General features: G+C 37.7%; 2 protein-coding genes and 1 pseudogene across 4 annotated transcripts in view; 2 read left to right on the top strand and 1 right to left on the bottom strand.

Annotated features, from left to right (window-relative positions):
* The first annotated feature begins 20559 nt into the window (after positions 1 to 20559).
* LOC148733275 (uncharacterized) lies at positions 20560 to 22061 on the top strand (annotated as a pseudogene).
* Positions 22062 to 32508: 10447 nt separating this feature from the next.
* LOC111344351 (uncharacterized) lies at positions 32509 to 52516 on the bottom strand. 2 transcript variants are annotated; one of them, XM_088756931.1, is made up of 15 exons: positions 52249 to 52516; positions 50127 to 50172; positions 48758 to 48838; positions 47000 to 47056; positions 46626 to 46664; positions 46355 to 46411; positions 42999 to 43139; positions 42186 to 42277; positions 41789 to 41857; positions 40321 to 40369; positions 36927 to 36962; positions 35970 to 35990; positions 34828 to 34848; positions 33733 to 33852; positions 32509 to 33634 (listed from the first exon to the last, which is right to left on the bottom strand). In XM_088756931.1, the coding sequence occupies exons 1-15, from the start codon at positions 52435 to 52437 to the stop codon at positions 33192 to 33194; spliced, it is 1461 nt and encodes a 486-aa protein (XP_088613057.1). In that variant the 5' UTR covers positions 52438 to 52516; the 3' UTR covers positions 32509 to 33191. The 2 variants fall into 2 exon arrangements, with proteins under 2 accessions (XP_088613057.1, XP_088613058.1); XM_088756932.1 differs by having other exon boundaries at positions 33733 to 33849.
* Positions 52517 to 59083: 6567 nt separating this feature from the next.
* LOC148733274 (uncharacterized) overlaps positions 59084 to 72089 on the top strand; it is a 17037-nt gene continuing 4031 nt past the window's right edge. The window contains exons 1-9 of one of the 2 annotated variants that reach the window (XM_088756934.1): positions 59084 to 59791; positions 61631 to 61676; positions 63511 to 63591; positions 65296 to 65352; positions 65688 to 65726; positions 65940 to 65996; positions 69596 to 69730; positions 70710 to 70804; positions 71137 to 71205. In XM_088756934.1, coding sequence (XP_088613060.1) covers positions 59603 to 59791; positions 61631 to 61676; positions 63511 to 63591; positions 65296 to 65352; positions 65688 to 65726; positions 65940 to 65996; positions 69596 to 69730; positions 70710 to 70804; positions 71137 to 71205 — 768 coding nt within the window. In that variant the 5' untranslated portion in view covers positions 59084 to 59602. The remainder of the gene's footprint in view (positions 59792 to 61630; positions 61677 to 63510; positions 63592 to 65295; positions 65353 to 65687; positions 65727 to 65939; positions 65997 to 69595; positions 69731 to 70709; positions 70805 to 71136; positions 71206 to 72089) is intronic. The other variant, XM_088756933.1, reaches the window with a different exon arrangement.

Below are 72089 nucleotides of genomic sequence, written 5' to 3'. Positions count from 1 at the left end.
ACTCAGAGTCACGTTTCAAGGCCCTCAGTGCCTTGCGTTCGGCCGGAAGCAAATTACCTTTTGGCTCTGTAATTTCTATTTCTGATAGGTCACTTTTAACCTCTTCTAAATAGCTTTCAAGGGCTATTGATTTTTTCATTGGTGGTATCCATGTAGATTTGACGTGGCAGGGATGGGTTATTTTTTTGTAGCTTTTTTTGTGTTTTTTTTTTTTTTTTTTTATGTCCTCCCCTGGGGTGGGATAGATGGGTTGTTGTCTTGCATTTCATACATGAGCCTCTGGCTCGAGCAATATGGCTAACCTTGCCCCACATAAAGACATTAAACTTTGATTACTATTACTATTACTATTACTATTACTTATTCAATTACTTATTACTATTACTTATTACTTATTACTATTACTATTACTTATTCAAATTATTTAAGAGCTACTGAGACGAAAATTGATGTTCTTCAAGACATTAAACTTTGATTACTATTACTATTACTATTACTATTACTTCCTCGGAATACGTAAATCAGACGCATTCTCCTTGCGAACTGATCAAAGTCACACAATAGTTGTTGTCTGATCTGTTTTTGTTTTGTAGTGGGTGTTGGAATGAATTTAAGCCCTTTTGCCAGTAAATTAATCTGGTAGTTTGTAAGTTCTTTATTTGAGAGGTTTTTTATGTGCGTTTTATTCGCCTCTAGTTTTAGAGTTGAACGTGTTTGGCAAGACCGCGGTTTCGATCATAATCTTGTGGATCTCGTCAGTTGCTGACTCACTGAATAGACTGTTGCACCCGTACGCAATGCAATGTCTAACCATGACGAGAACACGCTGTATTCTTAAGAAAATGAATAAAAATACCTCCAAACGTAGCCGTTTGCTTCGGTTTTACTTGAAAGTTTTACCTGTGTGACCCGATAGCCTCGTTTAGAAACTTCAAAGTCCGCTGAGCTCTCGTACAGTGGGCGTAAATGCGATAAGAGCTATTCTTTTTATTGGATTCAGTGTTCTTTTAGTATACCCCGCGCTTTTAGAATTTTCTTTCGCTGGATTTTTTAGTATCCCTTGCACTTTAGGTATTTTCTTTCATCGGATTGTTACGTTAGTATTTTGCGCACTTTCAGAATTCCCTTTCATTGGATTGTTCAGTGTTAGTATCTGGCGCACTTTTAGATTTTTCTTTCATTGGATTTTAATGGTGCGTAGAGGCGTGTTATAAGGAAAAGTTATCAATGATGTCAGCTATCATCGTATTTTAAATTATTTAAGAGCTACTGAGACGAAAATTGATGTTCTTCAAGACAAATTTTTTTATGCCGAAAATTTAAGTTTAGATCCCAAACGAAAATAAAAATACAATTCAGACCTATCGCGGTAAGAAAAGTCCGAAAAAATTTTGATTAAAACTCACTAAATTTCATCCGCCATTGCTCAAGCTACAACTACTGAGCCAACGATTATTTTCAGCGTCTTTGCCCATTGTGACGTCATATTAATCCTTTTATCGAAGCTCTGTCGAAGTAAATAGTAAATTCATTAGCGATCTTGCTCGAAAATCGCCGCTTTTCTTTATTTTAAACGACGGTAATGGTTCTGTTTCTTCTGATGAGGGGTTCATGAATGATTGTTGTCGTGATGAAGTGAAATATTGGATATATCGCGCTCCGTGCGACAAAGAGTTAAAGCCACGTGCAACCGAGGAAGGCGCCGTCACTTTTGAGGAAAACATCTAAACTTGGCTAATGAAGAAATGAAGAGGCTATAGCTTCAAAAATGGCTTACTGGTGACGCAGAAGTTCATAATACAAATTTTAGCACATGTTCTTAGTTAAGCATTTTTAGCAGGATGCGCTCCGCGCGTGTGACGAAGTAGAGCCACGTGCAATCGAGGAAGAGGCCGTCGCTTTTGAGGAAAACATTTAAAAGTGGCTAGTGAAGAAATGAGGGTGCTGGAGCTTCAAAAGTGGCTTACTGGTTACGCAGAAGTTCATCATACAAACTTAAGCAGATATGTTCTTAGTTAAGCTTTTGTAGCAGGATGAAAATATCTCTTGAAAGGCTATATTCATTGTTTTAAGGTGTCTTCGAGTAGTACTTTTCCAGCCAGTCTACCCTTGTTCTTACTTCGCTGGAAGTTCAAATCTTTCCTCTTTGTCATGCAATGCCTTTAGGCCGTTATTAACGTTTTTCCTAGCGAAACTGTGGTATACCATGGTTTCGAAGAAAATCAATAGCCTGTTTATTTCTATGAATCGTGTTTTACTTCTTACACATTACTATGGACTCGTGTTTGTACAGCTTTTCATCTTCGGGAAAAAATGAGAATGCTGATAAAATTTTACAAAGGACTAATTTTTGTTATTCTCTGGGAACAAAAGTATTTTGTTCACACTGTTACTGTGACACCTAGCAACTGAACTCCAGAAGTACAGGTACTTATGTAATGTCCTTGCAATTCAAGACAACTAAACAGCAGCAGTAGGGACTTTGCTCACTGCTGAATTTTGTGTTGAACTATACACAACTGTCCTGTGAGAATCAAATCAAAGTGTTTGTGGCTTTCTTAGTTTCACAGTAATAAGTAAGCAACCATTGTGGTCCTATAGTTTGCATGGTTGCATGGCCTGCTGTAAATCTGTAGTTTACCACCTTCTTTAACCCTAGATTGGCTAAGTGGTCTGCCTTCTACAAATTATTTGTATTTGAATGTGCTTCCCAAAATTTAGATTAGAGGAAATAAATTTTAACCAAAGTTAAATTAATTTTATTATTATAAGATAATCATGTTTCTAAACATTTGGTGAAGCAGGACAACTCTAACATTACTATAGGTGGTTTGCAACCAACCTCTAGAGACACAAGTAACAATGGGTAAAGGTACAAATGCTGGTGAACAAACAATACAAGCTAATGAGATATCTATCATTTACGTTTACCAACATAGTAAGTAAGTAAGGACTTTATCTATAGAGGGGGACACGTAACAGCTGTATAGCTGTCAAATCTGTGGCCCTCATGGCGGCAATGACGTCACGTGCAAACCATCTATTGAGTGATTCATTTGTTTATTTATTTGAACACTTGTTTATCCACTACATTGTGGGGTTACCAGTAATGCATGGATGTAGTAAGAAAAACTTCACAAAGAATACTGTCAAGGTTACCATTACAAACAAATCAAAGTCCTCTTTTGCTTCTCGTTTCACAACAGAGTCCTTCAAATCCAGGCTGACAAGCACCAACATGACTGTTCACTCAGTCAGTACAAGTACCATTGTTTACACAGGGATTATTGGAACACTCATTGATATCATTAAAGCTTTTGTATATCTTGGTATTCTGACCCCTTGTCGAGCATCAAGTGTTAAGCACCTGGCATACTATATTTTAAACTCATTGGCCACTTTTTTCGATATCTTCTGTTGCTATGGTTATCAATTATAGAGTGCATCAAGATAATGAATTGAGTAAACAAAAAAAAGGAGTCTGATCACACATGTTGCACATTTGTTTTTACAGGGAAGCATTTATGTACGTTGGTATGCATCTGCTTGATCTATGCACTAAGCGACAAAACTTCATCATAATTTAATCCTGCCCTTGCCTGTCATGACATTTTCTTTACATCCCTGCACTTTGGGTAGGTTGCCCAAAGATGTGGCTGGCCTTGATTTTCCACCTTTGCTTCCCTTAAATCTGCCAAGCACAACAATTGAGAATGAGTAATTTCCTACCAAATTGTTTCTAGAACCAAGAATTAGAAAACAGAATAATATGGTAAATAATTATAAGGAAATAGATGTACATGTTCCAACTTTTACTCTTATAAATTATCGGTGTGGCCATGCTATGCTTATTATGGAGGAACTAATTTGACCTGCCCCAAAAATATAGTTACTCCTAATAATTTTTTAGTTAACGAAAGTATTCTGTTTTTAACAAAATAGTATCTGGTACTTTGCTGTTTTATACAGTGAAATTAATTACCTCTACTGTGCTTAATATGAAATTTCATAAACCTGTGGAGTATAGGTATGAGCTGGTCTACATCTTTGGGGCAAATTGATTAACCACAGAATGGTGGCCCGCCAGAAAGGTTGTCTTCTCAATTGCAAAGGCCTTTTCCATGGCTTTGGTCAGGCCTGGTTAAGTTAGGAATGTAGGCAATTTTTCATATTCGTACAACGATGTAGAGCTATTGATATTCATGAGTTGAAGCTAATATTGCTACATTAAAGCAATTTTTAAAAGGAAAGGTAAGACTTTATTCCAGTAGAACAATTTTATTGTGTACAAATCTTAAATGATGGATTATGAGTCTTGGAGGATAAGTGAATAGATAAAAAAGAAAATCAAAACAAATTTAACTCACGGAAAGTTCGATCGTTGCATGTTCTCGAGGTCTAGAAAACGTGAGGTGAGAAAGAACGGAACGTTCACGATTTAACAACACTTGCCCTTCGCGCGTAACGACTAAAGTGCGCAATGACCTACAATGATTTACAATGACCTACAAAGATCTACACTGATTTACAGTGAGCTGCAATGATTGACAATGATCTAAAATATTGTACAATCCAACTTCGATGATAGACTATAGACAAGTTGAAATTCCAACTTTCTTTCCAGGGTCGCTATATGAAAGTCGCACATTTTGCTCATTGTAGCTCATTGTAGATCATTGTGGATCATTGTAGCTCATTCTAGATCATTGTGGTTCATTGTAGGTCATTGCGCATTTTATTCGTTACGCCTTTGGCGACTTCATGGAGACGGTGGCCAGCTGAAAAGTGTTTTCCATGTTGTAGGAATGGCACCCGGGGCAATCCTTTTTCATGCCTAATCTATGTCGATACTCCTTTTGGGTGGGGGCTTGAGCGATGTAGGCGTACGAATGCCATCCATTAGCTTTTGTAACTATTTCGTATGGCCTGTGTAGCGATATTTCAGTATTCGTTCTAAAGAATAATTCCTAAATCCTGCAAAAAACTCTAGAGTGCCATTTCCGGCCTCAAAAGGACGATTAGACTCTCCTAGAACTATTCCAGTACAACAATCTCCGTCAATTTCCTGGTGAAGAGCCTGCGCAAAATTTAAGGGGATAGCATGACGTCAGAGACGTACGCACGGCCATTTCGCAGTTTGAGTAATGGCGGACGTTGGATCAAGGAAAACAAGTTTAAAAAAACAGACTTCCACTTCGAATTTTTATTCCAAACTTCGTGAGAGTGGCAAGTAAGGATTTTATGAAGTGAAAAATCTGGCAAACGCTAAATTTGGTCTCAGTAGCACTTTAGGCTGAAGATAAAAGAAAAATTTCGAAATTGTCGATTATTACGTTAGTTTCTCGTGCACTTTTAAAATCTCTCTCATCGGATTGTTACGTTGGTATCTTGCGCACTTTTAGAATTCTCTTTCATCGGATTGTCACGCTTGTGTCTTGCGCACTTTCAGAATTCTCTCTCACTGGATTGTTACGGTAGTATCTTGCGAACTTTTAGAATTCTCTTTCATCGGATTGTTACGTTAGTACCTAGCAAACACAATCCTCTTTCACTGGAATTTTATGTTAGTATCCCTCGCATTTTAGGGATTCTCTTTCACTTAATTGTTAGTTTAGTATTTTGTACACTTTAAGGATTTTATTTAATTGGATCGTTATGTCAGTATCTGGCGCACTTTTAGAATCTCTTTCATTGGATTGTTATGTTAGTATCTTGTGCACTTTTATAATTCTCTTTAATTAGATTGTTGCGTTAGTATCTTGTGAAATTTTAGTATTCTCTCTCATCAGATTGTTACGTTAGTATTTTGCGCACTTTTAGAATTCTTTTTCATTGGAATTTTATGTTCGTATCCTCTGCATTTTAGGGATTATCTTTCATTGGATTGTTGCGTTAGTATTTTGCACACTTTTAGAATTCCCTTTCATTGGAATTTTCTGTTACTATCCTCCGCACTTTAGGGATTATCTTTCATTGGATTGTTACGTTAGTATCTTGTGCACTTTTAGGAATCTCTATCATTGGATTTTTATGTTAGTATCTTGCGCATTTTTAGAATTCTTTCTCATCGGATTGTTAGGTTAATATCTTGCATACTTTTAGAATTCTCCCTTATCGGATTCTTACGTTAGAATCTCGCTTTTAGAATTCTCTCTCGTTGGATTGTTACATTAGCATCTTGCGGACTTTTAGAATTATTTTTCATTGGATTGTTACTCAAGTATCTGGTGAAGTTTTAGAATTCCTTTTCATTAGATTGTTAATTTTAGTAGCTTTCGCAGTTTCAGAATCCTCTATAATTCGATTATTACGTGTGCATCTCGTGCACTTTTAAAATCTCTTTCATTGGATTGTTACTATAGTATCGTGCGCACTTTAACAATTCTCTTTAATTAGATTCTTACGTTAGTATCTCGTGCATTTTTAGAATTCTCTCTCATCGGATGGTTACGTTAGTATCTTGCACACTTTAAGAATTCTGTTTCCTTGGATTTTTATGTTAGTATCTTCCGCACTTTAGGAATTCTCTTCCTTTGGATTGTTACTTTAGTATCTTACGCACATTTAGAATTTTTTCTCATTGGATTGTAACGTTAGTGTCTCGCGCACTTTCAGAATTCTCTCTCAATGGATTGTTACCTTAGCAACTTGGGCAATTTTAGAATTTCAGCGTCTTCACCGTAAACCCAAGTTCTTCAGTTGGATTTTTCTCTTTGGAGATGTTCCACTGTTTGTGCATTGCCACTATTTTTCAACGATGGAATTGGTACTTTTACAATCAATATTGCAGACTATTCCAACTCAACCAATTACGTTTTCCTAGGATTGTTACGTTAGGATCTTGCGCACTTCTAGAATTCTTCTTCATCGGATTTTTACATTAGGATCTATCTAAAATTTTAAATTAGGATCTATCGTGCACGTTTAGAATTCCTCCTAATTGGATGGTTATGTTAATATATCGTTCACGTTTAGAATTCTCTTTCATTGGATTGTTACGTTTGTATCTCGCACACTTTTCGAATTCTCTTTAATTGATTTATTACGTTAGTATCTGGCGCTTTTTAGAATTCTCTTTCATCGGATTGTTATGTTAATATCTCACGCACCTTAAGAATTTTCTTAATTGGATGGTTATGTTAGTGTCTCGTGTACGTGTAGACTTTTCTTTTATTGGATTGTTACGTTTGTAACTTGCGCACTTTTAGAATCCTCTTTAATGGATTGTTTCGTTTGTAAACTTGCGCACTCTTAGAATTCTCTCTTATTGTATTTTTAGGCTAGTATCTAGCTCACTTTTAGAATTTTCTTTCATCGCATTGTTACGTTAGTGTCTCACTTACTTGCAGAACTCTCTTTGATTCGATTGTTATATTGGTATTTCGCGCCCTTTTAGAGTTTTCTTTAATTTGATTCTTACGTAAGTATCTTGCGCAGTTTAAGAATTCTCTTTAATTGGATTTTTACTTTAGTGTCTAGCGCACTTTAAGAATTGTGTTTCATTGGATTGTTGCATTAGTATCTAGTGCACTTTTAGAATTCTTTTTCATCAGCGCCCAGTTGTTCGAAGAGTGGATAACGCTTTCTAACGGATAAATCACTATCCAGCGGATAAGTGATAGAAAAATGTACTGCGGTATCCGCCGGATTGAGATTTAGCTAGTGGACAGCCTTATCCATCCTTCGAACAACCGTGGCCTGATTGTTACGTCAGTATCTCGCGCACTTTTCCAATTCTCTCTCGTTGGATTGTTGCGTTCGTATTTTGCACACTTTTAGAATTTTCTTTAACTGGATTGTTACGTACTAAGTATCTCGCACACTTTTAGAATTCTCTCTCATTGGATTGTTACGTTATCTGTCGCATTACAATACTTTGAGTATTTTTAATACCTGCTTGCTGGATTCTGTTTTAGATATTTAAGGGAGATGTTACATGGTAATCACTCAGGGAGTTAGAGGGTTAACAAAGGTAGAACCCCAAAGAAATATGGTTTTAATTTGATCAATTGAAATATCTTCTAATTTTTAAACTAATTTTTAAACTAATTTTTAAACCAATTTTTAAAATCAACAGATGGCTTGATTTCAAATTAGTCCTTTTGTCAAGGAGTAATTTGCAGCTTTCCATTCCTTATTTTCTTGAAAAAGCACCGCTGAGCCATTTTCATTTGTAATATTTCATTTAAAATATTTCATTTGTAATATATTATTTGTTTACCCACCGACTCTCGTGAATTCTAGCAAACCGCTCCGAATTCTTTTTAGGGTATTATCAGTATTTGGTGCGAACAGGAACTACCGACCGTTTTTCGGTTCTTATACTTTTTCGGCAGTCTGGTCGAAATTCTGAACATAAGCATAGTATTTCACGTAAAAAAGCACTCTGTGAATGATTATGCGAGCAGAAACTAATTTTATGCCATTATTCTATGAGAATTCCTTCGTGATCTCTGAAAAATTTTACCCATTCGGTTTGTAGCTGTTAGTTTCTAGTTATTATCTTCTGTTTGTGTAAGTGTATAGACTTAGGAGATAGAGGGGATAGGATGCTAGACATCTTAATTTACCTAACCATTCTAAGCAACACATGGCAATCTGCAGTCTTTCCTTACATTCAGGTAGCATGGAAAGCCGGAAAACTCTTGAACAAAAGCTCATCTTTCAAACCGACAGTCTAAATCGCACAGGTACCAACGAACGCTTTTCATTCCACTAATTTATTCGTGTTTTTCTCGTTGCCATGTTCCCACCAATCACGTAGCTGCTTTTTTTCTGCCTTTAAAAGTACACACAACCCACAATTCCCCTATTCGCTCCGACGAAGGGCTAACGCTCGAAACGTCAGCTTTTATAATCCTAACGGTGGCCAATTTACCATTTCAACTATGTTGATAAATTCAAATTATTTAGTTTTTGAGGGTTGGGTTGGTATTTAAACCTGATAGGGGACTCGTGTCCTATTGTTTATTTACCAGTACTTTGTACAAATCCTTAAATAAATAAACAAATAAATAAACAGCAACAGCAAAATTCCTCGAGTTTACTATAATACTCATTAGCGATCGTTTTAAATTTATTCAATCTATTTAGATTGATTTAGAAGTCCTTTTGTTAAATTCTGTTAAAGTATCAAGGCGGGTAAGGCTTTTTTTATGGCTCAAATTCTCTTCTATTGTCTTGAATTATGTTCTTAATAAACCCCAAGTTTCATATTTAACTAAGCATTTTATTTCTTGTTAACTTTTTGGGAAAAAAAAAATTAAATAGGGCTTTCTTCAAAAATCCCACCGAAAAATAATTAAACAGTACCTCGTACAAATAGAATTGCATAGTAGTCTCCAATTTCTCAAAAAATCAAAACAGCCTTAACTTTCGTGTCTTATAAAAGAAATTCTGACTTCACTTGTCGATCTCTACACCGTTTTTTTAGAGTCAATTCTTTGCACGAGAATGTGTGCGTAGTTGTTAAGGAAGAAGCTTCATGGCAAGCTACAGAATGTCCAATCAGAAATATTCAATTTATCTCTAAAATTGTGATTGACTTTTTTCAATCTTCCGGCTCGCCACTATGTCACTATCCTGTAACACAGGATGCAAAAGCGCCAATAAATAAATTTCCCCATACCTTCAGCGAGATTTCCTGCTTATAAAAATCTCATTTTTTACCAAATTTCGATAAAAAAAAATTTGAAATATATGCTTCTTAAACTAGACTTTTTAGTGAAGTGATTTGCGAAATAAAATGGTATAAACTTTTGGAGAAAACTCTTTGAATTCGATTTTAGCTTCATGGGAGAGAGGGAAGACATTTCACATTTAGGCCCCAAGTCATTAACGATGCATTACTGCGACTTTTTCTAGAGATGTAGTCGTTACATCATTTCAATTTCTGCTTATGAACTGAATTTCAGACTTTTACTCTTCATTGCTTTCTGCATTCCTGTGTTACACTAAGTCACTGCCCAAAAGATCTTCCTTCCACTTCAACCGAATAAGGAGTAAATAAACTAACTACGATACATGTTAAAACCAAATGCCTGTTCCAAAGGGTGACAAGTGATCCTTTCCTTTTAAATGCAGCTTAATAAGTTTTAAAGACTACTAGAAAAGTTCTTAATAAAGAAAAAAAAATTATATAAACCAGCAAAATGACAACCATCGCGCAAAAAGAATTAGAAGTACTAACTTTTCAAAGCAAGGACACATTCGTTTTCTGTAGAATTTTATCTGAATATGTCTGATTTGCATCCATGGTTCGTGATTGGTTTCGTAAAATCAACGTGCTTTCTTTACAAATTTCAAATTAGCTCAACTTTCAAAATAACTAGATATGTTTGTAATACCTATATTGTCCAAATGAAACAACTCATCAAACACGTCGTACAAAGCATTCACGAAGAAAACAAGAACTGTTCTGATTTGGTAAACAATCAAATTCTCTGATTTTGTGTGATTTGCATTCCTTAGTCCAACATTCGAGGGGAAAAATAAGTTAATCATATGATGATGATGATGATAGCCTTTATTTTAAAACGACGAGTGTTAAAGCTACATGAGCTTATGGGGTCGTTTGCAACTAACTAATTACTAAATGTACTAAAAACTAAAACCTAGGGGTACGTAGAGAACGTCTAAACTTGAACCAGCGGTGATTACGAATGTGCAATTGTAAACATAAATTTAAATATATAGAAAGTCATATTTTTTAAAATTACAAGTGGATGCAGACGTTATCTCAAAACTGAATTCAATAGAATTATCTAGAGATTTAAGCTTTAGCCTGAGGTCACGATATGAAATATTTTTTGGCAGGGCACTACAATTGTTGTTCACTGCATTCCACAGGACCGAGTCTCTAAACGCGACAGTGTCTCTCATGTAGCGCGTGTTGAAACGTGGAACAATTAAGGAAGCGCAAGCCCGGGTTGAATAATTTGTGGCCGTTTCTTAAAAATCAGATTGATTAGTATAGCAGGTAAAATATCGTGGAGAGCTTTATGAAAACAGATAAAAATGTCTGATTTATAATAAATAGACAGAGTCGGCCATTGGGCCCTTTGTAGGACATCAGCGGATGCCATGGCTTTCGGCAAATTAAAAATAGGTCTCGCAGCCCTACAATGAAGTCTTTCCAGGGACTGAAATAAGTCGGAATTGCAGCAAGACCCCCATAGTTTAAGACCATAAGTCCCTGAAGGAAAAATTACCTTAAAGTAGAGATCCTGACGAACTTTCCAAGGGAGAAATCTTGACTTCTTAAGTAATCCTAGTTTTTTAGCAAATGATTTATTAAGTTCCAGCAGATGCGGAGTCCAGTCAGCTGTATTCACGTTAACTTTTATCCAACCTGTAAACCACTTTTCAACGAGTTGCGAAACAATTCACATTATTAATTTCTATCGAACAAACTCTTTATTGAATATGAAAAATATATATTTCTTGGTTGTGAAAATTGTCACATTAAACTGGTTTATATAGCGGAAAATTTCGACTCAATCGAAAGAACATGTGACCAGGCACTTGAGCTTTAATCATATGTTGCTTGCAAATGAAAACTAAGTTCAGTAGATGGCACAAAGTAACGAATATAGCCTAAGATGGCACTTTACCGTGAATTGTTGCTTCGTGTATAAAAGAAAAAAAACGAATACTTCCTTTTTGAAGTAAAACTTCCCATGTTTCCAGTATAATTTAGTCTGATGTCGAGGATTAATTTCTATTTTGATCAATACGTTTTCGGCCAAATCTTCCTCGTGGTATCATTCAGTTGTCAATCGATCTTCCAGGTGATTTGTCTGTTTTGCAGTAGTGGCTGTCACACTTAAATCAGTGGCGTTCGTCTGTTGGTTGGTCAGCTTTGATCAGTCGGTAAGGTTAGTTTGTTCTATTTGGTCCGTTGGTGACCTTATTGGTTTGCTTTAAGTCGTTTTAAGGTGCCGATTGGTGTCATCTGTCATGAAGAGTCTTCTCTAAGTCAGTAAACTGGGTGTTTAACGTCAGCCTATGAGATTAGTGTAGGTCGATGGTGTTCAGCAATATTATTTTTGTCGTAAAGAAAATACGAAAAATAAATGAAACTCATTAAAAAAAATTTGAATTCCATTTGTTCCTTTTACCTTCGGAGTATTTTATCAGAGTGCCACCTAAAGTTTGTGCGACATCAACTGGGTTACAACTGGCTGTTAAACATACCAAGAAGTGAGCGATTAGAGCTTCAGAATTTTTACTCTGTGTTGGCATTTAGTAGCCGGGATTTATATGAGTTTTCAATCGTTTCTGTCTTTCATTCGGTAGAACGGGATTATCTGAGATAAGTTACACTAAATTTTAGCTGTGGTTGGAATAAATCAAACGATCGCTCAGGGTCTACATAGCAATCCGTAGCACAATAAACTATTCCAAAAACGGTGGCATAATGAGAACTATTCACTTACCATGTAATCAGTTTTATCCATTCAAAGACAGTCGGTAAAAGAACAAAGACTTCGTACAATAATAAGAAATAAACAGCCAACGTTTTTGCTAGTATTCCTAAATAATTTTAAAGTTCTTATCTTTGCAGTATCCACTAAAAAGTCGGTGGTTCCATGCAGTGTCTTCTCTTGACCAGTATCTTTGTTCTTCTATCACTCTGACAACATTTCTCATCCTGAAAATAGAAAATGTGAATGTGATAAGGGAATGTTTACTTTCTATGAGCCGGACGAAAACTAACAATTTAAATTCTGTATAATTATTTTGCTCATTGAGACAATTATGGAAAAGTGAAAGGCATCAAGACTTTTCAAAATTTTATTTACAATGGTACAAAGGCCATTGTGTAGGAGAGTATTTAGACCTCCACATGGCTGATTTCAATTTCAAAACGAAGTGCCCAATACATTTGTCTAGCAGAGCATTTTTACGAGGGCGTTTGAAATAAAATTGGAAACATCATAGGTTCTGCTTTGCTCGCAGCCAACAACCCAATTCACGGTCTAATTTCGAGATGAAGAGCCGCTCAGACCGAGCAATCGATATGTGCTACGTCGTTGAACTTAGATAATACGACTCGTTTATGTCTCTGAAGGAGCTTACGGCGATATTTTCTAAGGGCAATGCTTACCTGCCGTTGAGGTGACATAACAGTCCTTTCGACGCTCTTCTTTAAAGGTCCAGTGTCTTCCTTGCAGAGGGTGCTACGCTAATTTTTAGTGCGACGGACAGCACTTCTACATTTTACGACGGACAGCGTGGTATGCTGAACTTTCTACAACTTGTGATGAATATGGATTATCTGTGACTGCAGCCAACTGTCGGTTGCTGCGTTCCAAATTTGGCGCGGAAATCTGTTTGCACGCTCAGTCAGCTAATCAAGAATCAAGCTGAAAGAAAGGGATTGTGAGCGACGGATTGGTGTGTGACAAAAGAAAACAATAGCCCATTTCCGAATTGCCTTTAGCATCTTTTTCAAAGCGAGTCCTGGTGCTCATCCTTTCGTATAGTAATAAGTTTTCATTCACACGCAAATTAAACTCATTTTCATACGTATGGTTGAGCACCAGGCCTTGTTTTGAAAAAGAGGCCAAACGTAATTCGGAAATGGCCTATTCACAGGTACTGAATTTTAGGAACTACTAAGTGACCAGAAACGTACTCTGACATTTGAAAAGAGCTCATTTGAAAGACTGATATCATTATTAAAAGTGATGGATCTCGGTATCGTGAATAAAAGATATTTCAAGTCTCATTCTAAAATTGCATGAATAAGTAAATAATTGCTCGGTATACTCTTATATATGAAAGGAGCGTTCGAAAAGATGATAATAGTGCACTCTAATTTATTGGACGAATACAACGTTTGAAATGTGACCGGTCTATCGTTTCAGCTCGTAAAATTAAAATTTGTAGTTCTCCTTCTTAAAAGTGCTAATTAAAACACACTAAACATCAACAGTAAAAATATTGTTATAAACATACACGGAAATAGAAAGACAGAAGAGAAGTTTGCCAAAATACGTTGAGCTTTCCAGGGTCTATTCTTCAGGACTAGGAAGGAGAGAGGCTAGGAACGAGTTTAAGCGATAGTCACCACCCGAACAACGTTATTAGCCTCCCAGGCCCAGTTACCAGAAACTACATAGGAACTAAGCCCGTCTTTCTAAAGAAAACGGTGGAAATCAAACTAATTAGTATCCTTCTCACACGTTATTTGGATAGTCACACAACGCTGTGACTGTTTTCTTTGGGACGCTGTGTGACATGGTAGAGACTACTGTACTAGCGTAAAGTCATGTCCTGTTTCCGTATCTCGTCTATGAGAGTGTCAAAATACATTAGAAATAGAAACATTTTTTTTCCGCCATGCTAGCATGATCCAGGCTCCCAATCAGTGGAGATGAACGGTGGAGAGGTCGGTGAGAAGCAGCGGGGGTGTTTGTTAGCTGCGGAACGACTCCTCACCCTTTATCTCCTTTGTTTGAATGTGTCGTTTAATTTCTGGCATATTGTCCACTAACCAAGCGCCAAACTCAGCTTACGCGCAATCACGAAATTAAGTAGCATGGCCTTAGATTGCTAGGGTCCAGGCAGCTTCCGGTTCTGTGGACATTTGTTTACCGCGTAATTCAAATCCTCTTCAGTGATGAAACATTTCCTCTGACTCTCCCTTCCCACCCTAAGTATTCGCCTTGGTTAAAAATAGTTGCGCGGCTAATTTTTTATTTGAGCCATGAAGACTTACGAAGAAATTGTGAGCAATTTCAATTACCTATCTCAAAGGTGTCTGAGTGCATTTATTGGTAAGGGTTTTATGTGTTAGAAATTCTATTGAAAAATTTAATTATTCTTTTTACCTTTAAAAAAGTGAACTCAATTCAAATCTCAACTGTTATTCAAAGCGGCATGACTTAACACAAAAAAAAAGAGCTCAAAACTTTGATTTTTTATCTATATTTCTTATACATGAAAGACACTTTTCGTTTAGAATATTGCAGTTTAAAGTTGGGATCTAAGTTCGTGAGGAGAATGAGGACACTACACTTTCATGTATTACATGAAATGAGGTAGAATCGGACACAAAAAAGTTGTAGAAAACAAAGAGCATTGCATCTAGATTTCTCGAACTCGATGACTCTAGATAGATCAATGAAATCTCAGTAACTTACAATCACCGACAAAGTTAGTAGGGTCGATCAAATAAATCTACAGGACAGGATAGAATAACAATTGACATATATAAACGTCAAGTTAGGTAATGATCTTGCAAAGAAGCTGTAGTTAGAGTGATTGCAGAAACGTTTTCAGGCCTCGTTTCTACAATTGCTTAAATTGCGGCTCACCTCCGAGGGACATTGCATAGATTGATTTTCATCCACACTGCATTAGAAATTATGATTAATAAATATGTCATTGGAGGAAAACAAGTATTGTTGCACAGTAAATTTGCATTTCCAGGCAGCCGAAAAAGAAAACTCGAAATGCGTATCAAATGTAGATCGATCAAGAACTATCGCGATATTGACGTGTACATTCTTGTCCGTGAGGGCCAAAACAGAAGGTATAGAGGAAGGTGGTCTGACTACGAAGGTCAGTGTTGCCCTGAAAAGAAGCTTACCGTAATGATTCGATTTAGTGCTCTTGCTCCAGCAAGCGCACCCTATCTAGTGGGCATTCCCTCGAAATTGTTTTTGCGACTAAGTGCCGCTACTCTTATAAGCACCCCTATTGGGCAAGTAACCTCGTTCCGATAGGCGCCCCTATTCCGTATTGTAAATTACTGATGAATAATGAGTGTTATTTTGTTTTCGTCGGCTTGTGATGTAAATTGGTGATAGCAAAATAGTGTACATATCTATTGCGTGCCCCTCATTGGAAAACACTAATAGTTTTAAAACATTGTAACTGTTGACTGCCGTATGCCAACCGGAAAGGTTTATCTTTCCTCTCCTTATTCCTCTTCTATCCAATAATGGACTTTGCAAGAATTGATGACACGAACTATTAGCAATGAGGACTAAAACTTTTTCACCCTCTTGGTAGTTTGTTTCCGTTCAAAATTTTTATGAAAGCTCGTCAATTTAGCAATGATGACTAGTATATGATGACTGGTATATTCAGCAAAGGAAGTGATTAAGGACAGTTTTCGTTAAATTCAAATAAAGAAATATCCTTACGAAATGAAAAGTCAATGACTGAGGTGATAAAATGCAACTGTCAATTAAAAACTCTTAACTATGTAATTGTGGTTTACGTAAAACCATGACAAGGAAGAGTTCTAACCTTTCATGTTGATATGGCACTAGTATAATCGTGTGTGTGAGGTTGTTTCTTTTCTGATTGCGTTCATTTGTCTTTGAATTCCCAATATGATTGATGCTGGCAAAAGTACTAAAAGAAATTTCAATTTTTGATTGAAAGTATAACCATCCGTTGACTTCTTGTTTTGTCACAGAGTAAACCAGGAATTTTTTGTAGAAGACAAAAATAATAAAAGCTAATCACACAGAAGCAAATGTTTCTTGAACTTTTAATTCTGTTTCCTTAATGTTTCAAATGAAACAGTACCAAAAATTTATTGCCACTTTTTCCAGAAATTGTACTTTTTTAATTCAGCATTTGCTATTTACAGCCTGCTCCCTTTAACATTTTTAAGGTCCTCTTTGGTCAATATAACCAACACTTACATGCAGTGGGAAGAGATTGAAATCACGTTATCAGGATGCCTTTTACAGTGGAAAACAAAGACAAAACAGAGAAAAACAAAGCAAGAAAAAGGAAAGAACACAACGGAGCTGTACAGAACAAAGCAGAAGACAAGAGGAGGCAAAGCAAGCAACACAGGGCAAGACCGGGCAAGTTATGGCAAGACTAGGCAAGGCTAAGTAAAACAGAAATTATGATGAATGAACAGTTAGACGTGTAAGTTACATAGAACTGCAATTTGCTCCAAGTTACAAACTCTGTTCTAAAATGAAATATTTGGCTTTTAGCTTTATGGAATACGAAAAAACAATTCTAGACCTAGGCAATTTAGATGAAAAGAGGCATAGGTGAACTGAACTGATCGATGAAAAACAAGACTATGTCAATTTTCACCTAGGAAACCGGAGTTTCCCGCCGCTCGATCCAATTTCATTTTAATTCAAATCAGTTTCATTTGTCACTTTCACCCCAAGTTTGGAAGTGAATAAAAAGTTAGAGAAAACGCCCTATGCCATTTTCGGATAACTTACACTTCAAGTACAAAAAGAGCTAGTTAAAGTTGTCTATTAGACAGTCTGTGCATATTATCCAAGATTAAACAGCTGAAAGAAAGTTCTACTCAAAAACAAAGAAAAATTAATCCTACTGAGGGTAAGTTAAGTTACCGTTAAGAGCCTTTTTGCTTTACTTTACTCTCTAGCCTCAGAGCCTTTTCTTGCATCAGTGGTTTGTGATGCACAATTATATCTTCTATTTTTAGGGGATATTAAGAGTCACTCTACCTAACCACCGCGTGAGGGGCGGCACAAGGTCGGAAAAATGGACCCCTCGATATTTCGTCCAGAGATAACCTGTAGTATACTATGAATCGTGATATAAGTTGTAGGTTCTAGAGTTTTTACATTTTTGAGAAAATTACGAAAAACCGTCGACCACCCGTGAAGCCGAAAAATCACAAAAATTAGGTCAACTTTCATGATCAGATAATCGAACTCGCGTGAAGGCGCATAACAAATTGCGGTTTTCCTTAGTTTAAAATTTTATTAAGGAGGTATTGCTAAACTGCCTTGATGACATTTCAGACTTGCAATAGTAGTTCTGAATTCCTGGAGAGCACGCAAAGAGAACCGAAATTTCTAGACTCTGAAAATCAAAAATTCCCTGCCGTTTACAAACATCTCAAAACCTACTCGGTATTATGTAGAATTCTTTCAAAATTAATTTATAGCGATTAAAAGAGCTGTTTTTGAACGTGACATAATTTTTTTCTTGGCAAAAGTTATTTCTGAGGCGAGCGGCCCCATGCAAGTTGACCCAATTTGACCTTTCGAAGAGATTTTGTTTCACCAGGAAATGTAAACAATTCGACTAGCCTTAGCTCGCTTTCTGAGCAAACCATAGAAAAAAACCTACCAGTTGCCATTAAAACTGCCCAGTAAATCTGAGATAATATTTAGATGACAGCTTACCTTCTAAATGGGTGTTTGAAGGCAAATAACTTTGATGTTCTTCGCTAATTTTCCAGTGTCTTGCAGCCGTGCTCAGCCACCGGCCTTTTCATACGGCTACGGCATTTTCTAAGTGTAACCTTAAGTTTCCCCGGTTTGTGCAATATTTTTGCGGAACCTGGATCCAATTCTTACATATAGAGCCTCTTTTGGGTATCTATTGAGTTTTTTATTGAATGTCTCTACTGAAAAGAGGCAAGAAGTGAAGGAACTAATTAATTGAACTGAAAAATAGACCCAAAACAATGTCACGCAATCTTCACATCTAAGTGATCACGTGCCGCAAATACGTCCGCATGGATATTTTTGTCTTGCTTTTGCTCATTTCTTCATTTTCTTCCTTACTAGAATACAATGTTTTCGTTTTGGTTTTTTTTTTTTTTTTTTTTGTTATCACAAGCCTATTTTGAGGGAGAGTTCTTTGTATGCAATACTTTGAATCAATGTATATACACGCAACACATTTACTTTTCCCATTTTCTAGTGACTGTGCAACAAACTAGAAATCCTATCTAGTTTTAGCTTCAAAATTCAAACGCCTTGGCAAGTCTATTGCTAATGATTTCCTAAAGCTAGATAAAAGGGAATAATAATGTATATCTGAAAAAGTTAGTGGCCGCAAAGCGAGACTTTGTAATTTGTATTCATTGTATTTACCAATTTGCCCATGGCAGGTGGACACACAAATAGGTCCTCTTCGTGGTGCATCTAACTTTTTAGAAATCATGTTCAACGAGATACCTTTCGATGCAGAAGTATACGCACGCCTTTATATGATTCTTCGAAAACTGTCCCTTCGGAAACTGAAAATGATTTGCTTTTGGGTTCGCACAAGACATGTTTCTTTTCGTACGAGCACGCAAAACTGTTTTGAGGGTTGCCATCAAGAGAGATCTAAGTTTAAAACAGATAATTACCAAACGCAAATACGTCTGTGGCAAACGCTTTACTTACCTCTCAAAAAGTTCTAAATATAGCATTCTCACAGAGTTCGAGCTGTTATCTTTTAAAATCGAACTTGTCGATCGCTTGCCCGATAAGCGAAGTTAGCACGTGCGAGGCTCCTAACTGTTTCTTAAATTCAGCAAACCTTATTACGCGGACAAACTCCACTGGATTAAAATCTTTACAACTTTACAAACATATGTGCAGGAAAGTGAGTTTAGGTCTGTTAAAGTGTATTGTATAACTTGAGCGCTCACTTTGCCCAAAAAAAAAAAAATTGAAATCAAACATTATTTACAATTCGGCATCCCGAGTAATTAGGTTGCACTTGTTTACTTCTGCCAAAATTGAGTCATTTGCGCTGCGTCATCGGTTAAAGAATTGGAAAATGGAGAGAAATTGCTCGTTTCAGCGGCTATAGCTAGTTGGTGGCCAATGCGGTCAAGACCCTCGAAGCACTAAAGTCTAAGATTTAGTTCCCTTGCGAACTTGTAACAAGGATATATCACCGCCACAAAAGCTCTCTTGGGCTGAGGACCGGCAGCGGCGTAGACACTGAAGTGGAACTGATTCTGGCAAGGTCTTCAATTTTCAGTTTCCCTTCCAACATTTCTGAGATGGATATTTGTCCCACTCATCGTTCTTCGCTGGGCGTTGGGTGGCGAAGGGGTTTGGCGCGTTGCCAAGACCCAAAACTTATTGCCCTTTCAAAGAGTATTCATGAGCTTTCTTTGGTAAGTACTTGCTATTTTGGGAGTCTAGCACATACCATTGATTTTATATGCACCGGATCAAAAAATTGAATTTCATTAAGTCACCACACAACTCTTATTCTGCATCGCTCTTTTTTAATCAGACTCCCTGATTATACTTAGCGACGCTATTTTTATAGTTGTTTCTAAAGATTTTCAATCATTTATGCCACGCCTTGTTTTCTATATATTAACATGGAAAAGCCTCATGAACCGTGCGCAATATAACAGTTGACGTTGCTGTTCCAGGCTGAGGAGACGACTCTTACTCGTCCTGAACACAGTACCCAGCCACCCCAGGTGGAAGCTTCTATTTGCCACCTAGCGGCGACTCGTCCTCCTTTGAGGAAATCTCCTTTGACAGCGCACCAGCTACAACAACGTGCGAAACAAAGTCCAAGACCACTGACCCACTCAATAATTATTTGCGCACTCGAGAAATCAGGCCCATTCGTTCTCGGCTACAACGGCCTTGGGAAGAAGCGAGTGAAAGAATACGACGCTATCACTTGCGGAAGGCAGGTCAAGGTCTATCTACACTTCTAAAAGACATAGCTCCAAGTTATAGTGGTTCTCTCTTCGTGGCAGTCTATTCCTCTGGTGTCATACAAAGAACCTTACGATGTAACGGAGGGTAAGCCACAAGCATTTCAGTCGACAAAACCATGATGAGCGCACACGCCGAGTGCTACCTTGCAGCAGACAGCTGGGAGACGCGTCGGCAAATCCTGTCCATTATGGCTGATAAGAATCAGCTCCGACACTGGCTACCCGATTTATCTCAGTATCGTTTTACTGAGGCCAGACGCCAATGCTTAGTACATGGAAGGGGAGCACCAGTGCTAACACTTCCGACGCCAAAGATGAGAGTATCCACTGTTCAAATCGACCACTTCATAGCGTTCATCACCAGTTCCCGTATTACCCAAGATTTGCCTTTTGGCGAAAGAACAATCATGTTATCATTCACTGTTAGCTAAACAAGAGGCAATCAACAATGATCTCACTTTGGAGCCACCTACTGAAATTTCAACGTCATTCTGCGATTTCGTTGAGGTAACAGAAAAGCACATTGCGGAGTACGCCTCCAAATCTTCTACTAAATCTTGCTGTTTAGATCCTATCCCATCTATCGTCTATAAAGAATGGGTTAAAGTGCTACTTCCAGTTATTGCAAAGATCGTTAACATGTCACTCGATACAGCTACTGTACCTAAATCCCTCAAGATTGCTACTGTCTCTCCTCTCGTAAAGAAGCCCGATGCTGATCACAACCATACTTGTTCAAAGACGCTTTTTAATTTACGATTTTTTATAATTTAATTGCTATGTTAATTAGTCTATAATTTTGCAAAGCGCTACGGAGAACTAGTCGAGCTTAGCGCTCTATAAATGCTTTATTATTATTATTATTATTATTATTATTATTATTATCGACGAAAGAGACTATCAAGGTTCCAAACGTCATACGGATGATTATCCCAGAGCGAATATTCATCCAGTATGTGACTTACTGCCAGGAGTCTGGGTTCACGCCACAAAGCCGCCCTACCCTTTTGCGGATTTTGAGCAAGTGTGCTGCGTCTGTTCGGACATCGGTTTAAGGCCTCGATTATGTTAGCGCTGCAGGTAGGGAAGCATTTGACGATCTGTGTGATGTTTTTGAAACCCTTGGAGATGTAGGACAAGGCATGGGATAGGCGAAACAGCAGGAAAATAATCTAGGCGCAGGCAAACGGTGCCTTAAAAGCGACTTTAAGGTGGGTGTGACCCGCGCTGAGCAGATACCCCTATACCTCTATATGTCACTAGCCCTAAATCTTTGACTTGTGCGTTCAAGATCGTCTTTTATCGGTAGGATAATGCCGGCTGCTACCACTGCGTAACCACTCTCGTCTGTGCAGCAACCCTTAGCCATGAAGAAGGTGTCAAGATCAGGCGTCTAGATTTTTCTGATCCACAAGGAGGCAAGTCGGCATGTGATCGGAAGGCTGCGACTATAAAGTCACACATGATGATTTATCTTAACGCTGGAAATGATATCGAGATGCCTGAGCAGATGAGAGACGCGAAACTCTCTTCTGGTGGAGTTCCTGGTCCAAGTCACGACGGTGCTATCTTTAAATATAGAGGGCTATGCAGTTACTGCAGCGACCTTCAGCTGTCCTGAGGAGGGTTGTGTCAAAACATTTGTGAGATATTCATCAATGCAGCGGCATTTAGACAGTGGAAAACACCAACGTGCTCTTGAGCGATATACTCTACTGGATAGAGCTGCTGTTGGATATGCTTAAAGGCTTGAAGGGCAATGCGCAACTGTTCTCGAGCTGGACGTAGTTGCAGAACCGCGCGCCATCTTCTCACGACATGCCACCAAAGGGCTGGGCGTTCAAGTCAAGTGCTTCCCGTAGATGAAAATCTACGCACAAGCAAAAGAACTACCTGACTGAGAAATTTCAACTAGGTGAGCGGTCAGGACGAAAAAGTGATCCGGTATCAGTTGCGCGTTCTATGATGTCTGCCGTGGACTCGCTAGGGAAACAGATGTTCAGTAGTGAAGAGTTTCTGACTGCATCTCAGGTCACTGGATTCTTCTCCGGACTTAAGGCAAAAAAGTCTCTGTTTAACGATGATGATCTTGAAGAGGAGATTGAATGTGCCAGGCAGGAGGCAACTATCGAAGAATTGACGAATGAGGCTTCTCGGGAACTTTTGCCAGGACACCGCATCATGTGATAAATATAATCTATGCGAAATAACCTCAGGAGGGAACTCAACACGACCAAGTTATTAGTTGCAACACTAAAAGACAATTTCGCGGGGCTTGCTATTGCTGTTGTGTAGCCATCACACGTAAACAACCCTATGCAGACAAAATTGAGTACCGTCAAAAATTTCAATGCAAAGCGGATAAGTAAAGCCCAAAGTTAGCACAAGGGTGGGGTAGGGGGATGGGAGGAGGGTAGTCATAGGGATACGTTCTTCAGTATTACGACCCAAATACCACGCCAAACCCTAACCTAAGCATACGTCAGTCGTGAGAGCTCCGTCATATGGACTTTCTTCTTAAAATCCATGTCACTAAGATGCTTCAGGGAATTTCTATAAGTTTGCGCTCAGCAGGAAATTCGTTTTCGGCTTGCGCCCGCGCATTTTAGTTTTCAAAATCTTCCAATCCCACCACCCCCCCCCCCCCTTTCCACACCCCTTTTAATACAAAAATGGATGGGCCGTCCTTTACCCCAAATACATTTTGTTTTCACTCACTTTAAATTCAAAGTCAGCACAAAGGTAGGGTAGGGGACTAGGGGGAGTCAATCGGATGTGGTTACGAATTCTAAGCTATTTTCCACTACCATTGAGCTGAGCAATAGCTGAGTGCGCTAATGAGAAAACGGGAAGTTGTCCCGTTTTAACTTGAAAGAAAAACGTATTTTGAGCGAAAGCAGTTGAGTGAATTACTGTTTAAATAATTGGAAAAGACATGAAAAAATCTTGTGTGTATTTATATAATGATGGAAAATCTCAATTAAATTGTTGCAATGGCTATATAATGAACCGTTAAATACATTACGTACAACATTGCATCGGAAACTTCTTTCTCCCTCCCCGTCAGAAAAAAAGTTAATCACCTGGTCTGGAAGTGACGAAGGAAAGATTGCGTTACACTCATTAGACCGACACTTACGTCTTGCGCTTACGAATTTTTTTTATTATACAAGAAACTAAACGAATATAAAGAGTTTGCTCACTGAGAGATAGATATTGCAACTTCTGGATTGATTTTCCGTAAAAGTGTTGCGCAAGCTTAGCCTGGAACCGGCGTACAAGCTAGATATTAAAATATGACCCTAATTTATCAGTGAAGCGTGGCAACACAGCAGTGGAAAAATTAACTGAGAACGTCAAAATTATTTGTCTTCAAACACCCATTTGGAATGTAAGCTGTCATCGAAGTATTATCTCAGATTTACTGGGCAGTTTTAATGGGAACTGGCAGGGTTTTCCAATGGCTTGCTCAGAAAGCGAGCTAAGGCTAGTCGAACTGTATATATTTCCCGGTGAAACAACATCTCTTCGAAAGGTCAAATTGGGTCAACTTGCATGGGGAAATAACTTTTGCCAAGAAAAAATTATATCACGTTCAAAAACAGCTCTTGTAGTTGCTAGAATTTAATTTTGAAAGAATTCTACGTAATACCGAGTACATTTTGAGATGTTTGGAAACGGTGTGTAATTTTTGATTTTCCGGAGTCTAGAAATTTCGGTTCTCTTCGCTTGCTCTCCAGGAATTCGGAATTACTATTGTAAGTCTAAAATATCATCAAGGCAGCTTAGCAATGCCTCCTTAATAAAATTATAAACTAAGTAAAACCATGATTTGTTATGCGCCTTCACGCGAGTTCGATTATCTGATCATGAAATTTGACCTCATTACTGTTATTTTTCGGCTTCCCCTGTTGTCGACGGTTTTTCGTAATTTTCTCAAAAATGTAAAAACTCTAGCACCTAAAACTTATATCACGATTCTTAGCATACTATAGGTTATCTCTGGACGAAATATCGAGGGGTCCATTTTTCCGACCTTGTGCCACATTTTTTTCAATCTCACTCGGTCTTTACAGAGAGTCGCTCTTAAGATCTGATTAGTTTTTTCATAATTCATATTTAACTACATTAGGAGCTGCTAGTAAATTTATAACTTGCAGAACAAGTGAAGTTCCCTTTGTTTTGGCCTCCAAGAAACATTTGCAAGTCGCGCTGTTCATTTAGCTCTATCGTAACTTCCTCCTTGTTTTACTTGGTATTCGAGTTAAAAATTTAATAAAGAGAGTTCCAACTTATGCCAAATTGTAACGCATCCTAATGCCAAGCAAGGCATGACAAGAGAAGACAAGGCAACTCAAGGTAATGCAAGACAGTGTAAGGCAAATAGAGGCAAGACAATGCAAGAAAAGACAAGATAAAAACAAAAAAACTAGAAAAGCCGGCCAAGAAAAGCTAAGAAAAGACAAGACAATTAGGGCAAGGCAAGTAAAGGCAAGGCAAGACAAGGCAAGCCAAGGTAAGCCGAGACAAGCCGAGACAAGCCGAGACAAGCCGAGACAAGCCGAGACAAGCCGAGACAAGCCGAGACAAGCCGAGACAAGCCGAGACAAGCCAAGACAAGTCAAGAAAAGACAAGTCAAGAAAAGACAAGTCAAGAAAAGACAAGTCAAGAAAAGACAAGTCAAGAAAAGACAAGTCAAGAAAAGACAAGTCAAGAAAAGACAAGTCAAGAAAAGACAAGTCAAGAAAAGCCATGACAAGCTAAGAAATGCCAAGACACACCGATGTGTTATGGAAAAGCATGCAGGAGGCTGGCTGATGAATTTCGAAGAGCTGCTCAGCGGATCGGGCCAACACAGTGTGGCATTAATATCATCCAGCTGTCGATACAAAAAATTTATTTACAGAAACGTAATAATGAGATTGTGTTCCACTCAATAGAAGAATGCTGGATTTTTTAATTCATGTTGATTTGCGATTGTATTTTGTTTTTGTTTTTTTTTTCAATTACCACTCAGTAATTCAGTTTGAGAGCCGCGTCCACTGATCAACAAATCATTAATAATACTTGTTCTGCCAGTATCTCGTCACCTAAGCGTCGGATATGTTTGTACTCATTAATGTTTTAAGTCACAAGGTAAATAATTTCAAAAATTGTAGCCCGCGTAAAAAAGCGATTTAGAGTTATTCAGTGAAGTTTTTTATGGCAATTATTTCAACTTGGAATGAAATCTGATTGTCGTTTACGATCTTTAAGTTAAAGAAAGTTTGGTCAAACATCAACTACTCGTTTCACTGAAAATGTTAAACGTCTGATTACTTCTTCTAAGATTGTTCGATCGATACACTCACAATTGAAGCAGTCATCCAGTTCATCAGTTGCTTTCTTCTTCACAAGCTTGATTATAACAAAAACCTAGGATCCCTGTGAGCGCTCAAGAAGAACTCACATGCCAATTTTCCAGCAGGAAGTCTGCATATTACTAAAATCTTTACTGTTCGCCATGGTTTATATCTGACATGAAAAAAGCTAAAAATAATTTGAAAGTTTTGAAATTATTCCAAGGGATGAGTGGTGTATCAAACATTGCCATAAGTGGAAAAGTTTGATACTCAGTACACGGGCTAATTTTATGCATGAAACGTTTGAGGAAAAAGACATCTAGTGCTCCGCTTGGCTTGGTGAAATCTGCATATTATCGCTTTCGAATGACATGATCCCTTGAAAAGTTTTAATTCTTACGTCAATAAGATAATGAAATAGTTATGGAGTAGTTTGACACTTGATGCCCTAACATTGAGTTCCAACTCCTGCTAGCGTGTTGTGTTTGTGCATGCAAATTCAATTTATTTTTCATTTAGCATCATGGGTGAGTACTGTACTTTTTTCTTTCCAAATGGTGAGGTGCTTCTTGAGAGCAGATTCAGATGAATCTAGAGAGGAAGAAGAATTGATTGTTGTTGGAATTCCTGTTTCCCATATTCATGATCAATATGGTGGACAAGTTTCCATTTTGCTAATTTTCATTGTTTCCTTTAGACGAATACTTCATACATAACAACATTCACGTAGATTTCCCGTCGAGCTGATCAACTGATGAAAAATAAACAATTTTGAGTCCCTTGAGTAATTTCGATAGTCGCTTCCCATACTTGTACGCCCATATAGTAAGGAGCTTTTTCTCCCGTTTAATCGGCTCTCATGAAACTTACCGGCCCAATGATCTTAATGATTTATTTTGAACTTGTTGGCTGAACAATAAAAACAATATTTTGATGACTTAGATTATGCATTGAAACATCAGTCAAGTTTAAAAGACGTTTATACAGAGTAACTTAACTCAAACAGAATTTCTAGAATGGAAAACAAATCTGTAACAGTTTTGATCGATCTTAATAGGAGGTTGCGAACCGACAACCAGAACAAACAGAAGCTGCAACTGACTTAACCCTCAAAAATGGCTCAGGGAAGGTTTGCTTACTATTACATTAAGAATCAAATTTCCAAATGACTTCCGCCATACTTTCAAACCGCTGAAGCCCAACCGAAGTGACAACCTAAATTTTGGTTGTAAATATTGAAAGTTCCAGTTCACTATTTCACTCAAATTTATTTCTCCGTTTATTGAACGCAACAAAACAGTTTAAGATAAAGTGCAAAGTTCTGTTCTTACCGCTAAAAAAAAAAAAAGAGATAGTTGTATTCTACATATTTAGAGCTTAAATTTCTTTAATTTTCTAATACGCTTGAAGTAAAAATATCGCAAACCGTAAATCATAAGCCGATCAGTTGGAAGTTCCTGTTCTATAAATAGTACAAACGCATTTCAAACTCCAGTGCTTACCAATGCAAATGAGCTGTACGAGGGTAATTTTCTCGACAAAAGCATAAAGATAACTATCATAAAATGTTCACTCAGGCATTGGTACAAAAACAGTCGTAAATCCAATCGGAATGGCTAAAAAAAATAAATTAAAGTACGACAAGGAAGGATATCATGGAAAACATTTCAAAATAGAAAAGGCAGAACTGAATGAAGTTGAAGTAACAAAAATACAGAAAGCAGAAATAAGGCTTGGAAGGGGTCGACAGTATGACGTAATTGTTAAGTAAAACTTCAAGTTGCTCAAACTTGCAAACTCTGTTCTGAAATGACATGTTTAGTTTTATTGCTGTCACCAGCAATATAAGAAATGACATAGCTTTTAAAGGATCAATGAAGTACCAAGACATTTATCAGGCATAAGCGCTGTGAACGAAATGAGGCATGAGTGAATCGAATTGATATGTGAAAACGAGGAAGAATATGTTGAGTTTCATTTTGGAAACCGGAGTTCCCCGTCAAATGAGCCAATTTTAAATTTGATTGAAATCAGTTTATCAAGATAATTCTTTTTCCGGTAATTTTTAATGTTCACCCCAATTTTGGAGATAAATAAAAATGATATAGATAACGCCCTTATGCCATTTTTGGATAACCTTAGACTTCGGATCAGTATTTATACTGCACGTACATGTAGGGCTAGCTAAGGTTGTCGTTTAGTCAATCTGTGTGCATTGTCCAGGGGCCAACACCTGAAAGACAGTTGATTCAAAACAAAATGAATCCTTTTTCTGAGGTAAGTTAAATCTCCTTTGCAGCATTTATGTTCTATTCCCCAGTGTCAGAGCCTTTTTTTACACGAGTAGTTCATGATGCACAATTCTATCTTTTGTTTTCAAAGGAGGTTAATTTCTAATCAATCATCTTTTCATATTTCACGTTTAACTACATTATGGAATGCCTGGGTTAATTTATGTTCTGGCCCCCACGTAATGAAATTCTCACTGTTCATTTAGCTCAAATGTAATTTCATATTTGTTTTGCTTGGCCTTCAAAGTAATGTTTAAAAATGTAAGTTCGAAATTTGGTGGACACTATTGTCAAGTTTTGATGGTGCAGAATGCGAGGAAGCACGTAGTAATACATAACCAATTGTGGAAACCGAGGACCCATATCTAAACCAACTGGTGGCCGCCTCTTTAATGACATCTCGTGGTAATGGAAAATCTTCGACTCGTCGATATTCAAAGACGAGTTTCATGGCTTCGATGCTGGTACTGAATACCATCAATCATCAGCAGTCATCAATAGCCGCACGTATTTGCGCTAAATGACCAAAGGATTATTATAGAAAAAGGATTCCAAAGTTCTGGTGTAGATCGATGTTGACATGGGTAACCAGTTTCATTGGTTATTTATAAGCAACGAGTTTTATAAATCAGTGAATTGTTCACTTTCTTAAATGTGGCTTATTTTGTTGCGGTGCGCTTCAGTTCTCGTCTCGCTCCACAAAGTATACCAAATTCACTTCTGACAAATTCCGAGAATTTTTTTTTTTTTGGCCTGGCTTACCCCAGAGTCTCTCCAACTTAATGGCAGAGCATCAGAATGTGCAATCTGAAATTCTGAGACCCGATACCTTACTGGCATAAAGATTTTTTTCTTTTCTTTTCTTTTGCTGAGCACAAGACGATCCTACCCCTACTATTCTGTTGAGATAGAAAGCATCCCTTTTGCCTTTTTTGGACTTTGATATTTGATCAAGTTGACAGTTGGAACCCTACACCTCTAAAAGAAACTTCCAAAACTTTAAGCGCGATTTGATCGAAATGATCACTGTTACAGATTAAAACAACAAGAGCAGGTAATAAATAACCCTAATTTTGAAAAATTATTTTCTATACCTTTGTTTCACTTGTATGAACTAGACATACGCTCAAACTTCCGCTTTAGCCTAACGATCAACGAAAGTTTCCTAAAGCTTCCCTTAAGGCTAGCTTCGCACATTGGTTATGGTCATTTATGTTCTTGAACACGCTTTGTGAGCTAAATCAGAGAAAAAGTTAGTCTATGGCCCTTCCAAGTGGCAGCCTAATGTTCGTACGTGTCCGCCATGGTCCTTTTAACAACAGCCACGCACCACTGGATATCATTTACTAACAGACCAAATACCAAATATGATCAACACAGACTTTTGTGAACGAGGCTCGAAGGCCATTTTGATAAACATAATGGGCAGATATCGTCTGTTTGCTATTGTGACATAATCGTTAAGTTTCACACCCACAATACCAAACAGATGAAAATAAATGCTAATCTGCTGAAATTTGATTCTTTTTTACCTGTTACCTACCATGGTCCATTTATACGTGTAATTAAATTTTTAATCATTTGAGAATCGACGTTTACATCGCATAAATTTTATTTTAGGCTGGAAAGTTAATAGCTTTCTTACGTGATATGTTTAGTGTCGATGGCAACAAGATTATGAAATAGAGGTCGTAAGCTTTTTACATCACACATTTCTTCAGTTTAGTCGGGAAGGTGTTGGCGCAGTTGAACGGAACCCTATAACGTTGGTGACAACTTTGGAACATCGCACAACGAAATCTTCAAAGCGGAGCACTATTATAACTATAACGACAACTGTCTTCATGCTTGCTCCAGGTGTGCAACTAAAGATCTCTTATAATTTTTCTGCGTCTTGACTCCAAATTTACCACTCTATAATCATTTACATATTGCAGATTCGTGATTTAAAAGTGCTCCTTGTGTTGCTCCTGACAGTCTCATCCTTGGACGGCATTACACAGCGTGGATCAAAACCTGACGGAAAAAGGATCAAATGGGACGAGAAAGAAAAGCGATTGCCCGTGGAAGAAAATTATCTCGAAGTATTTTCAAGACAAGAACACGCGAAACAAGATAATTTTCGAAAGATCGAAAAACGAGCACTGAGATGCAGACATGAAGAAATCGTGGCAGATTATGGGAGTGCCAGTGGTCGGAAAATTTGCGCAATTTTATGTGAATGTGCGGGAATGCAGTGTGCACCCTCCATCTTGGATGATTGTCTAATGTGCAAACCGTAAGAGAAGCAACGAAATAACCGCAAAGTTGGAGTGAACTTAAACAAAATATGACTTAAAGCTGACATCAAAATAAGTGCGCTTCCTTATAGAGTCTTCCTAAAAAGTATATGTTTCCTTAACTCAAACAGTTTCGGCCAACACACTGTTTAAGTGACGGAAACAAACCTCGTTCTTATTAGTCATGGCCTAGATGGCTACATACAGTTTTCCAAAGCTCTGACAACCATGTTGAGCATCAATATTTTAAGATGGACTCAGTTTGTACAGCTATAAGGCTCATGACTCCAAATCGCTACATGGCCTCCATTTATTCGAAGGATACTTATAACTTGGTTCCCACAGCTAAAATGAATTCTTGTCTAGATGTTGAGACTATGTAAACACGGAAAAAGTTCTGTATTGCTTAAATATGCAGTAAATTAGCCTTCTTTCCTTTGTTTTTGAGTGTTGATTTTACAGGTGTTAAACACGTTATCGAGGTCACAAAAGCTTATTAAAAGTGTATAAAATAATTAACAATTATATTCCACGAGCGCACGTTGGATATGAGATGATAGATAGCCAACGAGGCGCGTAGCGCCGAGTTGGTTATAATCATCTCATATCCAACAAGCGCGAGTGGAATAATTGTTTTATTAAAAACGCCCCCAAGAAATTACTATTTTGTAAGAAGAAACCGGATTTTTTAGCTCCCTTTTGATTTTAAACTGACGCGTACGCTTACCATATTTGTAGATTATGGTATATTGGCTAATATACCATAATGGCTAAGCCAATAAAAAGTCTTGAATTGCATTATCCAATGATCCAGTTTTTAATAACAGCAGTTATTAAAAACTGGATCATTGGATAATGCAATTCAAGACTTCTTATTGGCTTAGCCGTTATGGTGTATGAGCCAATATACCATAATCTACAAATATGGTAAGCGTGCGCGTCGGGTTAAAACTAAAATGGAGCTACGATTTGGTAAGATTTGTCTAATATCTTGGGGGCGTTTTAATAAAACAGTTATTCCAACGCGCGCTCGTGGAATAATTGTTAACTAGGCCTGACATTTATGAACTGAAGGTCACTGTGACTTGCTATGGCCCGTATACCAGAGTGTAAGAATGTTGATGCAAACAAAAAATTTGCGTACATTACGGAGATGTACAGAGTAGTGTAAGGGCTTGTAACTAGCTTAGGGCGACACCAATAATTGACTTCTTTACATGTCGCATGAATTGCTAGATCGGACTTTGCTAAGACCAACTATTGGCCAATATGCATTGCATGTATCTGTCTTTGTTTGGTTTCACGAGAGCGAGGCTTCTATTAGAGAGTTTTGGCACCGCGTTAGCGTAAAACGGAAAACGTTAGCTTGCTTTTTCATGTATCAAGTAAAAATAGCGGGAAACTTGCCGCTTCAGCTTCGCGTGAGCTCACGTCATGGTGGATTTGAGGGCTCTTTTGTATGACTTTCAAGGAATAGTTTTGCCTCTTTTCCGGAAATTGGCTTTTACTCAGTGAGAGAGAAAGTGAAGGAAATCTAACTTACTCAGGAAACGCGAAATAATTTACTTTCACGTAGAAACGGCAAAGCGCAACCACCAAACGCCAAAAAAATGTTGGGAAAAACAAGGTCACGTGGTCATTCTTGCCGTTCACGTTTCACGTAGACACGGTGCTAAATCCCTCTATTGTTACCCTTAGTCGAGAATCGCGGCAAAACATTTCGAACGCGTGCAATTCACGTCGCTTGAAGTTCATTGAACTCGCTCCTTCTATCTTCTGTCATCAAATTTATACTTTTCAGGACATACATGGACTCCTCACTTTCAATTCTTCTACGTCTTTAGAGAATGCAAATGCTACAGCTCGATTGTAACAAGCGGTGACAATACCGCGATGGAGGAGCACCTTGCATGTTATATATGTATATGGCACTCATCATGTTTCGTTGACTTTGTTTTGTCTTTCCCTTCGTTATGTTTATATACTTTTCGGCATGAACCATAAGAAGCGTGTGATATGTGATTGCAAAGGGAAGAGCGCCAGAAAAAAAAGAAAAGGTGCTCGCAAATATCGCGGGGGCTACCTCAAATGTCACGACTAGATAATCTGAAACGTTTCGGAACAAGTTGTCAAGCAAGCCTTCACCAACCTCACGTTTTACCTTTGACGGATCTCATCTTGTATTTTCCTCTTTAGTTTTTCATCCAAAGCCAGTGATTACTTTCGTAAATTAGGAATATGGAAAAGAAATTAAGTAGAAAGTCAAGTCAAAATCCCAGGGATATTTAACAAGTACCTCAGTTAATATGCTTTCTTATCAAACTTTCTGCACGTTGCAAGTTCAAAAAGCCTCTTCATTTTTACTGTCCACGGAAGAGGACATTTCCCTAGACTACCCTAGCATTTACATTTAATATTGCTGGCGATCTATGTCTTTTACCTGAACAGGGATTGTCTATACTTAAACCAAATTTGACTCAGGAAAGCAACGAAAAACCTCCAAGGCCGACCAAAATATATTTCTTTTATCTTGGATATTTCCACTAGCTCCATGTAAAGTCATTATTTATCTGCAATCAGGCGTATCCTAGGGACCAGAAATTATATAATGCCATGGGAGGAGGAGGATTTTGGGGGGATCACATTCTCATGTTTTCAGTCGTCACCAACATCACCAACAGACTTACAAAGGTGGGACTACAGAAAATTGACTGCCAATTAACTGCCAACGAGCAGAATAGGGGGTCACAGGAATACTAAAGAGCCTCTCTTGGGATTAGTGAAATTTTCTCATCACACAACCAGAATCCTCCAGCCCTTCTCCGTGTAATAAACAGCCTAATTATAACGATCTCGTGTTTTGGAATTCAAACAGCTGACCAGCTTCTTTTCCCAACTTTCTTTTTCAACCGATTTTGCGTAGTCGATATAACTCCGTTTTTGCAATTCCTTGGGAAGCTTTCCTTTTTCGACGTCATCAAGTTTGATGACAACTAAACTATCATCTCTCCTTTCCATAAGTCGATGAAGGGCGTAATCCAGCTCTGACCCACAATATTTACTGTTAAAAAAGTGAGTAGATACAACGGCAATGGTTTTCTTGCACTTGTAAACGCTGTCCACCATATTTTTCCTAAAAGTCACTCCAGGGATGAAGTCTCGGTAATGCACACAGCACCTTATACCATGGTTTTCTTCCAAGGTTGGAATTAGGGTGTTGACCACCCACTGCGAATCCTCGGAACTAAATATAATGAACGCGTCGTACTCAAATTCCAGATCTAAAACAGAATTTGCATTCGATTTAATAATCAGCTCTTCTGTAATCCTATTTTAAAAACCGCGAACTGACCATAGCTTTAAGTAAAACAATACTTACCCGATGGTAAAGGCAAAGAACGACAACGATAGCGGAAAATTATCAAGCCAATTATCACAACAGCACATGTCGAGGAGAGGATAGCTGCAATGATAGCTCTAAGTTTCTTGTCCCCACCTGCTAAATAGAAAGAAAGCACGTTTCCATGAAACGATTACAGTAAATATACAGCACGCGAGGCAAGGAATATTTTGTGATAAAAAAATATATATATTTAACGAAGATCAATCGAAGTTCGATAAAAGATGATTGAGGTGATATGTTTAGAAGTTGTCCCTGGACAAAAGAATAGTTTTTATGCGATGACACATGGGCAATGGCGAGCATCCTAAAATTAACATATTTTTTTTATGCCCATAAAAAGACAATTCCAACTAGCTTGGCTATCTGAAAGTCTACGAACGCTGAACAACTAGACTGGTATACAATGTATGTAATTATTGTTGTTGTCTTTCCTACTATCCATTTCTTACAAGCGATAAAATTGAACCCTGTTTAACGATGGTTTGATAGCGTCATGAAAAACAATCTCTCATTAAGTATACCTAACAAAGAAAAGAAGGAGTTTGATCGAGCAACTCCGGATCCGTAGCTGCGCATCAGTTTAGCTAACCAGGGAGGTCACTCTGGTGGAGCATAAGTTATTCGCTCCATGCTTTTCATATTGATCCGTCAGCCTTTTGTTAGAACCTTTGGATGACCTGTCATATATTGGGCTCCCTTCACCACCTTCCCCCCTTCCCCTCCGTTGTTTTCATTCATTTCACATACTTTTTTTCTCATTTGGAATATGAATTTGGCCATTACACCAATGGTTATTTAACTATTGAGTGAGGGGAAAGCTGTTCCACTCATTTCAATCCTACCTGTAGACTGCGTTGGTTGCACTACAAAAATTGAGTTTTCATGGAATAAAGCAGAGCCAATTTTGATTGCATGTATAACTATTAGCCTTCCTACCCCCTCACCTTATATCATCCCCCTCCTCAGTTTAGCTCATATACAGATACTCATCTCACTTAAATTGAGTTTTTCGTTATACCGATGGTAATTTCTTTTCAAATTTCAAATAAAGGCTGTTAGTTTTAAACCTACCTTTAGACTGAGTTGTTTGGACTATAAGCGGAGGAAAAAAAAAGAAGGAAATCACTCTACTTGAACAAGTGAGGTATTTTTGAACAGTCTCTTCAGATATGTATCATTACAATGCAATTCAACAGATACGGATAATGACCATAGATTAAAATAAAGTTGATCTCTTAAAGCACGCACGAATTTTCCTTAATGTTATCAACCTCTGCAGTATTCATTTCGCTATAATTTCTCGTCTGGACCAATAATTATTTGATTTTTGAGAGAAGGCAAAACAAAACTGAGGGAAAAGAAAGGTGGACTCGACCTTGTGAAATGTAAATTTTAAACGCATAAGTCAATTTTAACTAGTCACTCCAACGCAAGCATGTTTTAAGAAGAGGATTAACACCCATCTCTTCTGATCTAATTAGCTTTTCTATATTTCGATGCACTGAACTCTCATAGAACAACAGGCGGCTCAGGCCCACCATGAAGTGTTTTTCTGAGAGAAAGGTAACTCGGAACAGAAAGCGAAACGTAACAAGAGTAGCCACTGACTCTTGCCTTGCAACATTTGAAGATTTTACGTAACAAGAGTTTCATCGTAACCGGACCATCCTATGAGAGTGTTGACATATTAGACAAGCTCTAAAAAATTCTTCAGATTTAAGAAATGAACTTCTGTTGAGAATAAAATATTCAGAACTAAACATTTTATATTGAACAATAATTTTAAATCCGTTTTCACCTTTTAAAAAATATTTTACATGATTTAAATGATATAACGAAACATCCACATATGCTGTTATGCATGATTCATGGTTTTTAAACAAAGGCTTGTTGGATGGTAATGTATATGCACTTATAACGTTTTGCTTTCCATTCTAGCTTTGACACTGAAAAAAAAAATTAATCCACTGGCAAACAACAAAGAGGTTAATTTCATCGGATGAAAATGACTTCAAAAAGTCAAATGGTATCTCTATAGAGCTGAAATTAACTAAACTTTTTTCTAGGGAAGAAGACTTCCCCTCCTGCATTGAGGTACAAATGACCTAAGTGTAACTAACATCTCGCATCCAAAACCTCCATTGTCCTCTTCTGTGTGAGGTTTTGCATCCAGAGAACATTAATATGGTCAAGGCTGCTGATTAAAAACCTACCTGTAGAGTAAGTTAATTCATCTAGAAAAGATAGAAAAAAGGAAAAATCAGAGAAAAATTAAGTTGACCGCTTCAAAAATCGAGACCCTTGGTATAACTCACTTTTCTTTAATGACACCCAACTCTCTTATGAACTAGACTAAATGCCCATGCATCCTTAGTGTTCGGATTACACATTAGACATGCGGCAGGGTGGAGAGCTTGAATTCAGGAATCCAAGGTTACGATCATCAGTCTAAATAATCGGTTACGCTGTTTGCCTATCACGGGCTGCCACACTACCCTGTGATGAACACAGAAGGTCTGGAGGAAGAAGTGACAAAAAACAAAAGAAAATGGGGGAAAAAAAGGATAGAAAGAAGGAATGTTGGCAAGAATATTGCACTAGGATCTTTCAGCATCGTGTCTCTCCCTTCCGAAACCTAAAAGAAACACATGCCGAAGAAAGTTGTGGAGAATATTAGCGTAAGGACTTTTCCATACAAGCAGACAATGAGAATTGAGCCAAAGACCACCCATTTAAGAATTTGGTTAAAAGGGAAAAATAGCTAATTGATTGATGTAGCTTTACCTTCTAACTCTCCTCTCAAGGAAAATGAAAAATAAAAAAGGGAAAGCACCAAGATCTTGCCACTTCCAATGGTATGTAAACAGCATAAATGAACAGAAAGACTGCCAGACATGCGATATCCCAGAGAAACTGCCACACGTAATCAAGAAGGGTTTAAACAGGGTTACAGGTAATAGTTACTCAGAACCACGCATGGTCGGGTTACGCCCACAGGTTTTAGACACAAAGATCTTTGAGATTTACGAAGAATATGGTAAAACTCGTATCATGCACGAGGATGGGATAGTTGGAATGAATTCAAATATGGAATTGATCTGATATCGAATTTGGGATAGAGATGGAGAAAAAATCTTTTTTTATAAGGAAAAACAACTGTAAAAACTCACTTATATTTTTCTCGCAGCCTATTGGTACTTCGCAAGCTGTGAAATGAAAAGTACAAAGCATATTTCAAAGATGCAAAAGTTATTCTCTCTACTGAAAAACAGGATATCAATCATAACAGGCCTGAACAATGAAAGATTAATAAGCGACCTTGATTATACATTTCCTCATACATGAGTTTGATTTGTAAGATCCTGAAGCCAAGAACTAATACACTTATGTGATGTACCATTATATTCTCCCATGCTGCTCCATTACGCAAAAATAATATCTTAAGGTTACTTCCCACCTTCAGATAAAGAAATAAAATCGTTTTTCCTTAATTTGACTAGACTGAAGTTAAACATTATGCCAAACGCTGCCAAAAAAAAATAAGAAATTTGCAAAGCGTCCGAGTGATTTAGAAAATCGTATTTTCAAATGAGAGTAAATAAACGAGGAAGGTGTCATAATCTCATACCTGGGCGAATCCCTGGGAGAATTTTCGCGGCTATAGACCCCTTGCATTGACGTCACACTCATTTACATACCGTTAGTTACCAGGCACCTGGAGGACCACTCCGCGATTGTTCATCGTAGCTTTCTTGTACATTTTGATAGTGATAACGAAATATGTCGAAAAAAACCGCCGAAAAAGGATATTTACCCGGCCAGCATGAGTCGCTCCCTGACCAATTATCAAAGGAAAGATATGGGAGTAAATTAGAGCTAATTAAAGGTATTGATCCCTACGAAATTCCGAAAAAGATTGGAAAGATGACGTTGAGTTATGGCCGTCAGTCACTTACATCGACGTCGCGATGTATTGACGTCTCTAAGAATATTTCTTTCGATTATCACGCCAGGTTGTCCTCCAGATGGAAATTGTCACGTGATCCTAAATCGCTAGTGACGTCATGTGCAAGGGGTCTAAAGCTCTTCCTCATATTATTTGCATATTTTGTTTACACGCGCACTTGACAAAATTCACCCGTGGAAGCTCTTTGCTTGAAGAAAAATCTTTGCTCATGGAACAATCAAACGCAGAAAAAGTCCTCGGGTTAAAAAAGAAAAAAAAAAGGTCCAAAGAAGATTACCATTCTTTCCAGAAAAGAAAAAATTCCTTGGTAAAAGGGACTGGTACTCCGCTACACGCTGGCGTCCAGATTTCGAACAAAGTCACCGTCAAACTAGAATTTGTCCTACGCTAAGTTAAAAACGAGTTGTTTTTTTAATTATGTAAGATCCAGCCTTGATACAAAACATTTACAGTTGCATCAAATTGGAATTTTGAAAGTGGTCTGACGATTCGTTGTCTTGCTTGTCAGCGCATTATTCGGTTTTTGTATTTTTTACCAAAAGTACAGGTTTTCATTTGCCTTTGGCAACTTTGCCCGTTATTGTGTTGTCCTCCTTAATGTTCCACTGAGCGATCAAGATAAAAAAAAAAGTGTCTGTAATGCATTACTTTTCCCTGGAAATCTTGATCCATCGTCTTTAATACCAGGAGATCCCGTTGTCTCATTGGTTTGCGGTTTCAGGAGGCTCTCGATGTGGAGCAAGTTGTGTACAATCTTTAGGAGCTAAAATTTCGCATTTGAGCGAATTTATAGGTTATGTAGATGTCACTGATGTCATGAAATTTCGCCACATAGGGATAATAATAAACGAAAGTGTGTCGGAGTTTTATATTTGGTTATTTTTATATGTGGCGTCCATTTACTCGACACGTCTCGCATATTTTACGCTACTCTAACTTAAGATGCGGATATCTAGACAACTAATCGGAATGATATCGGAAAAGCCTGACGCAATTTTGTTTTTTGATGCCGGTGAGTAAGACCGTGCAGCCACTTTGCTCGTGCGGCGGCATCCAATACCCAATAAATTTAAGAGAAGGAACCTCTGTCGTTTCACGCCATACCACGCTTCAATTACATTTTAACAAAAATCACATTTATTAAGTCATTTAAGGCAATTTAATGGTCAGCAAGCCCATCAGTTAGCCAGTCAGTCAGCCAAGCACCCATTTAGTAAGCCAGTCAATAACGCTGCCTGTCAACTAGTCAGTCAGCTTCCAAGTCACAGCAAGTCAGTCAGCGAAAGAGTCAGCCTGCCAGTCCAATTAGTCGGTCAGGCAGTCAGAGACAATTTACCCATTGGCGCCGGTTTTTGCAAAAAAAAATTGTAAACAAGCGAAAACGCACTTTTTTCATTAGATTACGTTGAAATTTGTAAGAAAATACTAGGTCCAGGTGAAATACAATGTTTGCGAAATCTGGCCAAGAGGTGAAAAACGCAGAGTCTTCTTATGAGCAACTTTTTTTCCATACCGCCTAGGAGGCGGCACATCGACCGAGAAATGACCATTCTCGCATTCCTGCCAAAGAAGCTTTATAGGGAGCTCAGAAACGTGGTAAGGTCTTTTTCCGCAGACTTGCTTCTCTATCCTAGAAAATTCACGAAAACTAAAGTGAGCGTCGATAGTCGCAAAATGGCGGAAATCAGTACCCTGAGTAAAGGCAAATGAGCTTTGCTCATGAAAATCGCAAAAGAAAGCAAGCCATTCCGGCAGTCCTTTAGCTAGGGAAGGAGGATCTCCCCTGACTTTGACGGGCTCGAAATGGTATTGCATTACTTCCGATCTCCCCCAATTTTGGTGTGTATGACGTTGAAATATTAAACAAATCAGGTACCGAGTTTAGTGGTAGACGTTTGAATGTACCGTACATAACTCTCATTTCGAATTTCAAGTTTCACCCGCGCGTGTGAGTAACATCTCCGCCGAAACGATACTGGAAGAGCTATTCAATGATAAAAAATTCGCTGATGGGATGGAAAGTGAATAAGAAAGCGATTCGGACCGGTAGCTAGCAAAAAAGTGTGGAGAATCGAGGTAAGAAGTCTAATAATGCCATTGCGAAATCGTCGCCATCGACCGCGTGGTCTTGTCATTCGAAGTTATTCGCCCCAGGCTGTCCTTTTCTGTTTGATTTCACGCGCAGCTCTTCAAATTTGTTATAAATTAGAATTGATTTACGGGACTCCATAAATAGTAATTTACGCCGAGAACATGTTTTATAGCGATAAATGAGAAGCGATTCGAAGTGTAATCGATACTTCATTCGATCGGCTGCTACCATTCTATTATAGTGCTAACAAAAAGCAAGGATTGTCAAGTGCCTTTCAGTCATTTTGATCTTTCTACGATTTTGCTTGACTGGTTATAAAAGTTTTCATTTATCATGCGATACGCCTAGCTTTAAAAATAGAAACAAGCAAAAAAGAATATTCAAGGTAAATAAACAAGAACAAAACAAACAAAGACAAGGAATTAAAAAAGCTCTTGAAAAAACTAACAAACAGTAAACAAACTGACCATGTAGGTCATGCTTTAAGCTTTGTACATTTACTTACTGAATGAGAAGAAGATTGGTATGTCAACTGGATATGGAAGAGAAGTAATCTAATTAAAGAAAAAGAGAAGGAAACAATACATAGATTGGCATCCTTTCTCATATACTTTCGTGCAAAGAGGATACACTATTTGATTACGAAGTTGGAATGTGGCCAATTTAACAGAGCAACACATATTACAAATATGCTTGCTACTTTGGTAAAAAAAAAGGAAGTCGAAACTATTGTACACTCAGCTATATTTGTTTTTTACTTCCAAAACATCTGTGAAAATAACCTAACTCCTTCATGCTCCCTCACTTTCTCACAATAGGACTTGTTAGTACGTCACTATATAATGCACGACTAAGTGCTGTTTTTCGCGAAGCCTGATTCGCATTTTTGGAAGTGATTACGACAAGTACTTTTCATCTCTAAAAGTCGAAAACACAAAACTGGGCGTAACTTCGATAAGTTGTCTATCCTGCGATCGATTCTCCGTTTAGAGAAAGTAGCACTCTTCAGTAATAGGATCCTTTAAACAAATTATTAGTTCTCAATTCAAAATTTATTTTTAATTAATAACGGATGCGGTCAATCCGGATTATTTCCACCTTTCGAAATGCGATAAACGATTACTTCACTTTACAATATTTCGCCAAGGTACAAGCAATTCGAAATTTAAGCTTCATTTAGCCTGGTTCAACAAAACTTTTAAAAAAAGTACAGTACAAAATGCAATAAGGAATACCTATAATTACAACACGAGATCAGTTTCCAATAACAATATAACAACACCAGCTTGTAAAAGGAACTCTGGCCTCAGAACGTTTCACTCAAGCGCTTTGGTTTTATTAGTAGTTAATTAATTAATATCGTTATACTAGTTGATTATTATATAAATTTAGTTGGTAGATTATTCTGATAGTTAATTAACTTGATTGATACGTTTTATTACTTTTAATAGTAGGAGGGCCATTATGAAAACTACTGGGTGGCCAGTAATCGATGGTTTTACCCTCGTAAAGAAAATTTTGTTCTTCTTCTTCTACATGCATTAGTCTCGCGATGGCGAAAAAAAACCAAGAAACAACACAGAAGAAAAGCGTTTGTTTGTCTATTCCAGTGATATTATGGTGTATGTATTTATATGAATTATTTTCTTATTTAGCAGAGATCTTATACTACGTATGGAAGCAAATTAATATCGAAGAGAATCCCTTTATGGAATTCAGTGAAAGATGAGTATATATACGTATGATGCACGATCCTCGCAGTAAATAGCGCTATTTTTGCAAGAGCGAAAATCATATATTCATTCTATCTCATGAGTATAGGCAAGTCAACTTCCGAGGAAACTTTAGCACCGACGTTTTATGATATGAAAGGGAAAAGAATGCAACTGTAATTGACAAGCTTTCGACATTTTCTTGAAGAACGGGATAGAAAATTAGAATTATGAAAATATGTTTATACAAAGGGCACTCACGTAAAGCGCAACAGTAGAACCAGTCGTCAGTCCGTACGAAGAATTAGTTATGGTAAAGTTCGTAGCGTTCTGAAATGAATATAATACAAAATTAAGGTGGCCATGTAGTCTCCATGTAAAAGGTGGAAATTTACACCAAACCGATAAGAAATCACCGTGAGCACCTCGCAAAGTAACATTTTTTCCCTGAGCGAGACATTTCGCATACAATATCTCGGGTTAATTTGCAAAACCATTATAACTGTTCTTTCCCTACCTCTGCTTAAAAGGTGAGTGCGCGCAAGGGTATGCCTACTCTGAAACGTACATAAGGTCGCCTCTCTGATGTATTGGTGTTACTTACCATTATTGCTTTTTATTCGTTTTGTTTTACGATACGTCGTATGCAGGCGCTCACCTTATCAAATTCTTGACACATGCCTTCGCTCTGGCTGCCGGATTCTACAAATCGGTATATTATTGCGTATCCAGTCCAATTTGTCAGTTGAACTGAAAGAAATAGATATTACAGGACCCTTTTATATATCTTACCTCTGATTCAATTATCGTTTTTGCTCATACTGCTTTTGTGTGGGTCAAAAAGGTGAGACTCCCCATTTACTTTGATGTACAGATTCATTTTGTTTTCAAATTTAAAGTTTGTAATGGATTCCTGACGGTGTTGTAAGGCGTCATATTTCTAAAACTAAATCTGAGATATCGTCCGCTTGATCTTTTTCCAATCCGCAGAGAATAGACATGAAATCGTAAACAATAATTTTTAGGAGTTCTCACGGTACAGATGTAACCAGATTAATCTGTTTCCGATAGACCACAACCTATGAAATCGCATACCTTCAAACGACACACAGACAACTGGAGATTGACAACAAACGATCAGAATGTTGTATCGACTTGTTTTTCTTACTGAACTAAACTGGACGTCAAAAATCCATATTTTACGAGAAAACTCCAATGGCCTGCTAGGATACAGCATTAAATCGGAGCCTTTGTTGCGTATACAATGTGCACGCCGTCGGGTTTCGGTAAAATAGCACGAAAAAGTCATATATACCCAACTATACATTAGGAATATACTATAACTTTCAAACACATTTAAATCAGTTAACAAATAAGTTCATCTGGAAAGTGGTGCGAAGTTCCACTGAATTAATGTTTATGCATCAGAGTTTTCAGTTGATGCCGTATGTAATACTGGAATTCTACTTACTATCAAAAGGTGTCCATGACAGCGTTGCTATAAACTTTCCCGTGTTGTTAAGCTCTTCAAATGCCATTTTTATTTCATCGATAGTCGGGGTGAAAGACTTTTCAACTCTTGACTTGTTCATCAAGCATCTTAGAAACCAATCTGATATCAATAAGGAAATGTACTTAGTTTTACAGTAAAAATGAACCCTTCTTGAAATATACTTCTTAATTAACTGAAAAACAAAACCAAAACAAAAATAAACAAACAAGCAAAAACAATAAGTGATTAATAGTTAACTTGATGCAGTAAATGACTTGGAGAGATTGTCGGAAAATTCACGAGGGTACTAACTGACAAAGAGAAAATTAAGATGTACTCTAATTGATGATAAACGTCCACTCACGTACCCTATGAGATATACATACAGACAGACATACATACATACATACATACATACATACATACATACATACATACATACATACATACATACATTAATTGACCACTCCCCATAGGAGCTTTTCAAGGCCAACACCCACCCATCTCACCCAGGGGAGGACATCCACCACACAGTAATCTCGTGCATAGGAAATTAACGTCTCCTACCCCTAACCCTGCAGGAGACGGGGCCTACGGTATATTCGTCCTTATCTGAGAAGACTAGAATATCTATCCTATTCTTGATTATAGAAAGGTAGCAGATTCTCCTCACTTATTTTAAGACCATGAGTATTTGTAACGGCAGGCGAACATCAAGGCCGAATGTATTGCCGTGAAAATCGCGACCGGAGAAAAATACCAGAACGGGTGGAACTTTACAGAGACCGAAGCGACATTCACATCACATTTATTAATTGATCTCGTAAACTGAAATAAACAATGAAGGACTAGCGTAAGGCAATTGCACAAACAAACGTTACAAGGCACTAGCGATCGACAAATGAAAACCCTCAGAGGCAACAAAATAGAACTAAACAGGCTAAATGCAAACAACCAGAAACGAGCGAAACTATAGAACTAATATAAAGAAATCGACTCAGATATCCACGCAGCCACGAGGTCGCGGTACCTAAAATCACAATGATCACATAAAATGAATGATATATTAATCGAACTGCGAACTGGGCTAACCACAAGCAATAAGGATAAATTACGATGAAACGAACTTACTTATCTGTCCCGCGACACCGTAGGCCTTTATAATCTCTTTTTGTAGACCACAGCAAAAAATGTCTACTCCACACACACGCTCCGCACGTACTAAATCAATCACATCCAAAAATAGCTAAAGAACCTAACTGTAACGTAAAGCACTGTCACGCAAGTGACGCGTGTAACTGTAACTTAAAGCGCCGTCACGCAAATGACGTGCATCAACAGTATTAGTCCGGCCGGGGCTCGAACCCTCGACCTCCCGCACAACACAATCCGGCGCTCTAACCAATTGAGATAACCGGGCGGCGGTTAGCTCAATTGGTTGGAGGTGTCCACCACAGAGGGTCTAAAAGGGGGGGGGGGGGGGGTGGGTGGGTCACGTTGACGGTTCACGGTTAAAAATAAGCCCTTTTGACAGATGAAGGTTAAATTTTAGATCAATTGACGGTTGATGATTAATATTTTTTAAAGTCATGTATAAAACGAACTAAACGCGCGAGTTTGGCTTTATTTACAACACCTTTTATTAATAAATGACTAACGCTTTACGACACCAAAAGTGTTTCCACACCAGAAGTCAGTTCTGTCACTAACCAGTTGTACTCACGACTAGAAGTTAAAGGACTTACATTAATGTATTTTATTAAAATTTTATTTATAAACAACAGAACTTTACCGCCGAAGTGTTTATGAGAGAAAGTCTGGTAACTAGTTTTTAGCACCAAGTCGAGGCTGAGGGGAATAAAAGTCGTCTCAACAATCCAGTAAATGCTGGCCCCTTCGCTCATATAAAAGTATCTGAGCTTGAAAAGTTTTTAAAGGGAAGAGGTATTCCAATTTCTATCAACGATAAGAGTAGAAGGGCAGAGCTATTGGGGCTATGTTAGAATGCAGCGGAAATAAAGTTCCAAAATTGACGAGGAATCAACGAAACGTGAAGAGCTCATTAATTCCAAAATAACTTTGTCATGAGGAAAATTACTTCCCCATCCACTTTGGCTTAAGAAATGGACTCATGACTTCAGTGGTATTCCAGACTTCAGGTTTAGTGATATTTACTATTATCTGGTGAGAGAAGATGGCTACGACGAAGACGGTTCGTACAAAAGTCTTGGGGATTTTCGCGTGGTTATTGTGTAGCTTAGGTTTCTCCTAATTATTTCATCTGTTAGTCGCCATGCGTCTTCTTACACTAGTTCCTATTAGTTTACTCATTTCAGTTTACGAGATAATGTAGGCATTCAATAAAAATCAGTGATGAAATTGCTTCGTCGTCTCCGTAACATATTTCCGTGTTTTGGTACTACTTATCTGGTCACGATTTTTCTTGGCAGCCCAATTTCGCTCAGTCTACACACCACAAATTTAGGGGGAAATACTTCTTGGCTGTCTTTGGTCGAATCTCGTTTTCTCCGCTCATTCAATCTTTTTTCGCGTTGACTCGGACTGCGAGGGATTGTGTGCTTATTAAATGTTGTTGGAACCGTCCCCTGTGCCAACTTTTAATCCTAGAAAGTTTCCTCACTGGTTGACGGTTAACCCCATCGAGGCCTTCACCACACCCCTCTGTGATCTGTCGTTAAGAATTATTGCAACCTGATTTAGGTATTAACTTTGGCAAAGATAAATCAGGGGGATATTGTGTCCTTTTTCTTTTCTCCCTGCTGTATTATGTTGTGTTCCAAATATACATTTCAATAACTGTGAAAAAGATGGATTGGGAGAGCAAGTGTAGTCTATTGTTGATAATTTAAATGCTGCAGTTTTTATCTAGCCAAGAGAAAATAAATAAAACCTATTGAATAGAACATAATGTTTTGTTAATACGAAATCCACACGGCCATAGGAACATGGTCATTTTTATGACATACATTTTTATAAGATTATACATTTTTATGAGTCACTCTGTGACATCTTTTTTATCTTTACTCCATATGTGTCCAAAGTAGCTTTTTTTTAATGGATCCTCTGTACTTGCTGTGATTAAAGAGAAATGAATCCTTAGCGAAAGCCTGGTAACGAAGGGCTATCGCTTGAAACCACAAAAAGCAGCACTTTAAGGTATAGACAAGAGAACACTATTAGCTACTCATGGTGAATCATATACAGTCTTTGCGGTTACATTGGTTTTTTTATGATTACATGTCAAGCTGGTAAAATAACGTTATAAATCATGACTCTTTAGCTTATTTTATATAATCAGTATATTTCAGACCTACCAGGATATTCATATCCGCCCGACCATGTCGGCTTGATAAGATCGGTGTTTGGGACGGCTGCGTGAAAATATAAAACTTGCCCTTTTAAAACAAAACTGGACGCTTACTTAAATGAACAGCATAACCAATGTTTAGCTCTGTTAGTTTTCTATCAATTTGAGGAGTAATAAATTCGTGGCAAGACGGAAGAAGGAATCTGCTTGTCACATATGGCTTTAAGAACGAAAAGCGTTACAAAGGAAGAGTTTTTACTCACAAATTTATGCAATACCTGTTGTGTCTAAGGATGTCTGATTCTTTTCCCTGTTATCTGAAAATGACAATTAAACTGACACATAGAATTATAAAGCACAACCAAAAAACATTAAAAAACAAAAACACCTCAGCTTGTTTTGTCTGCCATTGATCTCGTTTCCAATGCTAAATGAATTACGGGAAAGGTAACATCTGCTTACCGAGCAGACTGTTAGATGATATCGACATTTTGCAGCTGTTAAGACTTCTTGAGTTGCAGGCGTCTTGGAAAGCTTCAAAGTCGGAATCAAGTCTTTAAAAATCTAAGGCTTTAATTAGCTAAAACATCCCTTTCCCGATTTTTCATTACAATTACAGTTTTCTGCCAGAGGTATATTGTTCCAAACTTACATGTGTTGTTTATTTGGACGGCTACAGACGTTCTATTTCCCTCACCACCTGAAGCACCTGCGGGAGAAACAACAAGTCTAATAAGGAGAAATTTCTCGGTTTTTGCTTTGTTTGCATGCATTTGTGCTTGTTTATTTCATATCGTTCTGAGTATCACTTGTATCTTAAAGTTTGTGTAATAGCGCGGAAAAAGAATGCAAAAGTTTACGATTCTGATAAAGGCCTATATTACCTGAAGAAAATTACTACTCGACTATCCAATCACATCCTTCATACCAAGGTAAAAACTTCAACATTTACAAAAATCATTGTTATGTCAGTTGGGTCTGAATGACGGGTAAAAAACAGCTTCTGAGCGCACAAAGTTTTGCGAGGGACTTTATGGGGACTCTCGATGTGTCTTTAATTTGGTATCCGGTCGATTCGCCACTACTACAAACTCGCCACCACTCAAAGTCAATTTGCCATTACCGGTGGCGAATTGACTTTCTGGTATCGTGTAGCCTCTCGTGTGAAACTTGCATCAAATAAAAGCTAAGAGGGAAAGAGACTTAATGGTCAGGTATTAAACGAAATAAAACACGTTGATATCACGAAGATTATGATCAGTTTGTGAATAGCGAAACGAGAGTGTTATTCGCCGAGGGATTTTCGCCAAGTGATTTCCGCCAATATAATAATGTATAATAATATAATAATAATGCTCGTATAATAATGCTACGAGGTCGAAGTATACTGCGAAATTAAAAGCGCGAACCTTACTCAAACAGACTTCGGCGTCCTTTCTTTGTTTGGTAAAGCCTTCGTTTCAAGCACAAAGAATGTCGACGTGAGCTTTAACACGAGTTTACGAGTTTTGTAAAGCACGCTCTTTTGTATTCACCATCAGTAGGCATGAATGGGCATGCCGGCCGACCGACCTCGGAAGATCAAACTTTTGTTGTCGCAATTAAGCAATAGCGCATGAAGACTTGTGATAAACCGAATCAACCTTTAACTGCGTAAGCCAAAACAAGAACTTTAGAGTGGGCGCAGAGTTACGTCAGTAGATAAACTAAGCAAATCCATTGATGGAAGTTAGAAAAAACATGGTCACAATCAGGGAACTCCATCACGATAGAAAAAGCCGGCCAAATAAATTGGACTTCGAATTCAAATAGGAACCAAACTGACTAGATAGAAACAAATTAAGCACTAACTCAAACTTATCTAAGATAATTTAATACTTTATAACGGCTCCTAGCAGTTCTTCGCAAGTATACAGTGTATTTTGGGGCCTAAGTTTTTTTTCCAGTTTTAACCGCCTCCCGGTTAGCTCAATTGGTAGAGCGCTGGATTGTTGTGCGGCAGGTCGTGAGTTCAAATCCGGCCGGACCAACACTCAGGGTCTTTAATTAACTGAGAAGAAAGTGCTGCCTTTGTAATAATATCTGCAAATGGTTAGACTTTCTAGTCTTCTCGGATAGGGACGATAAATGGAGGTCCCGTCTCCTGCAGGTTTGGGGTAGGAGACGTAAATTTCCCACTCACGAGATTACTGTGTGATGGATGTCCTCCCCGGGGTGGGATGGGTGGGTAAAAAAAGGGGTTAGGTGTCTATTGGAACGAAAGTTCTGTTCCTTTCTCCTGCCATTCCTGTGGCGAATGAATTAAAATTAAACTTAAACTAAGTATTCTGATATAAACGCAGGGTTAGATTCATAGAAGTGGATTTCAGAGTAAATTCGTGTCAACTGATAATACTGTATAATAGCATACCTCGTTTGCTTCTTGCGACGGACGGTGTGTTAGATGGATTGACCAAGCGATTTCCCTCATTCGCAGAAAAATCTTGTTTTCCTATTGGCGAGGGGGTAGCAAAAGACGTATGCATCTATGCGTATTGATAGACTTTGAGGATAAATGCATGGGCGGCTCGTAGTGAAGTAAATTGTGCCTCAGTTTAAGAGTCTTTAAATCAAACTGCATAAATCTTCTCGACATGCAAGTAACTGATCATGAAATGACACATAAAAGTTATGTCCCATCCACACAACTGCTTTTTCGTTTTTAAACTGCATAGTTTTCTATGGATACATTTCTTGTTTAAATTGACCGTTGACGAAAATGATGTAAAGCCAAGGCATTAACGATTCCCATTTATTCATTACAAAGTATTGTTGATCCACTATGCGTTTGATATATATTGGCTAAGGAGGCATTGTGACTCGATAACTGATCAAGAAAAAGTAAGGTCTGACTGACTCAGGATTTCTGACGGAACGCATGACTGAATGACAGAGTGACCGTTTGACCACCTCCCTCAGTAACCATTCAACAGAGGGACTGAATACAGACATTATAAAAAAGACAAATGGACTCTTCGATTAAAATTGTTTTCTTAGATAGAGGAAGTTGCTAAAAGAAATATTGGGAAGTCTTCCGCCAACTTTGTTGGGTTGCATTGATAGGGAAACAATCTGCAAAACACCATACGCTTTTATGAAAGTACCATGCAAGGACAGTTGACATGCCTTATTTCAGTCTTTTTTAAAATCTCAGTTCTCTTAATTCTTCTCAATATGGGTAGCTCTGGTCGAATAGCTTAATTAATCTCTCTCCTATTCTCCATCACTCTTCTACCTCACACTGACTACTCATTAATTCCTTAGGTAATTAATGTAAACGCTAACGGTAAACGCTAACGGTAAGCATCATCATGAGTTGGCAAGCTAACCGACTGACCTTGGAAAATGAAACGCTTATCGTTAGAACACCACCACAAGCGCTTTAACAAGAATCTCACAAATGAACAGAAATGTACTTAATGCTCACAATCCAATCAGCTGTATCAATCTCTAGCTGTGTATAAGTAAAATCAGGAACTTCGGTGTTGGACTACGGAAAGGTCAATAGACAAACTAAGCACGTCCGCTAATGGAAGCTAGATAAGATATTTCCATTTTGGAAACTAGTCACGATATATTTTACCTAAATAGCTTTGAAATTTGTATAGCTAAAGTATAAATGAAAGACCAAATCATACTGAGCTAACTTAATACTTCATAACACAAAACCAAGATCACGCCTTTTTGAATCAGCGAACACTTGATAATTTATTACTTATCTGTAAGATCAAAATTCATACCTTCTTTTCCAATACACTTTGCGTAACAGAAATGATCCACTGGCACCTGCAATAAACACCAAGAGCTATTTCGCTACAAAAAAAAAAAAAAAAAAAAAAAAAGAGAACCATAGCCACCGAGCTGTCCTTCGATATTCACATTCCGTTTTAGATATTACACGCAGGTCATAAATGAAATACAGTATCAACGCACTGACATAATTTTCTCTTATTCACACAAGCCAAAAAGAAAAAAATGCACTCAACGTAAATTATTCATACCGTGAAATATTCATTAGACCCCACAAGGTATACTTGTAGCTAGAGTTGTGTTATTCTTAGCCTTTTCCGAGATGCAGTCATCACATTTTCGGAAAGACTTCGTGATTTTAAGTAAGATAGATGCACTTTTTCTGTCAAAAACTGATGCAAATTTTTCTTTTTTCGTTTTGATTGGTAAAGAAAACTCTTTACTTGTCATATAGTCAAAAATAGGTTCAAGGTAAACGTGATATGTAAACTTTGCTAAAAAGAATACGCGATGTTATCACACTGTAATGCGTACAATGCTGACATTTCTGAAGTACCAAAGGTAAAGAAGCCTAACTTGAGCTTCTTTACCCTTGATACAAAATTATAAAAGCAAGTCAGCATTAACCTCACTGTTGGAACAAGGGAAACCTAATAGTATTTCCTTATTTTTATCGAAAATAGCCACCAAGGGTTAAATCAAGTCAAAAATTATAATTTGCAATCCAAAGTTTTTCTCTCTTCAGGGGTCTAAGAATGGCAACAACACACTTAAATATGAAACCCATAAACCCCTGCATGAATACAAGAATGAACGCTACACATCTCAAAACGTAGAGTCTTCGCCCAGTTTAGATATTATTAAATCTAAACTGAAAACACACCTTTTTAAATGCGCTTTTAATCTAAATTAGATAACTTAATCTTTTGTTTTTATATTTCTAAGTCATACTGTAATACAATGGATGTAAAGCGCTTAGAACGCATGCGAATAAGCGCTATATAAGTGTTATTATTATTATTATTATTATTATTATTAGATTAACATCAATTCTCGTGCCAAATTTTTAGCAATAAAAGCGAAAAACAGGCAAAAACGTACCATAGCAAGATCTAAACTATTTCCCAAAGATTCTCTACATGTGGCATATATCAACTGAAATCAAGTGTGTTTAAGCCCGCCCCCCGAAAAAGAACCATCAAAATATCAATAAAATAGACAATATAAGCTCTTTGTTTTACTGCAGAAATTGCTGAGGAGTACCACTTGACGAGACAAAGAACGCGCCTTCCTGTGGGAATATATGCATGTAGGAAATTATTACATAACCATCCTTTGAGTCATTTTGTAGTTTTGAATAGAAAACGCTCAACTCAAAGCTGGCTAGTCGAGAACAATTTTGATTTCTATAGCTTGTTAATCAAACCATAGTAAGGAATGTTTTGATACTTAAAGGCTTGCTAGAAGCCAGGTTGAAATGGTTCGAAGTGAGTATCGACGTTCTCGATTGTACTGGAGCGGACTGTTCGCAAATGCATCTCGTAAGCAGTTTCTGTTCCTTGAAACTATCAGCTTGCGAACAGTGCTCGTAATCCCGAACTTCAATGCAAGGATCCTTCAAGGGGTCAAGATTCTTACGCTTAATCAACTTAATGGTCTTCTGGTATATGCCGGTGAACGAGATAGTCTACCTCAGAAATCTGCCCTCAGCATTCTTTCTTTAGAAACCGGATCTTATTTTTTAATTTGATTTTGGATTGTGCACACCGTTCTTTTGTAGCAAGACGAACTTTGAAATATTATGCCTTTCTCGTGTCGGTAGAAGAGAAGTGTCCTTTAAACTGAGAGACGTCGGAAAGATTTCCGCATAACCCCGCTCTTGGTCATACAAAAGTTTTATCGTTAGAGGAGTAATGAAAACACTGACTCTCCGATAAAATTAGGTTTCAAAAAGTCTGGATAATTAGAAATTATAATGTAGACATGCCTTATTGTTCAATGGCATCATTTACAAGTTAAAACTCTTTCGTGTAGTCTTCCCTGTGGCTTTTTACGCTAAGTTCCTTTTTAAACTAAACTAACTATTCTTCAAAATATAACAATTTTATTTACCTCTTCGCCTGGGATTTCTGCGTCATTGGCCTGAAAGCTGTGGCTACATCTCCTCAAACAAAGCTCCATCTGCCCTTTTGACTTGGATGCATTTGGAATTCCAGAGGGGCTTCGACACTGCATGGGCACAAGTGTACAATTGATCCAACTTAACACAAAAAAAGCTCTGATAAAGAAAGATTCCCACATTGTTTTTCGTCTCTTTTCCTGTGCGCTAAATTGTTATGAACATACAACTCGAAGTGCTCGTATTAAGTTCACGTTTGTGGCGCGGTCATTTGACACTTATTCCGGTTATTCGCTCAAGTAGCTGATACTTGCTTGTTCAAGTACGCACGAGTTCCGGCCGCGCGTAACAAGATGTTAGAAGGGCGGCAGCACATCACGCGAGAAAACAAAACAGCTTAACTTGAAGAAAACCACAAAACATAAAGAGAGAGATAAATGAAAACAAACAAACAAAAAAACAAAGATGGAAATATCAAGGTTTAAGATAATAGACAATGACTATGAGCTACAAAGTAGAGAATAAATTAACCGTAACATTTAAATCGTTCACACTTTAAGCTTTCAAGTAGGCTTATGTGAATATCCACTCATAATGAGACGTCATTTGATGTTAAAATAGGATCATTTTTTCCTCCCCTCGGCACAAAGGAGACAGGAAGTCAACCAAACGTAACTCAAGAAGACAAAGTTATCGAACTGTCTAGTATTTGTGTTAATATTCCATCACTGTGCTTCGAGACGAAGCATTTGAAAGTGGGTACGCCATAATTCAATGAGCAGATCTTTGGAACGCAGCAGATTCGTTTAGATCAACACAAAATAACAACACAAAATAGATCAAATAAAATTTGAATACATATATCTTATTAGACGTTTTTTTGTGTAGTATCGCTAAGTATTTTTAATAATCTAACAAGAGATTTATTATCCAACACGCCAAATTATTAATACAGTGAGGGCGAATTTCGCATCTTTGAAAAACCAAAGAGAGAGAGAGTACTAAAGGTCAGAAAGCAAAACAGATTTATCAAAACAAGAATTAATCCCACAGCTGAAGAAAGCAAGCCAGATAGCATTCTTTCAGTTACGAATTATCTCAGTTATATTCAAGATAGCGTTCTATAGTTATATCAATTCAAAAATAATAATTTGCAATCCGATGTTTTTCCTCCAGGGGTTCTAGGAATGGCAACACCTCGCTTCGATGTGGAATCCATACTGAACCACCGGAAAAGTACAGTAATTCACTACCCACATCAAAAATTAAAAACGCAGCTTACTGACATCAATTTTTATTCCCAGATTAGCGATTAAAGCGGAAAACATGGGGAAAAAGTATCGTAGTAAGATCTAAACTACTAATGGCATATATCAGCTGAAATCAGGTGTGTTTAAGCCTTCTCCAAAACAAGTAACCATATCAATAACATAGCCTATGTAAACTCCTTTTTTACAACCGCAAGAATTAATGTAAAGGAGAACACTTAAAGAGACAAAGAACACGTTCTCCTGTTAGAACGTATGCATCTAGTTTTGGATAAAATGTCCAACACAATGCTGGCGGTTGAGGACAATTTCAATTTCCATAGCTTGGAACTCGAGCCAAAGAGAGATATTTTTTAATTGCATGCGAGTTAGCTAGCAGCCAGGTTAAAAAGCTTAAAAATAAGTAGCGGAAAACGTTGACAATTCACGGTTGTCCTGATCACGACTGTATGAGTAGTTTACGTCCCTTGAAACTAATGACTTGTTTACAGTGCTCGTAATCCAGCTTCAAGGGGTAAAGATTCTTACGCTTAATTAACTTTGAATTAAGGGTCTTCTGATATGTGCCCCTCTACGAGATGAGTCCCCTTAGCTTGTACACATTTTTCTTTGGAACCGAGAAGAAATTTGAAATATTACGCCTCTCTCATTTCGATGTAATCGAGATGCTACGTCCCATTCGAACAGCTTACTCATCAGGGTGGAATTTATCATTTAAATATATGCAAAAGTTGCGGAAAGTTTTCTGCATATCCCAACACTTCGTTATAGAAGAGTAGCGAAAACAATCTCGGGTTGAAATTAGGTTTCAAGAAGGCTGTATGATTATAAATTACTATTACATTGCACGTCGTCCATTGATGTTATTTACATGGTAAAGCTATTTTATGTTGTGTTGCCTGTAGCTGTTTATGATTAAGATGTCATTAAAATAAACTAAGCATTATGGCAAATGTAAGAACTTCTAGATTACTTCTTCGCCTGATAGTTCTGTGTCGTTTGCCTGAGAGCTGTGGCTACATCTCCTCAACCATAGCTCCATCTGCGCTATTAATTTCGATGTATTTGTAATTCCTGAGGGGCTTCGACACTGCACGGGCGCGAGTGCAAAAATGCTCCAAACGAACGCAATGAAAACGCAGATAAAGAAAGATCCCCACATTATTTTTCGTCTAGCTTCCTGTGTGTTAAATTGTTATGAACAAACAACGCGATGTGCTTATTTAAAGTTAACGTTTATGGCGCAGTCATTTGATGATTATCCGGTTATTCGCACAGGTACTTGATATTAGGGACCTTAAAGCAGTCAGGACGGCAACGCCAAGGAAGACGTCGATTGAAAAATGAATTTCTACTTTCAATTAGAATTTCGAAAATGGCTGCACGTGATTACTTTCTCATACGGCGCCACACCTCAACTACAGCATGACGTATAAAAGTAGCGTTGAGTTCCAAATGGAAATTAAAATAATTTGCCGTCGCGGTTTCCATTCACAGACGACTCAAGTTTTGGTGACTTAACGTTGTTGTTTAGCAAGGGACGTCTAAGAAATGAACAAAGTTTTAAAACGCCCCCGCTGAGCTATTGTTCTGTCAATTAGATCTTTTCTTTTTTTTCTCCACCTCCTTGTTGCTATCGCCGTCGTGGTTTGCTTACGGTCCTTATTGTCTGGCTTTCAAGTATTCACGATTTCCGGCCGCGCGCAACTGGATGCTATACGGATGACAGCGCATCACGCGAAAATACGACACACCTTAGAGTAAAGAAAACCACGAAATATATAAATCGAAAACCGAAAAAAAAAGCAGCGAATATGGAAATATCAAGAAACACAGGACGAGAATGCATGGCTAAGGTTGAAGATTAGCGACACTAACTGCGAGCTTTAGAATAAATGAACCGTAACATTGTATCTTTCAAACTAAATGGCTTTGAAGTAGGCTTATCTGAATATCCGCTCAGACGTCATTTAATATAAAAATAAAATCACTGCTAATTTTCGTTGGCATACAGGAAGTCAACGAGACGTCACTCAAGAAGATGAATTATCGAACTGTATAGCATTTGATTTAATATTCCAGCACTGTTCTGCGTGCCGAAGTGTTTAAAGTGGGTACACCGCACCTCTTTCAGATCAAATCATGTTTGAATAGGATACCTTGTTTCAATAAGCAGCGATTTAGTAGTAAGTTAAAATGAAATCAAACTGTAGCGGATTTCAATTAATATTCATTGACATACACAGTTATCATAAAGGTCGTCTTGAATAATTTAGTTCCTGGAGACGCCACTTCATTCTTCAAGACATGCTGTCTCGTTAATCAGAACTAGAGAGGATGTCTCTGCTTTTTCCGCTTTCTCTATTTGATACTAAATTGATTTACTCTTTTCTGTTGTTACAAAACCAGATAAAAATTAAAGTAGAATGGGTAGAAGTTAACTGTTTCAGGTCAGAGTTATCATCAAGTCATCATCGTCGTTAATGTATGTTACCCAAGTTTGTTCTTTCAATTTAAACGATAGTATAGGTGGCCTCGTTACATAACTGGCAAGTGATTTTTCATTAATTGAGGCGATATTTGACAAGAAAGACATGCAATGTTCGGGAAGATTCTGTCCAACACTCACTTACTCTGGACCTAACCTTTGTATTCGGCGCATCTCTACAAGAAAAGTCCTAAGTTCAGTTTGAAGGTACACGTTGCCATTTGATTGTTCAAGAATAGATCACAACGACACATACACGAAAAAAGTCGTTAGAACTCAGGAGTGGCTTACAAGGTACACTCTTTTCCCCCTTTCTTTTTCCTTTTAGCTTGCTTTTTGCATATCTGATTAAATAGCCACAGCAATACCAATTCCTTGCTACAATTTGTTTTCGAACATTAGAGCTGACCTGAATTTTCTCCAATCTTTCATTTTTAACCAAGAGAGAAATCTCAGTCAACAAGTCGAGCATTTTCAATGGGTCTTCAGTTATGATCTACTGGAGGGCAGATGCATATATAGATGACATAACCATTGACAAAATTTTTGCTTCTTTATTATATTAAAGTAAATAGATTACATGTTTCACTGCGTTAGCTCATGGATAACAAACGCTAAGCAACACTGAATCTAGTTAACCTGTAAATAACATCAATGGACAACGCCCAATGTAATAGTAACTTCTAATTATTTCTAATTATGCAGCCTTCTTGAAACCTACTTTCAACACGATATTATTTTCGCTACTCTTCTATAACGAAGTGTTGGGATATGCAGAAAACTTTCCGCAACTTTTGCATCTATTCAAATGATAAATTCCAACCTGATGAGTAAGCTGTTCGAATGAGATGTGGCATCTCGATTACATCGACATGAGAAAGGCGTATATTTCAAATTTCGTCTCGGTCCCAAAGAAAAATGTGTACAATCCGAAATCGCGAACCTTCGCTAACCCGCCTTTCAAATGAAAACATCAGATTATATTGTAAAGAAAGAATGCTCAGGGCAGATTTCGGAAGCGGACTCCATCTTGTTGACGGGCACATATCAGAAGACCCTTAAAGTTAATTAAGCGTAAGAATCTTTACCCCTTAATTGAAGCTGGGTTACGAGCACTGTTTACAGGTCATTATTTTTAAGGGACGAAAACTACTCACATAGTCGTGACCAGGACAATCGTGAACGCAAATTTTCAACGTTTTCCAGTTATTTACTTAGTTTAGAGTTTTTCAACCTGGCCTAGCTAACTCGCATGCAATAAAAAAACATCTTACTTTGGCACGAGTTCCAAGCTATGAAAATTTGAATTGTCCTCAACCCGACAGAGTTGTGTTGGACATTTTCTATCCAAAACCAAATGCATACCTTCTAACAGGAGACCGCGTTCTTTGTCTCTGAAAGTGTTCTCCCTTAATTCTTGCGGTTGTAAACAAGGAGTTTATATTGGCTAGGTTATTGATATGGTTACTTGTTTTGGAGAGGGCTTAAACACACCTGATTTCAGCTGATATATGCCACTAGTAGTTTTTATCGTGCTACTGTACTTTTTCCCCATGTTTTCCGCTTTTATTGCTAATCTGGGACTGAAAATTGATGTCAGTAAGCTGCGTTTTTAATTTTTGATGTGGGTAGTGAATTACTGTACTTTTCCGGTGGTTCAGTATGGGTTCCACATCGAAGCGAGGCGTTGCCATTCCTAGAACCCCTGGAGGAAAAACATCGGATTGCAAATTATTATTTTTGAATTGATATAACTATAGAACGCTATCTTGAATATAACTGAGAGAATTCATTACTGAGAGAATGCCATCTGACTTGCTTTCTTCAGCTGTGGGATTAATTCTTGTTTTGATAGATCTGTTTTGCTTTTTGACCTTTAGTATTCTTTTTTTCTTTGGCTTTTCAAAGATGCTTCTATTGCGATTTGTATATTTTTTTTTATTGCCGGTGTCGTTGTTCTGGAAATACGTTACCTAACTGCTAAATCTGGAATGCTTTTCGTTTGTTTGGAAGGGACATAGAGTACAATTACTTTTTTTATAATTAGAACCAATACAATACTAAATCTGATATAATACTTGCGGGTTCTGTTCACGCTACATTCATTCTATAAGTTGCAAAGGGTGACGCAAGAACTGGTAAAGGAGTCGTACAAAAAAAACTAACTTGCAAGATTTAAAACAGGATTTGGATCAAGCATTTCAAATAAGTGATATTTGAAAACATAGCTGCGAAAGTCTCGATGAATCTTGTACATCACGAGTTCCGTTCCTGGTACCTTATGTCAAGTTATGAGTAATTAAGCCAGAAACAGACAATATCACAGCGTAACACGTATCCAGCCTCTGGCAACACTCGCTGTAAGAAGAAACAGTTAAATTTCTACCCTTTCGACTTCAAGCTTTTTTTTAATTTGTAACAACACAAAATAGAAAATCACAAATGTCCTGAAGCATGAAGTAGCGTCTCTGGGAACTAAATCTTTCGAAACGATTTTTTGCAATAACGGTGCATGTGATTGAATTGCAATTCACTAAATGTTTAATTTCATTTTAAGTTACTTCTAGGTCGCTGCTGGTGCTTGTTGTCAAAGTCAAAGTCAAAGTTTTACATATGCGTCAGTACGATCTTTTATTGACAATTTTTAATATTTTTTTTCTACCTTGAGACAAGGTAATTTATTATCCAATTTTGCTTCGTATAGTACAAAAAACGCGCTAGACGAGTTCAAATATCACGTGATATTTGTACTCCAGAAATGCCCGCGAAATTCGCCCGCACTAAAATAACAATTTGGCGTGTTTGATTAAAAAAAATCTCTTATTAGATTATTAAAAATACTTAGCGATATTATACAACAAGACGTATAATAAGATATATGTGTTCAAATTTGATTTGGTCTAATTTGTGTTCTTATTCTATGTTGATCTAAAGGAATCTGCTGCGTCCCAAAGATCTGCTCATTGAATCATGGTGTACCCACTCTCAAACACTTCGTCTCGAAGCACAGTGATGGAATATTAACACAGAGACAGTTCGATAAATTTGTCTTGTTGAGTTACGTTTCGTTGACTTCCTGTGTGCCCAGGGGAGTAAACAGTGACTATTTTAACATCAAATGACATCTCATTATGAGTGGATATTCACATAAGCCTACTTGAAAGCTTAAAGTGTGAAAGATGAAATGTTACAGTTCATTTATTCTGTGCTTTGTAGCTCACAATGAGCGTCGATGGTCTTCAACCTTAATCGTGCAGTCTCATTTCGTGTTTCTGGATATTTCCATCTTTGTTTTCTGTTGTTGTTGTTGTAGTTGTGTTTTTTTCATTTATCTCTTTGTTCCTGTATATGTTTCGTGGTTTTCTTCAATTTAAGCTGTTTCGTTTTCTCGCGTGATGTGCTGCCGCCCTCCTAACATCTTGTTACGCGCCGCTGGAACTCGTGCATACTTGAACAAGCAAACATCAGCTACTTGAGCGAATAACCGGAATAAGTGTCAAATGACCGCGCCACAAACGTGAACTTAATACGAGCACTTCGAGTTGTATGTTCATAACAATTTAGCGCACAGGAAGCTAAAGACGAAAAATAATGTGGGAATCTTTCTTTATCAGAGTTTTTTTTGTGTTAAGTTGGATCAGTTGTACGCTTCTGCCCGTGCAGTGTCAAAGCCCCTCTGGAATTCCAAATGCATCCAAGTCAACAGGGCGGATGGAACTTTGTTTGGGGAGATGTAGCCACAGCTTTCGGGCCAACGACGCAGAAATCCCAGGCGGAGAGGTAAATAAAATTGTTATATTTTGAGCAATGGTTTGTTTAGTTTGATAACGAACTTATCGTAAAAAGCCACAGGGAAGACTACACGAAAGAGTTTTAACTTGTAAATGATACAATTGGACCATAAGGCATGTCTGCATTATAAATGGCACTTCGCTTGTACCGACACGAGAAAGGCGTAATATTTCAAATTTCTGCTTGCTACAAAAGAACAGTGTGCACGATCCGAAATTAAATTAAAACATAAGATCTGGTTTCTAAAGAAAGAATGCTGAGGGCAGATTTCGGAAGTAGACTATCTCGTTCACAAGCACATATCAGAAGACCATTGAGTTGATTAAGCGCCCTTGAAGGGTCCTTGCATTGAAGCTGGATTACGAGCACTGTTCGCAAGCCGATGGTTTTAAGGGACGGAAATTACTTACGCGATGCATTTTCGAACAGTCGGCTCCAGTACAATCGTGAACGTCGATTCTCACTTCGAACCATTTCAACCTGTCTTCTAGCAAGCCTGTTTGTATCAAACGAAACATTTCTTATTATGGCTTGATTAACAAGCTATAGAAATTAAAATTGTTCTCGACCTGCAGCTTTGAGTTGAGCGTTTTCTATTCAAAACTACAAAATGACTTGAAGGAAGGTTATGTATTAGTTTCCCACATGCATATATTCCCACAGAAAGGCGCGTTCTTTGTCTCGTCAAGTGGTACCCCTCATTTCTGCAGACGGTAAACAAGGAGCTTATATTGTCCATTTTATTGATATTTTGATGGTTCATTTTTGGGGGGCGGGCTTAAACACACTTGATTTCAGCTGATAGATACCAGCAGTAGAGAATCTTTGGGAAATAGTTTAGATCTTGCAATGGTACGTTTTTGCCTTTTTTTTCTTCTGCTTTTATTGCTAAAAATTTGGGACTAGAATTGATATTAATCTACGTTTTGTGATGTGGAGGGTTCATTCCTGTATTCCTGCGGTGGTTTATGGGTTCTATATTGAAGTGTGTTGTTGCCATTCTTATGGACCCCTGAAGCGGGAAAAACATTGGATTGCACATTATTGTTTTTGACTTGATTTAGCCCTCGGTGGCTATTTTTGATAAAAATTAGGGAATACTATTAGATTTCCCTTGTTCCAGCAGCAAGGTTAATGCTGAATTGCTTTCATTGATAATTTTGTAGTAAAGGTACAGCAGCCCAAGTTAGGCTTCTTTACCTCTGGTACTTAAGAAATGTCAGCATTGTAGGCATTGCAATGTGATAACATCGCGTATTTTTTTCTGGCAAAGTTTACATATCACGTTTACCTTAACCCTATTTTCGACTATATGACAAGCCTATGTGTTTCCAAATTTGGTTACGATCAAGTGAATTTTTTGAAGATGTCTTCTTTACCAATCAGAACGAAAAGAGAAAAATTTGCATTTTTTGGAAGAAAAAGTACATCTTACTTAAAATCACCAAGTCTTTCCAGAAATGTGATGACTGCATCTCGGCAAAGGCTAAGAATAACACAGCTCTAGCTACGAGTATACCGTGTGGGGTTTAATGAATATTTCCCGGTAGGGATAAATTACTTTGAGTGCATTTTTTTTTCTTTTTGTCTTGTGTGTATGTCGCTTTCTTTTCCTAGTGCAAGTGTAGCTATAATTATTGCATTCACCATCTGTGGTGATCTAAGCTTTCATTAATAAGAGAATATTATGTCAGTACGTTGATACTGTATTTCATTTATGACCTGCGTGTAATATCTAAAACGGAATGTGTATCGAAGAACAGCTCGGTAGCTGTAGTTCTCTTCTTTTTTTCTTTTAGCGAAATTAGCTTTTGGTGTTTGTTGCAGGTGCCAGTGGATCATTTTTGTTACACAAAGTGTATTGGAAAAGAAGGTATGAATTTTGATCATACAGATAAGCAGTAAATTATCGAGTGTTCGCCAGAGACTTGCTCAAGACGAACAGTTCTGTACACAATAGGTCTACTAGACATGGCAATTTAAATTTAGTGTGTCCCAAATACCTAAGAAATAACGATGGTGGCAAGGCATTCAGTGTTGACGCAGTTAAGTTATGGAACAGCCTTCCCCATGATATCAAAAATAAGCCTAGTATAAAACTATTCAAAACAGCTGTGAAAAAGCATTTTATAAGCTCATATAAAAACCTGGACAACTTTCAAACAATATTAAGCAATAGCACATTATCTAATTTTAATTTTTTATAAATTAATTTTATCTTTCTGAATATTTTTAATCTATCCTGCTATTTCTATTATAGAATTTTGTAATTATTTATATATTTATTTATATATCAGTTTTTTGTAATGCTGTATAATCTAGTTAGAGGGCCACAGGTTTGTCAGTTGTACAGCTGTTACGTGTCCCCCTCTATAAAAAAAAGTCCTTACTTACTTACTTACTTACTAATTCAAAAAGGCGTGATCTTGGTTTTGTGTTATGAAGTATTCAGTATTAAGTTAGCTCAGTATGATTTGGTCTTTCATTTCTACTTTAGCTAGATGGATTCCAAAGCTATTTAGGTTATATATATCGTGACAAGTTTCCAAATTGGAAATATCTTATCTAGCTTCCATTAGCGGACGTGCTTAGTTTGTCTATTGACCTTTCCTTAGACCAACACCGAAGTTCCTGTTTTGAATTATACACAGCTATACTGATTGATACAGCTGATTGGATTGGAAGCATTAAGTACATTTCTGTTCATTTGTGAGATTCTTGTTAAAGCGCTTGGGGTGGTGTTCTAACGATAAGTGTTTAATTTTCCAAGGTCAGTCGGTTAGCATGCCAACTCATGATGATGCCCACCGATAGCGTTTACATAACCTTTACCTAGGGGATTAATGAGTAGTCAGTGCGAGGTAGAAGAGTGACGGAGAATAGGATAGAGATTGGTTAAGCTATTCTATCAGAGCTACCCATATTTAGAAGAATTTTTATACAAGAGAACCGAGAGATTAAAAGAGACTGAAAAAAGGCAGGTCAACAGCCCTTAGTACTTTTATAAAAGCGTACGGCGTTCCGCAGCTAGTTTCCGTATCACTGCAACCCAACATAGTTGGCCGAGGACTTCCCAATATATCTTTTAGCAACTTCCTCTATCTAAGAAAACAATTTTAATCGAAGTGTCTATTTGTTTTTTTCTTAATGTCTGTGTTCAGTCCTTCTGTTGATTGGTTACTGAGGGAGGTGGTCAAACGGTCACTGTCATTCAGTCATGTTTGTGGGACCGTCTAACCGATAACCGGTTAGACAGTCACACGAACAGTTAGACAACCAGTCCGTAAGTCGAGGTTCCGTTAGAAATCACGAGTCAGTCAGAACTTACTTTTTCTTGATCAGTTATAGAGTCACAATGCCTCCTTAGCCAATATATATCAAACGCATAGTGGATCGACAATACTTTGTAATGAATATTTGGGAATCGTTAATGCCTTGGCTTTACATCATTTTCATCGACGATCAATTTAAACAAGAAATGTATCCATCGAGAACTAAGCAGTTCAAAAACGAAAAAGCCGTTGCATGGATGGGACATAAGTTTTAAGTATCATTTCATGATCAGTTACTTGTCGAAAAGATTTACGCAGTTTTATTTCAAGAAACTGAGGCATATTTTACTTCACTAAGAGCTGCCCATGCAATTATCCTTAAAATCTATCCATACATATAGATATATACCTCTTTTGTTACTCCTTCGCCAATAGGAAAACAAGATTTTTCTACGAATGAGCGAAACCGCTCGGTCAATCCATATAACACACCGTCCCTTGCAAGAACCAAACGAGGTACGCTATTATACATATTATCACTTGACAAGAATTTATAATGGTAATTGAATCTCCTGTCGTTCAATTTGGGCTCAAATCATACGCGTGATTTCAAAATCGAACAAGCGCGCAGCGCCTTCAGACCAAAATTGCACGACAGGAGGTTCAATTACCACTTTATTACATCCATTTTGAAATCGCCCAAATACAGGACTTGGACAAATACAGGACTTTTTCACAAGAATGGTTGAGCACCAGGCCTCGTTTTGAAAAAGAGGCCAAGGGTAGTTCGGAAATGGGCTATTGAAATATTTTATTGATGCAGTACTGAGCCGGCTTTTAAATAAAGAGCGGAACCGGAAACTCTTTTACATCTTATTTTGTATACAAAACAAAAAGACTAACCGCCTCCTGGTTAGCTCAATGGATAGAGCGCTGGACTGTTGTGCGGGAGGTCGAGGGTTCGAGCCCCGGCCGGACCAACACTCAGGGTCTTAAAAAATAATTGAGAAGAATTTGCTGCCTTTCTATAACCTCAAGAAATGGTTAGATATTCTAGTCTTCTCGGATAGGGACGAATAAATGGAGGTCCCGTCTCCTGCAGGGTTGGAGTAGGAGACGTTAATTTCCCACACACGAGATTACTGTGTGATGGATGTCCTCCCCTGGGGTGGGATGGGTGGGATATACAGGGCCCTTCCGAAAACCACTTCTGTGAGAACGCACCCTGTCTAAAGATTATTATCTATATATCTATCTATTTAGACTGACGTCACGTGTCAAAACTCGGTCAAGCGTAAAATGATGCGATTTAAAGCAAAAAATGGTGCAATTCGTGAATAAATCGCACCCATTAGAGCCAATCAGATTACAGGGACCACCAGTGATTACAAAATGGATGTAATAAACTCTGAAATCCACTTCTATAAATCTAACCCTGCGTTTATGTCAGAATACTTAGGTCCCAAACTATCATGAATATTTGCGAGGGACTGCGAGGAGCTGTTGTGAAGTATTAAATCAACTTAGATAAGTTTGAGTTAGCGCGTGATTTGCTTATATCTAAACTTTAGTTCCTATTCGAATCCGAAGTCCAAGTTATTTGGCCGGATTTTTCTATCGCGATGGAGTTCCCTGATTGTGGCCGTGTTTTTTCTAACTTCCATTGGTGGATATGCTTAGTTTATCTACTGACCTAACTCTGTGCCCACTCTAAAGTTCTTATTTTGGATTACGCAGTTAAAGATCGATTCGGTTTATCTGAAGTTGTAGCCTCTCTTACACGAGAGGCTACACCTTACCAAAAAGTGGTGAGTGGTGGCGATTTTTGTGGTTGCGAGTTTGTAGTGGTGGCGAATCGACCGGATACCAAATTAAAGACACGTCGGAGTCCTCATATAGTCTCTTGCTAAGCTTTGTGCGCTCAGAAGCTGTTTTTTACCTGTCATTCAGACCCAACTGACATAACAATGATTTTTGTAAATGTTGAAGTTTTTACCTAGGTATGAAGGATGCGATTGGATAGTCGAGTAGTAATTTTCTTTAGGCAATATAGGCCTTTATCAGAATCTTAAACCTTTGCATTCCTATTCCGCGCTATTACACAAACTTTAAGATACAAGTGATACTCAAAACGATACGAAATAAATAAGCACAAAGGCATGCAAACAAACCAAAAACCGAGAATTTTCTCCTTATTAGACTTATTGTTTCCTCTCGCAGGTGCCTCAAGCAGCGAGGGAAATACGACGTCTGTAGCCGTCCAAATAAACAGCACATGTAAGTTTGGAAAGATATACCTTTGGAAGAAAACAATAATTGTAATTAACAGTGGGGGAAGAGATGTTTTAGCTAATTAAAGCCTTAGATTTTTAAAGACTTGATTCCGAATTTAAAGCTTTCCAAGACTCCTGCAACTCAAGAAGTCTTAACAGCTGAAAAATTTCGATATCATCTAATAGTCTGCTCGGTAAGCAGATGCTCTTTGTCCCATAATTCATTTAGCATTCAAAACGAGATCAGTCGCAGACAAAACAAGCTGAGCTGTAATGGTTTTTTAGTTTTTTTTGGTTATGCTATATAATTCTATATGACAATTCAATTGCCATTCTCAGATAACCGGGAAAAAAATCAGACATCCTTGGACACAACAGGTATTGCATAAATTTGTGAGTGAAAACTCTTTCTTTGTAACGCTTTTCGGTCTAAAAGCCATATGTGACCAGTAGATCCCCTCTTCTTCCGTCTTGCCATGAATTTATTACTCCTCAAATTCATAGAAAACTAACAGAGCCAAACAGTGGTTATGCTGTTCATTTGAGTGTCCAGTTTTGTTTTGAAAGGTCAAGTTTTATATTTTCACGCAGTCGTCCCAAACACCAAGCTTATCAGGCCGACATGGTCAGGCGGATATGAATATCCTGGTAGGTCTGAAATATACAGATTATATAAAATACACTTAAGAGGTATGATTAATAATGTTCTTTTACCAGCTTGATATGTAGTAATAAAAAAAAAAACCGATTTAACCGCAAAGACTGTATATTATTCAGTCAAAACCAAGAGTAACCGATGGTTTTCTCTTGTCTATACCTTATAGTGCTGGTTTTGTGGTTTCAAGCGAAAACCCTTCGTTACCAGGCTTTTGCTAAGTACTAATTACTCTTTAATCATTGCAAGTACAGAGGATCCATGAAAAAAACCTACTTTGGACACGAATGGAGTAAAGATAAAAAAGAATGTCACACAGTGACTCATGATGTTCCTATGGTCGCGGGGATTTTGTATTAACAAAACAATTAACAATTATTCTCTGAAATCGAGGTGAATATTCCCGAAAGCCACTATTCACAGAGATTGAAAAGAATAATTGGGTTAGTATATACACACGAAGTGATCTCGACAATAATTAAAAGGAAGCCATTTAAAGGCAATTTATTGACGTCAGTTCATGCCTGATGAATGAACAGTGGGTGACTTTACAGAAAGTTGAAACGCGGTAATTCTTTCCTCGAGCTTTTTTTCCACGAAATGTTTTCAAAATTTTCAAATTGCTTCACAGAAAGCCTAAACTAATAGTCTGAATTGGTTTTCCCTTCCTCTTCGACCAAAGTAGAGGGTTATGAATAAAACACTCTGTTTGCTGTAGCTTTGTGGATCGATGCATCTTGCATCTACTAGCTCGCCAGCTTCGTAGAGCTTTAATTTGAAACTACTTCAGTTCTTAGTGCGGATTTGTGGACTGTGGAACAGATTTGCCCTGACTTGCTCAGAGTTTTCAGAAACGAATTTAGAGCTTTGTTCGCTTCCGAATTAATTATCGAAATTGGCTTGTTGTGTGGCTCGTTGCGCAAGTGCTGATCTATGGCGGCTCTCATCGAGGTAAGCGCTGCTTTATTATAATAACCTCCGTCCTATTTTCTTGCAGACATATAAAATTTCCTCAAGTATTTATTTAACTCCCCCTTGTTCATCTCTTCTACATCTCTCATATATTCGTCTGGCTGGGAAAAACAGTCTAGACTGAAATTGCTTGTTTTGTAAAAAATTATGAGAAGAGCCATGAATGTCAGTTTATTGACGGTTGTCTGCAAAATAAAACACCAAACACTTTTTAACACTGTGGAGTCTTCTCCTACCTTTAAAAACTTTCATCTCATAATTAGTTCCCTTTTGTGTATTATCAGGCACAGCCTCGTCTTGTATTTGTAAAATTTCTGCTTCTGAGACTTTAGCGAAACGCGAGCTTACACCCGCCATGTTGTTTTTCACATTATTCACTCGCTCAGAGGTGTATATTGATGAATAGCCCAAGATAGAGAACCAATAAGATTGCTTGAAACGCCAAGATTACTGAGTGTGTATGTACTAATATGTTATATTCAAGAGGTTTTATTTATATTCTCTTGGCTAGATAAAGACTGCAGCATTTAAATTATCAACGATAGACTACATTTGCTCTCCCAATCTATCTTTTTCACGATTATTGAAATGTTTATTTGGAACACAACATACTACGGCAGGAATAAAAGAAAAAGGGGGCACAATATCCGCCTGACTTATCTTTGCCAAAGTTAATACCTAATAAGGTTGGGATAATTCTTTGGATATCTCAACAAAGTTGAAATTATTTCGTTACTCCCACCGACGCAGCCCCAAACCGTTTCTTTCGAAACTATCAGCCTTATCACAGAGGGCTGCATCTGTAGCGAGGGCCTCGATGGTGTTAACCGTCAACCGTCAACCGTCAAATGGCCAAAATATTAACCGTCAACCGTCAGAAACGCAATATTTTTTACCGTCAACCGTCAAATAAGCAAGCCAATATTACCCGTCAAAGGTCTCGGATATGCTTAATTAAGAACTAAACGATGGCTAGTTTCCAATTTTTTATGCGAGAAGGCCTGATAATGAGTAGTCCAGTGGACAGTGCGCGAGGCGCGAGTAACGAGTATTTTAGTGGTCAGTGCGCGAGGCGCGAGTAACGAGTAGTCCAGTGGTAAGTGCGCGAGGCGCGAGTAACGAGTAGTCCAGTGGACAGTGCGCGAGGCGCGAGTAACGAGTAGTCCAGTGGTCAGTGCTCTGGACTCTGGGTCAGATGGCTCGGGTTCAATTCCTGGCTGGGGCTTGACGTTGTGTCCTTAAGCAAGACGCTTCACTCACATTGCTTCGTCTTCTCGGATAGGACGTAAAGCCGGAGGTCCCGTCTCCTGCACCTATCAATTAGTTAATTTCGGCAGGGGACGTTGAAGAAACCACATCACGAGATTACTGTGATGTGGTCTGGCCTGGTTACTGTGAATGGGGGGAGGGGGCATCTGTAAAATTTCTTCTTTATTTATTGTAAACTGCCGCCGGCAGTCTGGAAAAAGTCCCCCGCATAGTGTTGTAAAGCGCATTAGAGCATTTACATGGAAATGCCCTATAGAAATTGATCTATATTATTATTATTATTATTATCAAGACTTTTGTACAAACTGGCTTTGTCGTAGCCATCTTTTCCAACCAGATAATGGTAAATATCACTAAACCTGAGGTCTGGAATACCACTGAGGTCATGAGTCCACTTCTTAAGCGAAAGTTGATGGGGAAGTAACTTTCCTCTGAGCAACGTTATTTTGGAATTAACGAGCTCGTCGCGTTTCGTTGATTCCTCGTTAGTTTTGGAACATTATTTCCGCTGCATTATAACATAGTTCTAGTAGCTCTGCCCTTCTACTACTTTTATCGTTAATAGAAATTTGAATATCTCTTCCCTTTAAAACTTTTGAAGCTCAGATACTTTTATACTGGCGAAGGGGCCAGCATTCACTGGAATGTGGAGACGACTTCTATTCCCCTTAGCCTCGACTTGGCGCTAAAAACTAGTTACCAGACTCAAGCTCACATAAACAATTCGGGGGTCAAGTTTTGCTGTTTATAAATAAAAGTTTGAATAAAATACATTAATGTAAGTCCTTTTACTTCTAGTCGCGAGTAAAACTTGTTAGTGACAGGACTGACTTCTAGTGCGGAAACACTTGCGGTGTCGTACAACGTTTGTCTTTATTAAAAAAGGTGTTGTAAATAGAAATTAGCAGTTCTTTACAAACGCGTCATTATGAAAGCCAAATTCGTGCGTTTAGTTCGTTTTATAGACGACTTTCCAAACAATTAATCGCCAACCGTCAAATGATCTAAAATTTAACCGTCATCCGTGAAAAGGCTTATTTTTAACCATCAACCGTTAACCGTCAACGTGACCCCCCTTTGAGATCCTCTCTGGTGGACACCTTCATTTCTTAGAGGGAACCTAAGAGGACGTTTTTTATCAATTAAAGTACATCTTAACTTTCTCTTTTCTGTTAGCACCCTCGTGAATTTTCAGACAATCGCTCTAAGTTAACTGTTAATCACTTATTGTTTTTTCTTGCTTCTTTTGTTTATTTTTGTTTTGGTTTTGTTTTTCAATTAATTGAGAAGTATATTTCAAGAGGGGTTCATTTTTACTGTAAAACTAAGAACATTTCATTATTGATATCAGAATGGCTACTAAGATGCTTGATGAACAAGTCGAGAGTTGAAAAGTCTTTCACTACCGATGCAGTAAAAATGGCATTTGAAGAGCTTAGCAACACGGGGAAGTATATAGGAACGCTGTCATGGACACCTTTTGATAGTAAGTAGAATACCAGTATTACATAGGGCATCGACTGAAAACTCTGATGCATTAATTCAGTGGAACTTCGCACTACTTTCCCTATAAACTTATTTGTAAACTGATTTAAATGAGTATGAAAGTTATCATATATTCCTAATCTCTTTTACCGAAACCCGACGTCGTGTACATTGTATATGCAACAAAGGACCCGATTTATAGCTGTTTCCTAGCGGGCCGTTGGAGTTTTCACGTAAACTCAGGATTTTTGACATCCAGTTTAGTTCAGTAACAAAAACAAGTCGATACAACATTCTGGTCGTTTGTAGTCAATCTCCAGTTGTCTGTGTATCGTTTGAAGGTATGCGATTTCATAGGTTGTAGTCTAGTGGAAACAGAAATAATCTGGTTATAGCTGTACCGTGAGAACTCTTAAAAGGTCTTGTTTACGATTTCATTTCTTTTCTCTGCGGAAAAAGATCAAGCGAACGATTTCTCGGATTTTCAGAAATATAGCACTTTTTATTAAAAACTGGATCATTGGATAAAGCAATTCAAGACTTTTCATTGGCTTAGCCATTATGGTATATGAGCCAATATACCATAAACTACGATATGGAAAGCGTACTCGTAAGCCTAAAATTAAAAGGGAGCTAAAAATTTAATAGAATTTAATAATTTAATGCAGCGTTTTTAATAAAACAATTATTCCACTCGCTTTTGTTGGATATGAGATGATTATAGCCAACGAGGCGCGTAGCGCCTCGTTGGCTATCTATCATCTCATATCCAACGCGCGCTCGTGGAATAATTGTTACTGAAATAACACCGTTTGGAACCATTGCAAACTTTAAATTTGATAACCATGATAACGAATTTGTACATCGAAGTAGAGGGAAGTCTCACCTTTTTGACCCACACAAAAGCAGTATAAGCAAAAACGGTAATTAAATCAGAGGTTAGAAATATAAAAGGGTCATGTAATATCTATTTCTTTCAGTTCAACTGACAAATTGGACTGGATACGCAATAATTTACGTATTTGTAGATTCCGACGACAACCAGAGCGATGGCCTGTGTCAAGAATTGGATAAGGTGAGCGCCTGCATACGACGTATTGTAAAAACAAAACGAATAAAAAGCAATAATGATAAGTAACATCAATACACCAGAGAGGCGACTTTATTTACGTTTCAGAGTAGGCATTCCCGTGCATGCACTCACCTTTTAAGTAGAGGTTGGAAAAAAAAAACACTTATGGTGATTTCTCAATTTAACCCGAGAGATTGTATCCAAAATGTCTCGCTTAGGAAAAAAATCGTACTTTGCGAGGTGCTCATGGTGATTTATTATCGGTTAGGAGTAATTTACCACAGTTTTCATGGAGAGTACCGGGCCCCCTTAATTTTATAATATATTCATTTCAGAACGCTACGAACTTTACCATAACGAATTCTTCATACGGACTGACGAATGGTTCCTATGTTGCGCTTTACGTGAGTGCCCTATGTATAAACATATTTTTCTAAATCTAATTTTTTATCCTTCTTGAAGCAAATGTTGAAAGCTTGTCAATTACAGCTGTATTTTTTTTCCTTTCACATCACAAAACGTCGGTGTTAAAGTTTCCTCGGATGTTTACTTGCCTCCGTTTATATATACTCATCTTCCACTGAATCCCATAAAGGCATTCTTTTCGATGTTAATTTGCTTACATACGGATTATAAGACTCTGCTAAGTACGAAAATGATTCAATAAATACATACACCATAATATCACTGCAATAGACAAACAAACGCTTTTCTTCTGTGTTGTTGGTTCGTTTTTTGTCGCTACCTCGAGCTTAATGCGTGCACTATACTTTTTTTTAAAGTTTTGTTGAAGCAGGCTAAATTAAGTTTAAATTTCGAATTGCTTGTACCTTGGCGAAATATTGTAAAGTGAAGCAATCGTTTATCGCATTTTGAAAGGTGGAAACAATCCTGACTGACCACATCCATTTTTTAATTAAAAATAAATTTTGAATTGAGAACTAATAATTTGTTTAAGGGACCCTGTTATTGAAGAGTGCTGCATTCTCTAAATGGAGAGTGGATCCCAAGATAGACAACTTATCGAAGTTACGCACAGTTTTGTCTTTTCGACTTCTAGAGATGAAAAGTACTTGCCGTAAACACTTCCAAATATGCGAATCAGGCTTCGCGAAAAACAGCATTTAGTCATGCATTATATAGTGACGTACTAACAAGTCCTATTGTGAGGAAGTGAGGAAGCAGGAAGGAGTTAGGTTATTTTCACAGATATTTTCAGTTGGAAGTAAGTAAAATACAAATATAGCTGAGTGTACAATAGTTTCGCCTTCCTTCTTTTTAGCAAAGT

Source organism: Stylophora pistillata, chromosome 4 (assembly GCF_964205215.1).
Source record: "Stylophora pistillata chromosome 4, jaStyPist1.2, whole genome shotgun sequence".
Lineage (NCBI taxonomy): Eukaryota > Metazoa > Cnidaria > Anthozoa > Scleractinia > Pocilloporidae > Stylophora > Stylophora pistillata.
The sequence above is the reverse complement of the archived record's forward strand: the minus strand, read 5'-3'. Positions and strand labels throughout refer to the sequence as shown.

What these genes read in the sequence shown, in the direction of transcription:
- LOC111344351 (XM_088756931.1), bottom strand. Translation starts at nt 52,437, where the DNA reads ATGTGGGAATCTTTCTTTATCAGAGCTTTTTTTGTGTTAAGTTGGATC. An exon ending in GGGCGGATATGAATATCCTG is followed by an intron (nt 43,140 to 46,354) that starts GTAGGTCTGAAA and finishes TATTGATATCAG; the next exon opens with ATTGGTTTCTAAGATGCTTG. An exon ending in GTTCTACTGTTGCGCTTTAC is followed by an intron (nt 40,370 to 41,788) that starts GTGAGTGCCCTT and finishes TTCTTTAATTAG; the next exon opens with ATTACTTCTCTTCCATATCC.